Below are 70,444 nucleotides of genomic sequence, written 5' to 3'. Positions count from 1 at the left end.
ACTCTGATGTTCTTTCTTCTTCAGAACAGGTTTTGTTCTCATGATCTTGCTCTTTTTCACTGCAGCATTCTCCTCGTCACAGCCGTTCTTTACATCCTTGAGCTCTTCACGTTTAGATTTTTTCGATTTTTTAACCTCAACATGGTTTTGCACAACAGTAGTCTCCTCCCCAAGTTTCAGCAGTGAAGCTACAACATCGTCTTCCTGCAAATTACCATACAATTGAAAACGGACTCAAAAGCTAAGATACACACAACAAGAATCTCTCTTGAAACATAGCACGTACCGGTTTCACCTTCTTCTTGTAGAAGAATTTATCAGCACCTTCCTTTTTAAGAAGCTCCGAAACAGAAGAGAACCCAGTTGCTTTAGCTGTGTGTACCAATATCCCTGTAGGCCTCTGACCCCGTTTCTTCCTGGAGAAAAAAAAAGAAATCAGTTAGAAAAAATTTACAAAATCAGCTCTAAAAACAATAGTAATGGATGATTTTGACTTACATGCAGAGGCTACAATTGCAATTGCCTCTGCATTTGGGACAAACCCAATCATTCATCGACGCAACTTCTTCAGCGTTCTCTCCGTACCTATAATTCGATCCCAGAATCATAACACAATACGCATTTTTACATAACACACGGCATAAAAATCTCAAAAACATCAAAGCCAAACCTGTTCAATAGGCACTTGGGACAGAACTTCATCGGACATGTCTTGTCTCGCTTCTTTGTCACGCACGATCCAACCAAATCCATTCTCCTTTGACGACACTGCAAACACAAAAGACCATTTGATTCAACAATAAATATCATATATTTTTACTCCAATCCGTAAAATCAATCCAATACCATGAATACACCCAATCTGAATCAATACGTTTAAACAATTTTTTTCCATGAATTTGACGAGTGCCCACATTTTAATTTCATCGTAATTCCAAAACCCAAACGAGAAAAATCCCCAATTCGAAAACTCAAATTAAACTCCATGAAAGACCGTTGATTGAAGCAACAACTCATAAGTGTTAACTCGGATCCGTAAAAGCAGATTCAATACTATTTTATAGATCTCGATCGAATTAATTTCAAAACCCAATTCAAAAGAAAAATCGATAAAAATGAAATTGCCAAACCTGGTGACAAGTTTTTCCATTGATGGAACCTTCGATCCTTACTTCAGCAGCAGTATTAGGACGATTGGTTGTTTCTCTGGTCTGTTTCATGCTCTCCACCGCCATAGCCAGAAGCTCGACCAAAAAAGCACCCACAAGAAAAAATCGAAAAATCAGATTCACTTGTTTGCTTCAGAGTTTCTATGATCCTTTCTTAGAAAGAGTGATAGATTTTCAGGATAAAGGAAATCCAAATTTCAGATTTCTTTTCGTTTTCCCTCGCTTTTACTGAAAATTTTCGGAAGAGGAATAATGGCGGGCGAGGATTTCGATTTTTCGGGTTTTTTTTTTCAGGGGTGTCTCCGTACATTTCATCTTTACAGATCTAGAAGCTCATATCCAGTAACAGTAGTTTTTTTTTTTTGAACAACCATTCCATTTAATTAATACTAAAAATGCGATTACATCAGCTTAAGAGAAATAATAGAAAGTCATTAAGGATTTTCTTTGCTAGAGCGTCGGCTGAAACATTGCTCGATCGCAAAACGAAATTGAAAGAGATAGAAAGGAGCAGTGGCATCAGAGATCTGATGTCTGAGAGGATTCCATAAAGTGTCTTGTTCTGATCACCTGAGGCGATTACTCGGAGGAGTTCCTGAGCATCAGAATTGACGATTAAATTGGTGATTTGTCGGCTTATAGCTGAATGGAGAGCCGCTCGAATTGCCAAGGCTTAAGCTATGATGGGATCGTACCATGGTTTCGGTTGCGCTGCCTCGGAAGGTTTCTATGCTGGAGTTATCGGAGAAGATCCAACCTAACCCGGCCGCCTTTTCTTCACTTTTCTATGAAGCATCAGTGAAGCAATTAATTGTCGATGGATTTGAGCTCCGAATTTCCTATCGCAAGGTAAGAGATGGTTGGCGGGTTCTTTGTTCTATGCTTTCCAGTAATTAGGCTTCCTGCCATTCTCTAGCATTTTGAATTGATTTGATGATGGTTTCCTCCACAGTGAAGGATCAATTTTCGAAGAGCTTGAGATTGCGGGAAGACCATATAGCCCAGCATATCCACGGAAACAGGGGTCCATTACCAATCCCCGTCGGTGGTAGGGTAAGGAGGTGCCTTGACAGGTTCAAACCGTTTGAGAGGTTCATGATGTTTCGAGAGTCGACTGAGTTCAGGAAGGGAGCGGCTAACCAGACTTGTTAAGCAAATTCACAGTAAAATAGTAGGTGCTCTATATTCTCCAATTCGCCACAATGGGTGCAGCAAGAGTTTTCCATCAATCATCTAATCAGGAGATTTTCTCCAACAGGTAATGCTCGCTGTGCTGCTTTCCAGAGAAATAATTTGAGCTTTGGTGAGAACTTACCCTCCCATATGTCTGTTTTCCAATTAGGCAAGGTGTTCTCGGTTGGATTGTTCCCTGTGGTCTCGTCTTGCATAGAGATTGTTGAGTGATATCCAGTCTTTGCTGTGTAGAGTCCTGACTTGCTGGGAAGCCACATATATGTGTCCTTTGCGTCACTAGTACTGGGTCGAAGACACAGAATTATCTCTTTCCATTCAGGTATGATCGCATTTATTCTGTTTAAGCACCATGCTTTCCCATCAGGAATTAGAAGATCTGATACTTTTAAGTCTTTTGATGAAAGGGTTAGAGGGCCCATTGGTCGTAGAGGTTCGGTTAGGGATAGCCAAGGGTCGTACCATAAAGATGTTGCTTTCCCATTCCCTAAAGCTATGCCCAATTGTTTCTTTAAAAGGTCTCTACCAATCAGAATACTCCGCCAACCATGAGAGACCGATGCTGGGGTAGAAGCCTCGAGGAATGGTTTGTTGATGCAGTATTTCCCAAGTAGCACACGAGATAGCAAGCAGGTCGGGTTTTTCAGAATTCTCCAGCTCAATTTGGCCAAAAGAGCATCGTTGAATGTTGTATGTCCCTGAAATCCAGTCCACCTTCCTTCTTTGATCTTGCAAGTTTTGACCATGAGAAGTAACAAATTTTCTTCTTCCATGAAGATGAATCCCACCAGAATCTAATGATAGTTGATTGGATTCTTTTACAAATGCTGGTAGGTAATTTGAAGTACATCATTGAATATGTAAGTATTGCCACCAAAACAGATTTGATCAAGGTTAGTTTTCCAGCAGTTGAAAAGAATCTAGAAGACCAACTTACAGCCTTCTGCCTGATTCGGTCCACTATTTGCGCAAAGAGGTCTTTTTTCTTCCTTCCAAAGCTTTCAGGCAGGCCTAGGTACTTTCCTGTTCCGCCTTTTTGGTTTATGCCAAATGTTCTCTTCACTCTTTCCTTTATGTCTTGAGGGATTTTCCCAGAGAAAGTTATAGATGATTTATCAACATTAATGCATTGACCTGAAGCTTCCTCATATTGTCTGAGAATTGAGACTAAAGTTTCACAGCATTCTGGACTTGTTTTGCAGAAGATCATGGTATCATCTGCAAATAAGAGGTGATTCACCAAGGGGATTCCGCGGGCAACTCGAACACCAGGTAGATGGCCACTCGCTTGAGCCCTTCGACATAGACTAGAAAGCACTTCTCCGCATAAGATGAAGATGAAGGGTGAAAGGGGATCGCCTTGGCGAATCCCACGTTGAGGCAGGACGAAACCTTGGGCAGTTCCATTTATCAAGAAGGAATAAGAGATAGTATAAATGCATTGGAGAATCCAGCTGATCCACTTGGCATGAAAGCCCATTCTCTCCATGACTGAGGTAATGAAATCCCACTCTAGCCTGTCATATGCCTTACTCATATCAGTTTTAACTGCCATAAAACAGTGTTTGATTGCTTCTGATGCTTTTAGGCAGTGTAGGATTTCGTGTGTGATGAGTATGTTATCGGAGATAGCCCTCCTTGGCACGAAGGCTGATTGATTGTCCGAGATGATTGAGGAGAGCACTGGTTGAAGTCTTTTGGTAAGGATCTTAGATATTATATTGTAATAAACATTACATAATGCTATCGGTCTATAATCTGCCACTGACTTTGGGTTCAGGATCTTGGGTATGAGCCATACGTGTGTGTAGTTCAGGTTTCGAGGCAGGATTCCCGTGATGAAGATTTGTTGCACTTCCTCGGTGATTGAAGGGCCCACCACTAACCAGTTAGACTGGAAGAAGCTTGCAGAAAAGCCATCCGATCCTGGAGATTTATCCGGGTGGATGGAGAAGAAAGCAGCTCTGATTTCTTTCTTTGTTGGATCTGCCACAAGTAAGTTGTTTGCTTCTTCTGAAATACATGGTTGGATAGCTTTAGCAACCACCTCAGAGCATTGTTTGTTCCTAGTTATAAACAGGTTGTGGAAGTAGTTGTTTATCACATGGACTATATCAGGTTCTTCGTAAACCACCTTCCCATCTTTATCTTCTAATACAGAAAATTTGTTTTGAGCTCTTCGGGTTTTTGTAGTTGCGAGAAAGAACCCAGTGTTCTTGTCTCCTAGGGTTAGCCAAAGGATCCAACTACGCTGTTTCTAATATTCTTTTTCAATATGGTAAGTTGTTCTCAACTCATTGTTGGCTGCCATTATTGCTTCTTCATTCATAGAAGTAGATGCCATAGCAGTTTCCAGTTTTTCCTTTGCTGCTATAATGGCCTTTTGACTGTTTTGGTGATGCTCTTTATTCCATTTTGATATAGCTCTCCTGCAGTTGGAAATTTTCTGTTCCACAGTTGCATAAGGTCTTTGCCACCATGCATGCTTCTTTGATTAGTTGGCTGATCTTAGGGTTGATTCTCATACGGTGATCATATCAGGATAGGTTATCCTTCATTCTTGAGGGAGGATCAAAAAAGGTAACCAGGGATCTGTGGTCCGATCCCTCAAAATTTAGATAGCTACAGCGGCTTGAAGGGAAGATCTCAGCCCAGTTGCTATTTGCCATAGATCTGTGGAGACGACAATGGACCAAATGTGTGGTTTTCACTCCCCTGCAGGACAGAAGATTACCCGAGTGTTTTAGGTCGAAGAGGTCACATTGCGAGAGAAAGGCTCGAAAGTCTCCAAAAGATGCTTCAATTCTTATCGGTCCTCCAGACTTCTCTGTATTGTCGATTATCTCATTGAAGTCTCCGGTGACAAGCCAAGGCCCATCTCTTGCCATTGTTTTATTGGTAAGTTTCATCCAAAGATCTCTCCATTTTGACTGATCAGGTTCGCCATACAAGAATGTGGTAAAGAAGTTTTTCCCTTTGTAGGTAATGGAGGTATCTATGTAGTCTTTGCAAGAGGAGAGGACAGAGATGTCGATGTGATGGTTCCAGTATATCGTGGCTATGAGGGGAAACAAAGGTATATGTGTAGAGTTCAAGAAAATCCAGCTTTTTATTGATAAACTCATCACTATTCTTTGTTTCCATTAGGAAAATTACATCAGGAGAAAGAGTACGGTGGAGCTCCCTTAAACGTCGAACTGTTGCGGGATTTTTCAAACCGCAACAGTTCAAGCCACAATCTTTAAGGAAGAGGATTTAGCGGATTGTGAAAATCCGCATCCTCTTGTGGCTTTAAAGTCTCGAGTTGTGCTTGTGAAGAAAGGACGGTTCTCCAAGATCCATTTTGAGTTCCTTGGGTTGAGGTATGATCTCCCGAAATGCCATCTCTGTTAGCTCTTATAGCTTGGTTGGTAGTAGTAGAATTAACTGTTTGGCGGTGGGTGATCTGCCCTTGAGAGTTTCTGATTGTAGAAGAGATTCTGCTATGAGCAGGATTTCTTGGTTTTGGTGACTGTTGTATTTGATTTGCCTTTCGCATTTTTGAGCTTGCACCAATGGCTATTTGGGGGCTGATCATTGTTTTCTTTCTTAGTGGAGGCCTACCCCTTTTCTTCTTGATCAGTTCTTCTTTAGTGCTCATCAGGTTTGGTACATTAACGTTGGTTGGTTCATCTGGAGTGATACGAATTGTAGATGGTTCTCCAGGGTAGAATCCACTCAGAGTAGTAGGAAAGACCCTGTTTGCTGCAGCAGAGAAGATTTGGGCCGCTGTGGTGGCCATAAGTCCTTGTTCTTCGCCTTGGTGAACCCGTTGTTGACGTGCTGCACTTTCTCTAGGATCCGGACAATTTATGTATTGCAGGGTTACTTCTTGGAGATCCCCCAGAATTTCCTCCATAGATTGGATAGGTTGTGGAGCAGGGAAATCACTTATAGTCAGATTCCTTTCCAATGGAGGTCTTTCAGAGTTGTAGCTCCCCGAGTCTCCTTGTATGCTTCCATCGGTACGTCGTTCCTTCTCTCTCTATATTTGTTGTGTTTGGTGTTGGTGTGTGAACCGATGAGAGTTTGAAGTTTCAAGGTCTCGGAGATTACTTCTTTCCCCTGTAGGTAAAGGTCGACATTGTCTTTGGTGAGAATCGGCAGTGTTTTCATGATCCGGCGTGCGCAGCTGATCTAGACGGTCATGAGAAGATCGGTGTTCTGATTCGTAAGAGTTCCTTGGCCTTGACATAGTTTGCGAAGGCCTTGGTCCGAACGGTTTGCCATGTCTATCCAAAGGGTCCTGGTAAGTTCTCTCTCTGCTGAGATTTCCTCCGTTCTTTAGTGGCAGTGAGCGTTTTCTTTCTGAAAGTTCCTTTTTTCTCTTTGTTCGTTCATACCTCTAATGTTTGGACAAACATCCTTTTCGTGAGAGAGCAGATGACATATGCTGCAGTGCTTCTTGAGTTTTTCGTATTGTAGGGTGACAACGGCTTCCTTGTCTCCTGGGAGCTCGAGTATGGTAGCTTTTGTTAGCGGTTTTAGGCCGTCTATGGTGACTTTTATCTTAGCTGCAGATTTTATGATACTGATGTCTTCCAAAATGTCCAGCTCTCTTTCAAATTTACGCAGCAGGTCTTTTCTCCAAGAGTGCAAAGGTATGCCTTTTAACTTTATCCAGAAAGGAATTTGTGATGGGGAATCTGGTGAGATGATTGGTTCCCATCGTTGTAGGATTACCATCCATTCCGAGTAGTGGTAAGGGCAATTGTCTAAGACTTTTTGTAGGTCTTCTTCAAAGTCAAAGCAATATTGGAAGCATCCCTGGCCCAAATCAGAACTGCTGGCCTTGCCTCTGAGGTCCCAGCGTTTGGGGAGGAACGGAATCATACTCCAGAGTTGTTGTTTGTCGGGGTTCGTGAGACGGTCGATGAGAGTAAGCTTGTTTTCCTGTTCTTGCTCTGAGGTGTCGAGTTCTGGAGCTCTTATCCGTTTGAGAGGAGGGTAGTTTGTTGAGGAGATTGTTCGTTTGTCTTTCTCGGAGTAGGTAAGTCGACGAGCCATTAAGTGATGGAGAAGATGATTCAAGAGGAAAAGTTGGAAGTTGAGAATTTTCTTGATGTGCAGCAGGATGGATCCTCAGCAGGATTTTGAGAGCAGAGGGGATGCCAGTCAAGGAGAATCGAGTATAGGATATAGAGGGAAGAGAGCCATCTTACCGGTTGAAGAAAACGGACCCTCCGACGACGTCGAGGGCGGAACCGTGGTGTAGGTCCGGCCAAATATACGGCGGTTGAGAATGAAGGTTTCTATTTTGGGTTAAAAATAAGTGTTTTAGATTAAGGAAAGTAGATCTACAACAAAACGGGTAAATTTTGGTATTAGTGTCTGGGAGAGTTTTTAAACTATTACGAGAGAAACCCCCTGGATAGCTGTTTGTAGAAACTAGCAAGACACTAGAGACATTTTTTTTTTTTTTTGAAGAAGAGAGATTGCATACAGTAACAATAGTTAATCGGTCAATTACAATCTTTTAATCAAAATTTATGCCTATTAGTACGAATATTGAAATTCGGATGCAGTCATCTCTTAGCCATTTTTTATCCCAGAGACCGGGCCATCTTTTATCCATTGTTTTGTTTTTATCCATTGTTTTGGATTAAAAATATTGGATTGAAGTCCAAATGAGCTAGAGACGTTTCTTAATTTAGGATGGGTAGAAACGTCTCTTATGTCAGGTGTGAGTGTGTGATTGGTAGAGAATTATTGGAGAGAAATATCTTTTCTTTGGGTTAATTTTTTTTGGTCGAAACATTTCTTTCCCAAGTCTTCCTCGTTGTATACGTCGAAGGCGATTTTGACGGTCCTGTTTTTTCCGACGGCGTGTCACAGCGATTTGGGGTTCCTCCGTCGACATCTGGGTCCTCTAGCATCGGTAATCAATAATGGCGATGCAGGTACACTTTCCAAACCTTAATCGATTTAACTTCTGTCCCCAAATCGATTTTATGTATGTCCCCAAATCGATTTTCGTTTGTATAGGGTTTTATTAGTGATGATGATGGGCTCTTTGGTTAGTTTGATTTTGGTTGGTGTTTAATCGCATAAATCTTGTTGTATTTTGCAAACGACATAGATTGAAAAATTTGGAATGTGTGGGTTTGATCAAACTTTTGGGGTTTCTCATGGTTTGATCATTTCTCTGGGTTTATTTGGTGGGTTTGATCATTATTAGTTTGAGTTACTTTAGCCGCAACATGGTTTACGAATGAGCAAGGTTTTTGTGTTTGATCATAGTTATCTCTTTATTCGGTGCAAAGTAAAATGGCTTCTCAACTTGAATTATGATTGAGTAATGCTTTTGTCGTCTTTTTTGCAGTACGATGCTGATCAGCTACACTAACAGTTCTACCTTGGTAGCAAATTACGACAGCGGATGTGCTAAAGGCGATGGAAATTTTAAGATTCCTCAATGATGTTTCTAAACATAGTCTTTAAATCAAAAATAATAATAATAATGGCTTAAGAGATCCATATGGATCTCTAGGATGAGGATGCTCTTAAGATTTGGTAAAAACCACGTGAAAGTGATATATATTTAAGAAGCCAAGATTGTCTGATTCTCTTTTTAGGTGTTGAAGAAAATTAAAATAAGGTATGAATTCAAGAAAGCGAATCAAAGGCAAAGATTAAGGTTTTTACCCAAAAAAAAAAAAGCAAAGCAAAGATTAAGGTATGAGGTGGAGTCTGGAGAATTCTGATGGGAAGGAATATATCAGCCTATATAGAACCATAAGATACAAAGACTAAACCCACTAATTTTTTCCATTCATCATTATTTTTTATTCCTCCCACTCACCACCTTTCTTACGGGTTCGTTTTTTTTTAAACAACATTGTCTCTTTTTATTTTCCAAGTATAAAACAGTTATTTTTTTAATTATTTCTTTTCTTTTCAAATGCAACTATAATGTATTTTGTTGCCACTACTCTCTTATCTATAATATGCTACAATTTTAATCAAATTTATCAGGTATCTAAATACCTCTAATGAATTGGTAAAATATGAAAATCGACCATTTAATGGTGTAATTTAAGAAGAAGGACATTGATTATTTGCAAGGTCATTTCGTCTCTATAGAAACATTGTTGGGGTAGTTACTTCATTGGACAATTAACTCATTTAGATAGTTAATGTATTGCGTTAAAGTTATATCCCAATATAATTTATGGTTAATTTTTCCTTGCCTTATGTACGTATTTTATAGATAGCATATATTATATTAATAGGTTTGGATTCACTAATTCTTTACTTGGGTTTAGTGGTCTATAGTTTAGAATATTATCATCTCATTAGGTAGTTATGGTATCATGTTTGGGTTCCATTTATACTTTAGATTTCCAATTCAGGTTTAGTTTTTCCTTACTATATGTCTTTTATCAAATAATCTATTGAACATTAATTGGTATGAATTCACTAATCTTTTATTAGGGTTTAGTGCTCTAGCGTTTAAGATATTATCATCTCGTTAGGTAATTATGTTATTTTGTTTGTTTTTCATTATGGTACCTATAACTATATATTGTATAAATTCTTTTATTATTTATAAATTTAAATATCACATATCAAATCAAATATGTACACTAAAATTAAAATCAATTTTATTAATATCGAAGATATATTACATAACATAAAAAAAAAAATATTCAAACAACAACACTATTACACTGAGCAATAGTAAAAAAACAGAAGTAGGATTTACTATAAAAACAGAAAAGTTGCATGTAAAGCTTAAGTGGTTAGATTTAGAGTATCATTTGCACAAACTCTTTAAATATTGGAGAGCAGTTTTGGAAAGTCATGGGTAAAAGTGAAGGCGATGTGAAAATTACAGGTGCACAAGAAGCTATGTTGAATCCCTATGGTTCGATCCGAAGTAACGATGCCGTATATCAATGGCGGGTTGTGATCGGCTTCGTCACTACAACTCGAATAGAAACAAGTCTAATATATATATATATATATATATAACGAGGAATCAAGATATCTTCTGTCGCAACTATAACTCATTGGCCAGAGATTGTTTATCTTTTCTACTCTAACGATGAGACTAGTTTGAATAAAGATCCATCAGGTGTAAACTATCAGACAAAAGAAAAAGATATTTAGGAAGAAGAGAGCGTAAAGCCCAATATGTTCAAGAATAGAAAAAAATTAGAAAAAGATCGTCTTAAAAAGTATTTCATATTTTTTCTTGGCATCTAGTATTTTATATATTGTTTTGAGATGGTTAAATCGTTTTTATTGTATAATTTTATGGTGGAAAACAAAATAATGAGCGATACGTTTGCATGTTTTTCATCCTTTAGTAGGATGAGGAGCTTTCAAGACTGTATATGGTTTCTATACGCCCAAAAATAATTCTTCTGTCTCCATCTCTTTATATTCCTCTTTCTCTCACAGATATTGACAAAAAAAAAATAATGTGTCAAATAAGTCCTGTCAAAAACGAGTTAGAGGACCCTTATTTCAAAAAAATCTTTCATCACTTCAAACCACATTTACTTAAAAATTAACTTTTCTCCTCTATCTCTTCGCAAATTGAAGCAGGGAAAACTTTAAGTAAATGCAGTTTTTGGTGATAGAGAGATTTTTTTTAAGAGTAAGGGTTTGTATATTGTCTCTGAGAGGAGTTAATTGACACATTCTTAATTGTTTTGTCAATATCTATGTGAGAGAGGAACATAAAAAAATAGACCGAGAGTATTTTTGGGTGTGAAGAGAGTAAGTAAACATTGGCTTCAAATATAAAGCCAATGTTTACTATTCTCTTCACACCCAAAAATAATCTCTGTCTATAGAAATGTAATCTTCGAGCCTTCCAGCTCTCGATGGAGGCAGGGACTCTGCTCTATTCCTGCTTAATCAAGCTTGAACGCTTTCTCATGGATCATAACGATGATAAAAGTGTCTCCATTTGCTCCTCTTGGAAAAGCAACGAAGAATACCCATTGAACTTGAGAGAGGTTTTCAGAGAATAAAGATTTCAGGTTAAGAGGAGAGAGGCTACGAAATGTGTCATAGAGTTCAAGTTTAGGCTGCATCTCTAAGAGAGGTAAGCAAAGACAAGGACGTACGTTGTGGAAGAAGAGAAGATCGGTGAATTTCCCGGAGAACGTGTGGAATCTCTCACAGATCAGAGGCAGAGTGAGAGAGAGAGAGATAGAGAGAGAGAGAGAGAGAGAGAGAGAGAGAGAGAGAGAGAGAGAGAGAGAGAGAGAGAGAGAGAGAGAGAGAGAGAGAGAGAGAGAGAGAGAGAGAGAGAGAGAGAGATCCTACAAGACCTAGACTGCGTTTTATCTATAGATCTATAGTTCTAGTCGACACAAACTCGATCTGATCGATTATAAACACGATCAGATCGATTCAAAACAAAAATCAAAAAATCAAAAAATTTGGAACCTGGTTTCTCCTCCAATGGAACGTTGAATTGTTGCAGTAACACAAGTATTGGGTACTGTTTGTGTTTCTCCGGTCTGTTGTTGCATGTTTCTGCTTCATATAAACTCTGAAGAAAACAAAAGTAACAACAAACTCATTACATTCCATTCATCTCTAGCCCTAATTATCCCCTATGATATTGTCATTAATTATTGAACATACTTTTACATTATGATACAAATAAATACCAGAAACATACGATATCTAGTGTATTAATCTGTAGGAAACGCTAATGATTTACCTTTTTGGATGATCCACTGCTTCGGTGAAGGACTGTGGGAAATGGAAAAAGTGGACGCATGGCACTTGTTGCTGGTAACGATTTCACGGTGGGTGATTGATCCACATTGTTTTCTAGGGTCTGCTTTGTTATATAGGGTTAGGAAACAGATCTCCTTTGATTTGATGAGTTAAGTGTATACCATAATATATAAGAATGATAAATACTTTTGACTACATCTTTGTGAATTTGGTAATTCCTTAAAGAAAACTTGGTCAACTTTTTATAGGGTCTGCTTTGTTAGGGTTAGGAAACGGATCTCCTTTGATTTGATGAGTTAAAAGTGTACCATAATATAATAAGAAGAATGATAAATAGTTTTGACTACATCTTTGTGAATTTGGTTATTACTAAAAGAAAAGGGCAATTCTCCTTAATGGCCCAATAAAACTAAAGAATCTATGGAATAGCCTTCGATTTGGGCTTGGACCAAGATAGCCTTCATTAAACAGAAAAGACGCTTCGTTTTCTCTTCCACTAGAAAACATGAACCCTAAAAACTTCTCTGAAGAGATTTCCACCACCGTAATCATCATCGTCGTCCGACTTCCACCGCCGTATGCATCGATTCGTCGGGAGAGAAAAACACGACATTAACCAATCTGAGAGCGAAAGAGGAAGAAGAACCATTTCACAGTGTTTGGGTTTCGATTTGAAGATTTCGCTTCATCGGAGTCTTAAATCGCTTCATCAGTGGCGTTTCATCGGAGCGAAGAATATCAATCAATACACATCGATTTCGTGTAAGTCTTTTATCGATTTCACATTTCAAAAAACCCTAATTACTAATGAATTCCCGAATCATTTCCGAATTTGTGTTAGTTCCAAAATTATTTCCGAATCATTTTGTATGTGTTTGATTAGTTTCTTAACAAAGCGCTTCTATCTAGTTTGTTTTATTCATTTTGATTTGTGGGTTTTAGGAAATTTTTGGGTGATTTAGGAACGCTTTCTTAAAACAGTGACCACTAAGATTATGTCTTTGGTCATGTTATTGATAATGTTTGAGTTTAGATTAGGGTTGTATCTGTTTGTATGGAATGAATTAGTAATGTCTTCCTGAATTGTGTTTGTGTTTATGTTTACTGAATTTGGAATTAAGTTTGTGTAGAATTATACTTCCTATAACCGTGACTCTGATTTGTGTTTCATAAACAAGAAGGCACTGTGATTGTGTGGTATTATGTTTTCAGTGTTTGTTTCGTGTATTGTTTTCATTCATGTGTTTGTGTTTGTCTGAAATTTGAATATGTGTTTTTAGAATTTCAGGAAGGATTCCCAATGGATTATTTTTCACCTCTTTCAACAATTACCGTCCCTAAACTTCATTTCAAGATAGGGGAGGAGCCAAATCAAGAACCAGGGCCAGTTGTGAACCAATTTGCATCTTTCAAGACAATCGAAAAAGTCAAGAGCGAGCTTAGCGTCGAAGAGTTTCATAGAGTTAGGAACACCTTCCTAGGACCTATCTTGAAGCTGGCTTTAAGAGATGCTATGATGATGTCTGGTAAAATGGTCCATTTGTTGCTCACTCGATCTATCAAAATAGTCAAAGAGAATGAGCTCTGGTTCCACTTCGGAGCACAACCAATGAAGTTCTCTATTAGAGAATTTCATATGGTTACAGGACTGAAGTGCTCTGAATTAGAAGAGAACGAAGAAGAGGTCGAAGAAGAGAAGGAAGAAGAGGAACAAGACTTAGAATGGTCACACTCCTTCGGACCTCTTAAATGTGTTAAGCAATACTGACGAGACAGAGGAGAACAAGGATGAGAGGTTCTGTCTGGCTATGCTGATTCTCATAGAGTCCTTGGTAATTCCGAGGTATCATGGATATCGTTTTCCAAGGAAATTCCTCAAGATAGCACAAAATTTGGAGACACTGTTGAGTTATCCGTGGGGGAGGGACTCTTACATTATTCTGCTAAACTCGATTAAGAAGCTTGTTCCAACACGGCTAAGTAAATCAAAGTATGATATCCACGGTTTCCCCATAGCATTGGATCTGTGGATGTTGGAGTCAGTACCACAGCTTCAGCATGCGTTCAGCTCAATCAACAGTCTGGAGGCACCAACAGCTTTTCTTTGTGAGAAATACCTTCGTCTAACGAATCCTACAACTTCTCAAGTTGTGGCCATCGAAGGTTTTCGCGACGTTAGTTTTCAAACCCTTGGTTCTAATAATGTTGTGCTTTGTTTAGGATTATCTTCCTGAATTGATAATTTTTTTTGACTTATGCTGTGCAGCTTAGAGTAGTCTGTGTCTTACCTTCTATTCCCAGCGATCCTGAAGACAAAGTGTTTTTAAAAACAAACCTGGGGAAGACCTCGATAACCTTGCTGACATTATAAGCAAGGGTTACAAAATGAAGATTGAGGACTGGGAGACCGGAACCATTGACATCTTGGAAGCCATATATCAAATTGCACAACAATCCCACCGGTTTGGAGTGGTTGCAAGAGCCGGTCCCTCAAATGCTGGAGCTGGAGCTGGAGATGGATCAACTGATGAGTCGATGAAGACAAAGTTGGACCTCCTTTACAATATGGTTAAAGATGGACTAAGAGATATTAATATCTGCTTGTCCAATATAGAAGAAAAGATGGGGATCAAACAAGTAAGATAGTTTTTTTTGTCTTATTTTATTCTTGTTTTGAATTTGGATTGGATTTGTTCAAGTGATATTTGATATGTGTCGATTTGTTCTTGCAGTCTAAGACAGATGGTGAGCAACAGAACACTTTCAGAGAGGCTGCTCAAACAGACCGTTCCAATGAAGAGGTAATGCGTTCTTATAATTCAGGAAATTGTTCCTAAAAAAAATCTAGAGATTCCTTAAATTGTTTAAATGGTATTTGAAAATGTTTGCAGCTGCGTTGTGATGATGTTCCGCCCCCAATTCAAACCCCTCTAGAGCAACGTATCCCCATTCCAACTCCTGAAGATCCCGAAGAGGTAAGCTATATGCCTTCTCCCTAAATTAGGAAGGCATTACTATCCTTAAGTTATGAAGGTATACTTATAGTTTAGGAATACATTCCTAAAATATTTTAGGAGAGATTGATAGTGATATTTTAAGCATTTTGCACTTGCGTGATGATGAATTTTGCACTGAAGAGTTAATGCATTATTCTGATTCAGAAAATCTTTCTTAAAAACAGTCTATAGCTTTCCTAATAATGTTGAAATATTATTTGAAAATGTTTGCAGGTCCGCGGTGGTGATGTTCAGCTCCCAAGTCAAACCCCTCGAGAACAACTTATCCCCAGTCAAACCCCTCCAGAACAACGTTTTCCCAGTCAAACACCTCAAGATCCTGAAGAGGTAAGCTATATGCCTTCTCCCTAATTTAGACACAAATTTATGAATGCATTCTTATAATTTGGGAAACCATTCCTAAATTATATAATAATTCTAACAGGTACAGATGCGCGATGATAATGTACAACTCCCCAATCCGACCACTCAGAACGTGAAGAGGTAAGCTATATGCCTTTCCCCCCTAATTTAGGAAGTCATTATCACTAATATAGGAATGCATTCTTCTTATTTATGAAAATTTTCCTAAATTATTTCAAAATTTTTGCTGCAGAGCACACAAGTCATTGACAAATCCCAGACGCAGTCTGAAATCCAATGCTACGGTTCTGATGACGAGGTAAGATTTCTGACTTACACAATATGTATATGATGATGATGATGATGATAATGATGATGATGATGATGATGAAGATGATGATGATGATGATGATGATGATGATGATGATAATGATGATAATGATGATGTGATTTCTTTCTTCTACAAACAGTATGAAACGTTTCCTGAAAAATAGATTAGTATTTGCAGATGGAAAATGTCATGGAGACTCCAACACAAAAGCCCAGCGAGACTACAACACAAAATACCAGCAAGACTGCAACACAAAAAATCAGCAAAACTCAAACCCCATCTGTCGTCGAGACTCCAAACCCATCTACTATATGCACAGAACCACTTTTGGACAATGATCAAAACTCCGAGGTATTTAACATTTTTAACAAAAAATAATGCCAAAAAACATCTATCTATTAAAAATGATTCCCCACAAAAATATAAATGTTTTGTTTCTGCAGGAAAGTGTGGATCCTATGGCTCAAAACAAATCGTCTTTGGATTCAGTAACCGAGCCCGTCGTCGATGCTGGTATTGCTGTGGAACAAACAAAAAATGTTGGTGATGATGACATCTCTGCATCCGGAAAGAATGATGTGGTAATGTTTTGACCTCCTTGTCTCCCTTTAAACTCTTTGTAATTTTAGTAAAGCCATACAAAAATATAAATGTTTTGACCTCCTTGTCTCCCGAATTTATTATAAATCCATACTAAAAACTTTATCGCATATTCAGGTTGATGATATGGATATTGAAAAAGTCATCAACAGTCAGATTCAGTTTGCTTCTTCCACGTATCCAGTTCTGAACAAAGATCAAGATCCTCAGGTTTCAGATTTTGTTCTCCATTTCTGATTGATACTTTGTCTTTCATAAACTGTATAAAAAAAGTTCTTAAAACTCTTTATATTTGCAGATATTACAAGAAAAAGACATACAGATACCGTCCACTTCCTGCGTAGGTCCTAGTCCCAACAAAGACCAGGTATGAAAAACATTCTTGGAACGTCTTCTAATCATGAGTGAGGAATTTCGTAAAAAATGTAAGGGGATAGGGTTTAGGAGTTTAGTTTCTTTATTTTGCAGGCTAGTTCAGACTTTTTTAGCCAGATTCCATCTTCTTGGGAAACAGTTCAACTTACCCCAGAAAATGGTAGCCCAATGAATAGTGTATTGTGTTTGGAAGATTTAACTGAAAACCAAGAGGTAGATGTCTTTCTCAGAGGGAACACGAGAAGAGGCGTTGTGACTTTACTAAATTTTAGGGAAAAAAAGCCTCTGTCATCATACATAAACACACAAGAAATACACGAATTCAAAATTGAGGACATAAGGGTTCATAAGGAATGGGTAAAAATCACCTCTGATGGTTTTTTGTTTCGTTTTTTTTAATGATGAATATAGATATTTGTTTCTACATGTATGTTAATGGTTATTTTGATATCTGACTCTCCTTATGAACTATTGTTTTGGTAATTGCAGGATAGAACAGATGATGAGCTTCGTCCTATTCATATAGGCGCTAACGTGGAGATAAAATGTGGAGAGGGTGGATGGTTTGAAGGAACAGTGATCGAGATAAATGAAGATGTCTTAATAGTTGAATACTCCAAGATTTTCGTGGATAAAGAAAGAAAGATGAGGAAGAGTGTCAACAAACGGGCAGTACGTCCTAAACATCCGTCACCCAGTGATAGTCAAGATGGGATTAATCTGCTACGTGAAGTGGATGTGTATATCAAGGATCGATGGTGGGCAGCAAAAGTGGTTGTTGTCAAGCAAAACAACATGTACGGGGTCAAAATACCTGAGTTTGATGAAGCTCAATTGATTTCTGGTGAAAACATTCGACCTGGTCTGGAGTGGGCGAATGGCGAATGGATTTCGAGAGAAAAGGTAAAGCTTTCCAAAAAGCTTTAGCATGTAGATTCGTACAAGTTTAGATTTAGGAAGATTGTAACGAAATTCGGGAATTCATTCCTAAAATATTTGCAATCTAATAATGATTTTAATTGCAGATCAACAAGCTGCCTGGATCAAGCAAGACGGATTCTGCCATCGTTTCTCCTCGGAAAAGGAAAGTAGTTGATGAAGCTGTCGAAAAAGCTAACAAAAGATCTAAAAAAGACCAAACAAAAGCTGCTACTGTTCAAGAAGCTAAGCAAGGAAAGGTGTTCTTGAGAAGGACCAAACGCCAACCCAAAGAATCAACGTTAAATAAGACTTCTTTCCGGGGGCCAAAAAATCCAACCTTAACTGGAACGCTTGAGGTCAATGTGGTTATTGATCCATTCCTGACACCACATATTAGGAGACTAACAACCTTGGACGATTGGAAGAATACCACAGAAGGGTAAGTTCATTTTGTTTTATAATCTTTGTATCACGTATTGTTTGTTGGTAACTATTCGTATTGTTTGTTGCTAACTATTTTTGTATTTTGACTATGGCAGATTCCATATTAATGACATTCCTGTTAAGGCTGCCTGGTTCAATAAGTTAGAAGAACCGGAGAAGTGTCTGACTTATGAGGTATTTCTGCCTTTAAGAAAGCATTCTAACCACTTTAGGAACATGTTTTCTTTTGCAGCACATATCTGCCACGATCTTTATGTTAGCAAGGAGAAGGGACACCCATGCAGCATACTTCCACAACAATCATCTCCCGTTAGCTACATTCGTCAAACCTCAGTACTTTGGACAACTCTCCTCATGCTACTCCAGGTTTAAAAACCCTTGGAGAGGTCATCAATGGTTCTCGGATGATGTGTTGTTGGTTCCTACCGGGAAAATAGATCCAGGGAAGATATGGGGGACGGATGTGGATGTAGTTCATGACCTCACTTTCAAGAGTGCAAGCTGGATTGGGATGGTGATAGACTTCAGGAAGAAGCATATCACAGTTGTAAGGTCTGGAATGCCTTCTGACAAGGTCGACCTTATAATGAACCACGTGCATGAATTTGCAGGTATAAGACCTCCCTCTACTTTATATAAACATTTTTTTCCTTTGTTTCTTTTAGTTTTTATACAAAATGGTATATTTTTGGTGCAGAGAGGATTCTGGTTCTAATGTGTGCTGCTACAAATAGAACAATGAAGGATGAGGACAGTATTCCTTACATAGTTGAGGAATTGTCCGGTAAAAACATCCCAAATACCAACCTTCCAGCAAACTCAGCTCTATTTATCTTGAAGATTCTCAAATGCCATTCTATGGGCATTCGAGACGTGTCGAAGATTGAGGATGGCAATGCACATGACATCAGAACAAAGCTTGCATGCAAGCTATTTGAGGAGTTCCGTCCTACAGAGCTTTGAGGAAGCCTTTCAGGATGTGTTTGTTCAGATTTAGGAATATCTTCCGGAATTGTGTTAAGCTTTTCGATTTAGGATTCAGCCTTTTAGGATTTCTTATGGAACACCTTCGGGATTAGCCTTATTCCTCTGCAATTGTCTTGGATTTAGGATTGGCTAGAACTTAATCTTCTGCAACTGTCTTGTGTTTTTGGATCTGACTTATGTTTTAGGAGTGTTCAAACCTTGTTTAGGAAGGGCTTTCTAACATGAATTGTTTTTGCTTTTGTGTCTCTGGTTCGATTGTTTTGAGATATGGCTTACTCCAGGTTGCCGAAGGAGTGCAAAGCACATCATATAAGTATGACGTTGCTCAGGTATTCTTAGATCTATTATTGTCTATTTACTCAATAATCTTTAAAACCTAAAGTTTATAATTCATTTGCAAAATTTAGTAAAATCATTCCTAAAAATTTAGTAAATCATACACTTTATAAAAAGGGCTTAGTAAAGTTTTTTGGAAAACTTACTAATCCTTTATAATTGAACTAAAAACGTTAGTAGACCATTCCTAAAAATGAATTTATGCTTACCAAAATGATCAAGAAAACCGATCAAAAAATTTTCAAAAATTAGGAAAACCCTTCATAAAAATGAATAAAGACTTACTAAAATGTTCGAGAAACTAACCAAAACAATAAAAAATGATCATTTTTCTGGAACGACAAGACTAAGACACGGCTACACAGAGAAACGGTGCAGTCAAAAATGAATTAATTACCTTTTTGAAAAAAGGCATCTGTTGTAATTTCCGATTTACGAGACACCTTTTGACCTCCTCTCTGAAAACCGACTCCCTCTCCTCCTCTATAAAAGCACTCTTATCCTCAGTAAAAAAAAAAGCATCTTCCCATACAGAAAAAAGCTTTAATCTTTTACTTACTGAAAATGACTGCTTTGAGAGCCATCACAATGCAGAAGAAAGAAATTGAGAGGGTTAAGAGCCCGCTCTACAGTACAGGTATTTCGTTTATGTATTACGCTTAATTATGTTGTTTCCGAGTTTTGAATAAAGTACTAATTTTTTTGTTTTACACATTTGATTAGGCCCCGTTGATAGAAATATGTTTCATTGGGAGGCTGTGCTTTTCGGACCAGCAGGATCGCCTTACGAAAACGGAGTCTTCAAAATCGGCATGCACTTTCCTCCAGAATACCCATTCAAGCCACCCAAGGTATGACGCTTTAAACGGTTCTTATATTTTAGTAATCGGTTGGTAAATAATTATTTTCTCTTCCTAAAACTCGGAAAAGATTCATAACAACCCGAGTTCTGCAGGTCTTCTTTAGAACCAAAATCTTTCACCCCAACGTAGGAGATCGTGGACATATCTTCCTTAGGATGCTGACTAACGACTACTTCTCGCCCATTTACACCATCAATGGAGTAATAACTTAATCTATTCTAGTTATTGGTTTATGGGTATATGAATCGTTATTATCAGATGCTAATTTTTTAAAAAAAATTCTTCAAAATCAGATTCTCATTAAACTTCATGAGATGCTGACAAACCCAGAAATAGGTGAGGGGGACTACTATGATGAAGACAAAGCGAAGCTGTACAAGGAAGACAAGGCGGGGTTCGATGAAACTGCTCGGAAACGTACTTTGGAGCACGCTGGGGCTTGAAAACTAATTCCCTCTATCTTTATCTTATGTTCAGTTGTTATCCGAACTCTAATTAAGTTTTAATGTTTATGTAAAACTATTTATGTGCTATGTTGAACTCGTATGCTGTCTACTTTTATTATTATGTGAACAATGTTTGTCCTTGTTTTTATATATTTTATTAAGTTTATATTTTGGTTACTCTGGAATTTGTTTTGGTTGATCTGAAAATGGTTTTGGTAGTTGAATTAGTTTTGGTTGCTTTGCATTACTTTATGTTTGGTTATTTTTATCAATTGGCTTTTTGGAAATAACAGATTCAAAGTTCAGATCTGGTGCGTGGTGACAAGGAGTGGAACATGGAAGAGGCGAAGTAGATGAAGAGGAATTGAAGGGATTAATCAAAGGATCGAAGAAAAGAAGAGATTGGATCATTTGAAGTCGGCACCAAAGAAGATATCATGGAAAGAGATTTTAGTGTCTTGTTTTTCTTAAATAGTTTTCTCAAGTTAGTTACATAGATCTATTTTGTATAAAAACCAGTATTGAAAATGTTGTAATAAAACTTGTTCGTAAATGATATGAGTTTGTTTTGTTTGTATATGAATGTGTCCAACACTTAGGAAGCCTATCCTACAATCACTATTATCTTCTTGTAATAAAACTTGTTCGTCAATGAAAAAGATTGTCTTGTTTCTATATGAATTTGTCCATCACTTAGGGAACCCTCCCTAAAATCAGGATATTATTTCATTAATTGTTTGAAAAGCTTCGTAAAATAAGAAACGTCAGTATCTTTGCAAAATCTTAATTTTCTGATAAAGCTGACTACATCAATCAATCAGATAGAGAAAGGTCATTTTCCTTCATTTTTTGCCATTAAAATTTATCCAATCAAAAAGAAACATTTCGGAATGTATTCCTAAAACCTTATTGATTGATGTTTCTGTATGAAATAAGATACACTTCTAAAACCAAAAAGAAAAGGTTTCACAAAAAAAAGCTTCCACTACCAAAGAGACCCAAACGGAGACAAAAGAGATTTGGGTCCTCATTATCATATATATATATATATATGTTTAATGAATGTATATATTTAGGAAATTGTTCCCAAAATAAACTAAAGGCTCCAACTGGTGATCATAATTAAGGAATGGAATGATGAGGAATGTGCTATTCCTCTCCATTCCTAAAATTTTTTACCATTTAAAAGGAATAACTATTACATGTCATTCCTCTTCATTCCTCTTTTAAAATAGAATGATAAAACAAATATATTCCCTATGAAATTTATTAAGGAACGAGAGGAATGCAAAAAAAGGAAATTAATAAAAGTATATTATATATATTGTTCCATTCCTTCTCTACAATTTTATGAATACCATTTACTGTGACAATTTATTACATTTCTTCTCTACATTTATTCCTTCTAATTTGTTCCTATCATTCTTTTTTATTCCTTTTCCATATCATTCCTATTGTTCCTGAAATGGTCATCAGTTAGAGCCAAAGTCTTCCTAATAAATTACTTACCTTTCTGGTAAACAGAGAAGATATACTTTTGGCACCAAATAAAAGGTTTCGCAAAAAAAGCTTCCACTACGAAAGAGGCCCAAAAAGAGAAGAGATTTGGGCCCTAATTATGTATATGAATGTATATATCTAGGAAATTGTTCCCAAACTAAATTAAAGTCTTCCTAATTTATTAATTATCTTTTGACCAATCCGTCGAAAAAATGCAACTGTTCTAATCTTCTCTGACCAAACCATTCCTCTTCTCTGAAAACGGACTCCTCCTGCTCTATAAAAGGAGACCCATCCTCCTTCGTAAGAATCAACTTCCACACAGAAAAAAAAAAACACTTCCATCTTTGTATTCTTCGAAATCTCTAAACTTCCCTGAAAATGTCTACTTTGAACATAATCAAGAGGCAGATGAAGGAGCTCGAGATTGCTAACAGCGATCTTTTCAGTGCAGGTATTTTCTTTCTATAATTGTGTTTTTCGAAATTCTTAAAAAACAGTTTCTTTCTACTAACATGTTTTTTTGACGATTTTATTAGGACCGGTAGAAGAAAATTTGTTCCATTGGAAAGCGATGCTAATAGGGTCAAAGGATTCCCCTTACGAGAACGGCGTTTTCGAACTCACCATGCACATCCCTCCTGACTACCCCTTTAAGCCGCCGAAGGTATGATTAGGCTTTTGGATTGTAGAAATGGTTCTAAAAAAACTATAGTTTTATATTGTAAAACTCTGAAATGATTCCTAATAACACTGATGTTTTTGCAGGTCTCGTTCAACACCAAAATCTTCCACCCAAATGTGGGTGAACATGACAACGTATTTCTACAGATGTTGAAAAATGAGAACTTCTCGCCGATCTACACCATCAACCGAGTAATCGTTTTCAGCCACGTTTTCAAAATATTGGTTTATTAATCATTATGGTCTGTTACTAACTTCGGCTTTTTATAATTCTTTGAAATTAGATGCTCGCGGAAATTCACGCAAAGTTGACTGCACCAGAGATTGGCGATGATGACCACTATGAACAACAGATTGCCAAACTCTATTGGGAAGACAAAGCGGCGTTTGATTCGGTTGCTCGTTTATGGACGGTTGAGCACGCTAGGGGGGCCTGAAAAAATAACTGCTTTTGTTTATTTAAGTTAATTTAAAATCGTCTTTTATTGAACTCTGAACACTATGTTTTTTTTTATGAAACTCTATCTATGTGCTACTATGTGAACTATGTTTTTTTATAAGTTTATATGTGGTTGTATTAATGGTTTATATTTGGTTGCTGAATTAGTTAATATTTGTATGCTTTTATGAATTGGCTTATGTTGGAAAGAACAGATTTGCACAGGGAAGAGGCGAAGTAAATGAATAGGAAGTCTTGGGAAGGAATTCATCAAAGGATTCAAGGGTGAAGATATTGAAGCATTCAAGTCTGCAACGAAGAAAAAAGTAATCAAGTGAGAAGAAGAAGAGTAATCAAGGGATTCAATAGTCATTTGCTTGTGTTGTGTCGTTTTGTCAAGTTGGTTTAGAAAGTTGTATATAATCCAGTATTGTCTTGTCGTAATCAAACTCGATCATCAATGAAAATCATTACAGAAATTCAGAATTTACAAAGTGTTATCTAGTATTTTGGAAACATTTTAACCAATGAAACTTGTTCGTCAATGAAAAAGACTGTCTTGTTTCTATATGAATATGTCCATCACTTAGGAAACCCCCCCTAAAATCAGGATATTATTTCATTAATTGTTTGAAAAGCTTCGTAAACGTCAGTATCTTTGCAAAATCTTAATTTTCTGATAAAGCTGACTACATCAATCAATCAGATAGAGAAAGGCCATTTTCCTTCACTTTTTGCCATTTAAATTTATCCAATCAAAAAGAAACATTTCGGAATGTATTCCTAAAACCTTATCAAACAGATAAGATACATTTATGGAACCAAAAATAAAAGCTTTCACAAATAAGGCTTCCACTACCAAAGAGGCCCAAGCGATATTCCTAACATATTCGAAAAACTTCCTAAACCATACCAAAAATTTAGGAATCAGTAAGACCTCTTAAGCTTTGTTATTCAAGTCTCAAGCCTTATGTTTTGCAAAAACATTGTAAAAGTCTAATAAATCAGAAATAAAGTTTGAACCTTAAGCTTTGTTATTCAACTCTCAAGCCTTATGTTTTGCAAAACATTGTGAAAGTCTAATTTATCAGTAATAAAGTTTGAATCTGTAATTTCTCTCAGGTTCTTAATCTTTCTTGTTTAACTCTCAAACCTTAAGTTTTGTAAAACATTCTCAAATTTACTGAAATCAAATAATATAGTATAATCTTGTTATAAGAATCTCATCACAACTAGAAAGTTCAAACAAATCAGAACCAAACGGCCTAAACCCTTTACAAAGTGTTTGAAAATATATATTTAGGAACTCGTTCCTAAAAAGTATGGTATATTCCTAAACCAATAAAAAAAGCAATCGTCTTACTAAAAATGATGTAATACCTTCCTGTAAAATTAAAAACCTTCATAAAGGTGACCTGCATGTACTCCTGTTGTATCCTCCTACGTTGCAACGACTACATTTGTGTCATTGGGATTTTGAACCGGGTACACCAAACTCTCCCACTGATCTCTTTCTCTTTGTCGGAGGTCTCCCACTGGTTTGCTTACAAGTTGGTGGTGCGCATGAACTTACTACTACAGTATCTGGGAAATCACAATTTTTCAAATCTCCACATGGGTGTATGCTCTCAGCATATGCTTTAGCCCAGGTTTCCATCAAGTAAGCCTGATCCACATACTTGTTCTCGTCCTTGTTTGTACGTTTAGCTGCAGCAATAGCGTGGACACAGGGGATTCTGTCGATGTCAAAAACGAGACAAGTGCACTGTTTGTTTTGCAGATGAACAATGTACTTCTGAGTCTCGTCCTTTACTTCAAACTTATACCGATCTACTTGGAAAACATCAAGTTTCATTGCAGCATTGTATCTCTCTAACATGATCTTCGCTACGCGTGGTGTGACAAGCGTTTTGTGTTTAAGAGCTTTTTCCCGACGTTCATGAAACCATGTTGTGAGAGTTAACCTAATGGTCTCATCCAGAGACATTATTGGCATCTCACGAGCCAAGTTTAACATCGAATTCAGAGAATCCGCGATGTTGGTTGTCATGATATTGTACATGTTCGAAGGAGCATACAAGCAAGACCACAAGTTATAGAAAAAGACAGAGCAACAATTTAGGATAACATTCCTAAAATCAGTCATATCTGCTTAAAAACATTGTACTTACCTGTTCGAAGGTGCATAACAACGAGCCCACTTTGCAAAATCGGATTCTTCCAAATATGAAGCTAATTTAGGGCTTCTGCTTCTTATGTCAATGAAGATGCTAATGAACTCATGACGAGTGTAAGCGTCAGCTGCAGCTTCTACAAGAGGCAACAAACCAGTTCTCCCATACTTTGGTGTTATATCCCTCAAAAGATGAATTCTACAAATACCATGATGTGCAAGCGGATAAACCACTGAAAGTGCCTTTGCAATGGACTGAGCTCTATCTGAAACAAAGACCAAATCAGACGCATCAGGGATCATGGTCTTAAGTCCTCTGAAAAACCAGGTCCACGCATGTTCGTTTTCAGAGTCAACTATCCCAAACGCAAGCGGATACAAAGAATAATCTCCGTCCTGTGCACTAGCTCCAAGCAATGTTCCCTTAAATTTCCCCTTAAGAAAAGTACCATCCACAGCAATAACTCTTCTCATCAGCTCAAATCCTCTTATCGATTGACCAAAAGCAACAAAGCTGTATTTGAATTTATTTCCATTTGGATCCATCTCAAGATAAACCTTGGATCCAGGGTTTTTCTCATGAACCTTAAACATCCACTTCGAGAGGTTTTGATAGCTATCCTCGGGAGTCCCTCTGATCAAATCCTGAGCAAACTCTTTAACCCTACATGCTTGTTTGTATCCAATGTGTACACCATGATCGCGTCTGACTTGCTCCAAGATTTGTTTCGGGTTAAGACCACACTTCTTCTCTCCATAATTGCTACACATTAGAGTCCCAAGCACCTTGGCAGTTGCTTGCCTATGGTTGGCGTTCCTATGTGTTGTATCACAGTTGTGATCGCCTACATAAGTCCTCACCACAAAGAAATCAGAAGAAGGAAGCTTTGTTGCACGCATCCTCCATGTGCAATTGGGGTCAACGCATTTTAGAACCACCCTCGACTTGTTTGACCATGCTGATCTGAATTCAAACTTCCAATCCAATGCCCATTTCCTCATTTGCAGCATCATCTCATCTTTGTTCTTGATGTGTTTGTTGACATAAAGATCAACTGATGGCTGTGCCATGCCTATAGGAGAAAGGTCAGGAGCAGAACGCAGAGCATCGATTGTAGAACATGTTGAATTGTCGTCTCCATTTGCTCCATGAGTTAGCTACTCAAAAGAAAGCTTTTAAGAACTATTTAGGAATACGTATAACACATTTAGGAAACCATATCTAAATTAAACCAGGAATACTCCTGGACAGTGCAAACACTAACAAAGAGAAATTGATAGCATTACCTGTTGATTTCCTTGTTGAATGAAACAGTAGGTGTAGTTGCAGACATTTGTGTAAGTTGTGTTGAATTTGAAATGCCACTATGAGAAATGGGAAGATTTGGCACAAGCGGTAATGTATTAGCACCCGATAATCTCTTTGCCGCAGATGTTGAATTGTTGTCTCCATCTGCTCCATGAGTTAGCTACACAAAAGAAAGCTTTAAAGAACTATTTAGGAATACGAATAACATATTTCTGAATCCATTCAGATGATTTACCTGTTGAATTCCATGTGCATAAGAATCTTCAGTCACTGTTACATGTAATGGAATAACTTCAGATGATGTTTTGATTATATTGATGAAACTCCTCAGTTGGTGATCGTTTTTTAGAAAAACAGGTGACAATTCTAAACCACCAACTTCATCTTCATAGGAGCTTCATAGCTAAGTACAATAACAGTTCTTGAATCGACCCCTAAATCATCATGAACCATCTCAACTAAATCCTTGAATGAATGATGCTCATCAAACTCAAAAATTGTTGATCCTTCATTTGCATCCACTACAAAATCCCATTCATCCTTCTCATTTTTCTTCCACTCACCGCAAACACAGAAAACTTCAACCATCTTTGTTTCAAAATAGAGCCTATCAAAGAAAGAAAAAAAGCAGGATTCAGTTCATTTATCGAATTAGGAATGCCTTCCTACATATAAAAATGAGCTCTCTTCCGAACAATCATTCTAAGCATTTTCTCCCAACACAAATTCTCACCATTTTGCAACGCCTAAACTAAAAGATATCCTTTAATCCAAAACAACGGCAATTGTCGAACAGCTTTAATGACAAATGAATCGACGAAAGATGTGAGTCGCCACTGTAGATGTGAATGCTAGATGTGAATCTACGTACCTGATATACTCGCCGTTGAGCTTAATCGGATTTGATAATAGATGCGAATCAACGATGTGAATCGACGATGAAATGCGGATAAGAGATAACTCAATCGACGGTAAGCTGAAATTGATTCCTTCGCTGAAATCGATTCCTTCGCTTCTCACCAGAATCTGCGATTCTCTTCACCGGAATCTAGATTGGGTAAAATGAAAACTTTCTTTTCTGGGGCAATTCTCTTCACCGGAATTATCGCGAATCTAACTTGATAACTTTAATGAAGGCTATTTGGGTCCCCTTCCCAAATGGCGGCTATTCCAAAGAACCTTAAGTTTCTTAGGGCTCTTTCATTCAATTTCTCTAAAGAAAACTTGGTCAACTTTTTTAATTAATGTTTATTCAATTATACTAACTTTAAAATATGTTTATATGAAAAAAAAAACCAATTAAACAAGATTTACAGTAAAGCATAATAAGCTAAGAAAATAAGAAATTGTGGTTTGGATAGCTATGCTGTGATTAAGAGCCTGACTGGTTTAAACGCAGCCGTAAGTGCAGAAGTTTGTGGAAGCGGGTGATTGTGGTTTTGAGTGTTATTAAGCGGTTTGTATGACTGTTTAAAATTTTTAAGGCGGATCTATTTGCAGGACATTTTTGACTGCCGAACCAACAGATGTTTTAGCGGTTAAATATAATATTACTAAAATAAACATCAAAAAGAATTATAAAAAAACATAAAAACTATATTCTTATGCTTAATATCAAAATCACTAGTTCAAAATAATTAATAAAAATATAAAAATATATAATTATTTCAAAAACTAATAAATTTTATAATAACATATTCTATTTCAATTGTTGGTAACATCACCCAAAATTGTGTCTAATAATGTAAAAATGAGATTTTTATCCAACCGCTATCGCCCGCAACCGCAAACGCTGGCAGAAAGCAGCTTTTGGATTTCAGCGGTATAAAATGATATAGAGCGGTTTGCAGCAATTTGTATGATTGTTATAAAACGCCACTTCAAGCTACCGACCGTAAACGCAGTGCTTACGGTGATAGCGGATGAACCAATCAACACCTAAAAATACATCATGACCATCGTGACCTCATCTTTGTTATTTTTATCCAGCGTTTGCAACAAATCACGGTCAATTCTACCATTTTGTGTATGTAGCACAGGAATAAATCATTTATAGAACATGCACATAAAAGAAAACTCGAAGCCATATATTTAAAGCTTGGAGCTCAACCTTATCGTTGAATTATATATATGATATATTTTTTTATTAGGATATAGACATAAGACATTTGACCATTTGCGGATTCGTATACTCAAGAACATGCACACGTATAGAAACGTTCCCGTTGCATGGTTTTTTTTTTTTTTTAAGGATAAGCTTTTCAAAATTTTGGATTGATCAGGTAGGCGGTTGCCATGATTAATCAAGAAATTGGGATTCGAGGTCAAGGGCCCATCTGAGACTCTGAGGAAGGTAGAGATTGTTGATTGTGGTTCTCAACTATTTAGGGTCGGTTTGGTAATTCGAGTTCGGAAGATTGATTTTATTTAATTAAGTTTTAAGTTTACAGTTCGTTCAGTTCGGAGGTCCTTTCGACGAACTAGATACAATAACAATGAGGTCTCTATGTTTCCCGAGTCCGAAAAAAGATTCCTTCTACAGTAACAATCCCACTATTTATAGTACATAAACGAGGAGAAATTTTAGGGCTTCTTGGTCAGCTCTCACCGCCTCTTGTCGCTAGGTCTGTTTTCTTATGGGCCGTGCTGTCAGGCCAGGCCCATTTCGGCTAAAACTATCGTAAACTGGGATCAATTAGGCCGGTCTCGGTCTTTAACCGGTCCAAACCGGGTAGCGGAGCGTACCACCAACAGTATGTCCCCCCCAGTTCAGCAAATGGACCTGACTGACTTTTGCCGAATTGAAGCTGGAGTCGTTAATGACCGAGGTCGGCAAAACCGAATTCCTGACTTACTCCTGTATTCTTTCCTCAGATGTTTCGACGAGGGTATTAAGGTCTTTTCACTCGCGGGAAACTGAAGAGTCGTGTCGGTTTAGGCGGGAAATCGAGACATTACGAAGCGCGGAACTCGAGAAGTCGCAATGATTCACTCTTCTTCAATAAATAGAGCTCAGTTCTCCCCATTTCTTACTTTCGCTCCTACTGCCAAGGTATTTGCTCTCTCTTCTCTCAAAATTTTCTTCTTTCTCTCTCTAGGATTTCCGGTCGTCGTCCGCCGTGCTCTCTCGTTGACGGTTGTTTCTCGAGCTACTCCGGCAATGTCCTCCGAATCATCCTCCAACTCTGAGGCCGCCATTCTCCCCGAACACCGTATAGAATAAACTTCGACTGATGTTTCCAATTCGGGATCTACCGAGTACTCTTCGAACGCGTCGCTGGTTCGGAAGAACTCCCGAGTTGTTGAGGTCGGTTCTAGCAGTCGTGTTCCGATTCGGGCCCCAGAGCGAATGGATCGGGACCTCCGCGAGCCCGAAGGCCAGGTTCCCACTGACTTGGTCTCAGAACGGGAACCTGATGTAAAGACAGATGAGGACGCTCTACTGCGTGAGGTCGGGGATGGAGGAGCGCAGGATCCGAACGACGATGACATGATGCCGATCATAGATCGGCCATGCATTTGCGCTCCAGTGAAGTCCACCATATCATCCCAGAGACAGTTCGGGCTGCTATGTTGATCAGCGGGGCCCCTCTTGGGATCATAATCCAGGTTCCCGAACAGGAAGAACGCCCTTGGGATGCTCCTGAGGACTTCATTTGCGTCTACAAGGCGTATTTCTGTGAGGCCGGATTAACCTTTCCTCTACCGTGCTTGTTGTTCGCCTTCTGCAATCGCCGCGGCTGCGCGATATCACAGCTTCAGCCGGCATCGATAGTTAACTTTGTCGGGATTCTCCAGCTTGGGCAGGACATCCGTGCTCACATCAACGTTGCCCAGTTCGAGGAACTTTTCATTATGAAGGTTTCCCAGGTGAAAAGTTGGTTCTTATCGGTGAACTGCAACTCGAAGTTCGACCTGGTTACTGGGAACAAGGCTAGCAAGTTTCCGAACTGGGACCAGAGTTACTTCTTTGTTCGCGTCGATTTGCAATCTGCTGAGAATCCGGAGTGCACGTTCCGGACTGGCTGGAGTGTTGATTTTGGTACATATCTCACGGTTAACTCCCCTATTTCGTGGTCGGTACTAATAATTTTTTGCTTATGCAGACCGCCACGTTGAAGGATTTATTCAACGCTCCCTTACGTCCGACCTAGCGAAGCAGCTGAGTCTCGCCGGACAGCGTCGTTGGCCTCGAGCTTACCAAGAAAAGATTGACCGGCGGGTAAAGAGAGCTCAAGACAGAGGTATAAGTTCCTGATTCGATTCGCTCGAGACAGTTACTTAAATCGTGGCTAACTCATTTTATTCTACTTGTAGCTAAAACTAAAGCCGAGCCCAGTTCGTCGAGACCAGTACCAAAGAAAAGGAACTCGAAGAAAAGCAGCAAGAAGAGTCGGAGGAAGATGGCTTTTGACAAATCGGACATTCCGATGATGAACTTCGGGGCTGATGAGGAGGAGGACAATGCCCTGATCGACATCGTCGGCCTTGACGGGAACGAGGTCGGCGATGATAATGAAGCCGGTGACGGGAACGAGGTCGACAACGTCCCGGTCGGTCCAACTGACCCCTTGATTCCAGTTACGGATCCGGAGGTCGACGCGGTGGGGACTGGCGTTCCTGAGGCAACTCCTCAGCCTCAAGTGGAGGAAGGCGAGATTGGTGAGCAGGATGAGGACGAGCTCACCATTGCCGACCGCGCCCAGAGGAAGAAGGGCAAGTCCTTAAAGAAATCCTCTCGGAAGAGGGGCGGTGACCCCGAGACGGCCGTGAGCGAGGGGACGCTGGTCCTTCATGGAGGGGACATTGGTGGATCGCCCACCGCTTCTCAGGGTCCTCCTGTGGGTCCGGCAGCCGAGACTGGGAACCCGAGGTCGTCAAAGAGGTGTCGAGTTTCTGACGCGTCATCTTTCTCGGTCCGCCTCAACTATAACAAGGAGCGGTCCTTCTTTGACGACTCTTCTGCCTGCGCCGAACTCTTCAGGCAAATAGTTCCGGCTTCATCTCCGATGCCCGAGACTAAGGATCTCTTCCGTCCCAAGTCTTATGCCCGGGTCGCGAGATCCGCCTCCGCTGTAAGTTTCCTTTTTATTTAGATACTTAGGCATTTAAATTTCGATGCATTTCTGACCTTATCTTGATTTTCAGCTCGTCTGCGACACCAACGAGCTTGTCAGGGAGTACGATTCTGAGGTCGAGAGGCTGAGGAAGATCAACGCCGAGGTCGCTGCCGAGAGAGCGTCGTTGGAAGTGTCGTACCGAGATGAGAAGGAAAGGTACGAGGTTTCTGTGCTGGCCTTCACCGAGAAGGAGAAGGTCGGAGCTCTGGAGAAGCGGACTGCCGAGCTGGAGGGGGATATGGACGCTCTGTCCAAGTCGTTCAACACGAGCGAGCTCGAGAGGCGGAAGTACCGAGATGCCGAGTCAAAGGGCAGAAAGATGATGGTCGCGCTTAGGGGCAAGTGCGAGGGGAAGCTGGCAAAGATGAAGGACTTCATGGACAAGTATGAGCTCCGGAAGGCGCCGTTCCTCAAGCTTAATCAGGCGATTGCTCTGGTCAGCTTCTGCGACTTCCTCAGGCGAGAGCACAACATGATTGTTCTGCCTCACATCGTGGAGATGTATGGGCGCAGGATCAAGAACTGCACGAAGGAGGTCGATGATGTTCTTCTCCCGCGGCTCGAGAATGAAGACTTCATTCTCCCGAGTGACGACGACCTCATCCCAAGGATTGTGCTTCCGCCGGGAACGCAAGTTCCAGAGGGCTTGGACCAGTTTGGTTCGAATTCCAAGTCCATCTCGGCTGATCGGGCAGCGAGTCTGAAGAGTCCGGCGTCTGTAGCTCGCCAATGAATCCCTTAGTTTTTTTTTTGTTTTATATCATGTTATTCTAGGTTGTAAAGCTATCTCACCCGCACAGTTCGGGTCTTAATGAATGTTTTGGTCGCCAGTTTTTGGCGTTGTATTGTTGCCGTCTAGTTAGGCAATTTTTCGGATATTAATGAAATGAGCGCGGTTTTTCTTTGACGCGACTTTTTAGAATTTTCTTTCCTCGTATTTTATTTGCGAACTGTTGGGAGTTTGGCTTGTTTTCATTGAATTTGGAGAGTTCGTGATGTTATGATGACGATGCGGACGAACTCGGGAGCCTTTTCCGAACTTGAATCGTGGTTAACGGATTGCTATTCGGAAGAGCGAGTGCGGATTGGATTCCGGCTTTGAATGATGGGGCATCATGGGGATGCGTGCGAGACTGATCTCGGCTTTTGAAATTGTATTCGTGGGGAATACTTAGTTCGATCTCCTGGCCGGGGAGTCGATGTGTGGAGTTAGTGAAAAAGATGGATTTTGTTGGATTTGTGGCTGGACTCGAAATCGAGCTGCCTACGTACCCTTTTGCAAGGGATCAAGCCACTCGTAGTTCAGTTTACATGGGTGAGTTCGGCCGGGGCCGGACAGGTTTTTTTTTTTTTTTTTTTGACGCACTGGTGGCGGTAGAATGAGTAGTCCGAGCTCGCGGTGGCTGGGACTTAATAATAATATCGTTTGAGATTGGCTGAGTTCCATGATCGCGGGATCGGCGTTCCGTCGAGTTGCATGAGTTCGTATACCCCGCGCTTGACGATTCTCATTATCTGATATGGGCCTTCCTTGTTTGTTCCCAGCTTGCCCGCAATTAGCTCCTCGGTGTTGTGAAATACCTTGCGGAGAACGAGGTCGCCTTCGTCGAAGTGCCGACCTCGTACTTTCTTGTTGTAGTACCGAGCAGCGAGGTTTTGGTAGTTCTGGATTCGGAGGAGAGCTAAGCATCGCTGTTCTTCCAAGGTATCAAGGTTGTTGATCATCATCTGGTCATTGAGATCGGGGTTCTCGGGAAGCACGGAGTATCATAATGTTGGAATGCTTTCTTCTGCCTGATAGAGTGCTTCAAGTCTGTATGCCAAAGAGAAGGGAGATTGTCCGGTCGATCGTCGTGGAGTAGTTCGATGCGACCATAAGACTCCGTCGAGCTCGTCTGCCCAGGTGCCTTTCTTAGCTTCGAGACGCTTCTTTATACCGTCCAGGATGGTCTTGTTAGTCGCCTCGGCCTGACCGTTACCTTGCGGGTAGCGGGGAGTCGAGAAACTAAGACGGATTTTGAATTTAGCGCAGCAATCGTTGAACGTTCTAGCGATAAATTGTGGTCCGTTGTCCGTGACGATCTCATGCGGGACCCTGTGTCGGCAAATGATATACTTCCAAACAAATTTTTGCACGTCCAGTGCGGTGATCTCGGAGTACGCTTCGGCCTCAACCCATTTCGTGAAGTAATCTGTCATAACCAGGATGTACTGCTTTTGACTTGTTCATCGGCATAAAGGGCCTATGATGTCCATGGCCCACCGCATAAAGGGGTAAGGCGCCGTGCTGGTTTACAGCAGCTCGGTCGGCACGTTGATCATAGGGCCGTGCCGCTGGCACTTGTCGCGCTTTGTGACAAACTTCTCGCAGTCCGCGTTCATCGTCGGCCAGAAATATCTGGCTTTTTTGATTTTCAAGGCGAGAGACCGTCCTCCAGAATGATTACTGCCAGATCCTTCGTGGATTTCTCTCATGATTTCGACTGTATCATTTTTGGTGACGCAGGCCAAGAGCACTACGGAAGCGCTCCAACAGTATAACTTATCTTTATGCATTGTATAATGAGCGGCTCGGACTTTAAGACGGCGAGCAGCCCATTTATCTTCAGGGATTTTGCCGTTGAGAAGGTACTCTCGCAGTTTGGCTGTCCAATCTTTGGCGGGCTCGTTCCCTGGTTCTCACTGGTCGACGGGCTGTGGATTCCTTCGGTTATGTACTCGAAGTCGTGGTCGGCAACAGGATCTTCGAGAGCCTGCTCGGTAGTCTCGTTTGTTTGTGCTGGATTCTTACGTTGCGCGTTCGGCGAGATTGGGTTCGGATTTTCATCGTAATTTCGTCTCCGGGTGGCAACGTTGCATTTCTGTGTGGTTTTGATGCTTGGTTCTGAGATGCTTTCGACCGGGATTTTTCGCTTCATGTGCGGGTCGGAACTGGAGGCTAGGGCGGCTAACGCGTCCGCAGACGAGTTCTCGCTGCGAGGGATTTTTGTGAGTTCGAACGTCTCATACTTTGAGATGAGCGCTTTAGTTGCTTTCAGGTATGCATCCATTCGTTCGTTTTTGGTCGTGTACTCGCCACTTAGCTGGCTCGCTACGAGCTGCGAATCACAAAAGGCGTGAAGATGTCGTACGCCGAGCTCCAGGGCTAATCTTAGTCCGGCGAGTAAAGCTTCGTATTTGGACTCATTGCTGGATGCTGGAAACTCAAGGCGGAAAGATTGTTTGAGGATTTCGCCGTTTGGTGACTTTAGGCGAATTCCGACGCCTGATCGCCGGTGTGATGACGACCCATCGACATGCAATGTCCATAGCTCACGGAGCGGCTGTTCGACAACGAACTCTTTAGGTAGCTCGATCAGAAAATCGGCGAGTACTTGGGATTTTGCACTGGTTTGATTCTTGTATTCTATGTCGTACTCGCTTAGTTTGACGGCCCATTTCGCGAGGCGACCTGATTGGCTTGGACTGTGTAAAATGGTCCGGAGCGGCTGGTCGGTCAAAACTGTGATCGAATGAGATTGGAAGTACGGCCGACGTTTCCGGGCAGAGACCACTACTGCAAGCGCCAATTTTCTAAGGTCGGATATCTGACCTCGGCGTCACTTAGCGATTTGCTGACATAGAATATTGGACGCTGTTCTCCCCTCTCTTCCCGGACTAGAACGCTGCTAACCGCCGAGGTGGAAATTACGATATAAAGGAACAGCATTTCGCCATTCTCGGGCTTGGCTAGGATAGGGGGAGTTGATAGGTACGTTTTCAGCTGCTTGAAGGCGTCTTCGCACTCTGCGCTCCAAGTATGATATTTGTTACGTCGTAGTAACTGATAGAACGGCAAGCACTTATCGGTCGACCTGGAAATAAATCTGTTTAGAGCGGCGATCCGTCCTGTGAGTTTTTGCAGTTCCCTTTTTGAAGTCGGGGAAGGTAGGTCCAATACTGCAGATATCTGCTTTGGGTTAGCCTCGATGCCGCGCTCGGTGACGATATAGCCGAGGAACTCGCCTGCTGTTACACCGAAGGTGCACTTGGCGGGATTGAGCTTCATCCCGTACTCATTCAGAATGTCGAAACATGTCGACAGGTGCAATATATGGTCCTTGGCGTGTAGGGATTTAACTAGCATATCGTCGATGTATACTTCCATCATTTTTCCGAGCTGACTGGCGCACTTACAAGTCTTTGATACGTGGCCCCCGTGTTCTTGAGGCCGAAGGGTATGACCTTATAGCAGTAGATTCCTCGATCTGTGATGAACGAAGTCTTTTCCCGATCATCCGGATGCATTAGTATTTGGTTGTACCCTGAGAAAGCATCTATAAAAGATAACAGTTCGTTGCCGGCTGTCGCCTCTACCAGTCGATCAATGTGTGGTAGTGGAAAACTATCTTTGGGACAAGCTTTGTTCAGGTCGGTGAAGTCGACGCAAATCCTCCACTTTCCATTCTTTTTCTTCACGACTACCGGGTTTGCTAGCCAGTCCGGGTATCGAACCTCCGTGATCGAACCGGCTTCGAGCAACTTTTCGACCTCGTCGTTAACTGCCCGTGCTTTTTTGGGTCCGAGCTTGCGTCTGTTTTGTTTGATCGGTTTGTATGTTGCATCGATATTTAGCTCGTGGCAAGTGATATCTGGATTGATTCCGGGCATGTCGCTGATGGTCCATGTGAATGTGGAGACATTCTTCTGGAGGAAACTGATGAGTGCTTCCCGAATGTTGTTGTCGAGTTCGGCCCCAATGCCAACACATTTTTTTGGGTCTGTGGGGTCGATGCTGACTTGTTCAACTCGGCTCTGCTTAGGTGGACCGAACTGGCTTACTGCGGCCGCGCTGTCTTCCTGAAAGGGGCTGATGACGCATGTTCGTGCAAGACTGAGCTTGCACTCGGTTAGGTGACATAATCGAGACGCGGTCTGGCTTCCTTTGAGGGTGTAAATGCTTGACGGGGTCGGGAACTTGACGCACTGATGGAATGTTGAAGCGACGGCCTTCATGTCGAACAGCCAGGGCGTTCCCAAAATCGCATTGTATATTGCTGGCTTGTTGAGGACTAAGAACTTGATCATTCGGGCCGAGCCGCCTACGTAGATAGGTATCTTCACCGTTCCTACTGTTCTTGTTTTCTCTCCGGTGAACCCGGTTAATAATTCCATGTAGGGCTGAATTTCGAAATCCAGAAAATCCATATTCTTAAGTGTTTCTTTGAATATGACGTTTACCAAACTCCCTGTGTCGATTAATATCCTGCTTACTTCAACGTCTCCGAGCTGGAGCTCGACGACGAGACAATCATTATGAGGCATATGCACTCCTCGTAGATCGGCATTAGTGAATAATAGTGGTACAGTTGTCACTGTTGTCTGGGGTTGTGAACTCGATGTCTGCCGGCTGTACTATTTCAGGGCTCTGACGGAGTAGTTGCATGATTCGAGGGCTTCCATAATCATATTGACCTTCTTCCTGGTTTTGGGCACGTTCGTATCTCTGTTAGGTGCTTCGCGGTCTCGTTTAGGGGGAACGACTTGCTCTTCATCGGAATCGGCTGCCTTGGCAGCCTCTTGATTACCGGGTTTGTTTTGTCACAGGTTCGACCGGCGGGGTCCGGGTTTAGGCAAATCTGCAGTGTCGATCTCGCCCTTGCAGAACTGTTGAAGTAAGAAGTCCCTCTGATGTCGACACTCCTCCGTGCTGTGCCCATATCGTTCGTGATACTCGCAAAAACGTTCACTTAGCGGCGTGTCATCTTCTCTATTCCACGTGTTCCAAGATTTCGGTGGCCGCCCTGACTTATGGTTCGACGGTCCTGCTTGGTTCACCACTCCGCGTGGCTTGCCGGACTGAATTTTTGTTTCCGAGCTATCTTTGGCAGTCAAGGTCTGGTTGGGCTTTGACGTTGAATACTGCCGATCTTTGGCGGCTTCTTCTTCTTCTTCCGCGATGAAGATGTTTGATTTGTGAAGCGCGTCCTCAAGGGTGAGCGGTCTGTTCCTGCAAAGCTCTTTATGAAAGGGTGATTTGTACCATGTTTTCTGGTATAAAGCTTCGAGGGCGGCTTCGTCGTTGATATGTTCATAATTTGCATCATTTAGGTTGCATATTTCATTCCAAATCATGTTTTATTTCATGCATTTTAGGTCCTTAGGGTTTGTTTTAGAACTTAGGAGATGCATTAGGTCCCAATGAGTCTTCGCATGTTTTGAGTGTTTATCAGGTGTATTTGGAGCTATTTGGAGCTGAAAAGATGAATCCAGGAAGTGGAATGGTGATCAAGGCTTGAAAAATGGTGAAATTGGGTTTTTGGAGGTTCTCAGCCATTCTCGCGCACCAGGAAGGTTTTTCTCGGCCATTCTCACGTACCGCAGGTGGATTTTGTCGGCCAAAACGCGTACCGGCCAATGGATTTCTCGGCCAAAATCTCCGGGTGCAGACACCTTTCCGAAATCTCCTGTCCAGGGAACCTTTCGGTCCGATTCAGTTGTCGGGTGCTTCATTAAAGTTGGAGAGCATTGGATCACGGTTCCAGAGCAAGTGGAATTATGGAATTCGGACGCGTGATCAGAAAGTTAAGCTTGTTGGAAGAAACTCCTGTCTCGCTGCCGTTTTGGACGAACCCGATAAGCTCCGAAGAATGCGAAGGACGGTGCACTTCCAGGCGGATTCGGTTTCCTGGGCCTTCATGAGAATCAGAGATATTTGAGTCCTCTTTCCAGAACGTCCGAGATCATTCAATTCGGAGCTATGATCAGGAAGATACGATCTCCGGAATGGACACATGTGTAGACGCCTCTCTTTGATCGTGTAAATGCACTGCGAAGATGAGCCCTCCAGGAAGCCTTCCACTTCCCAAGCACCGAAGCTTCCTTCACCAAAGTTGAAGGTATATGAGTCCTCTGTCCTTTGAAACCGGAAGCACACAATTCGGACAAGTATCTTAGAAGTTACACTCTCCGGAATGCGAAGTTGTCCAAACAGCCCTGAATGATGCAAGCTAAGTGAAACATGCCGCGATGGAATACCACACTTGGCCGTGGCACTTATTTGCAATCCTTTGGCGTTTGACACGATCTGAATGCCACGGTCTACACTTGATCATGGCAAAGTAACATTTGGCCGGGAAGAACTTTACAAGCATTCGGCACTTGACACGATTTCAATGCCACGGTCTAGGACTTGACCGTGGCAACTTTTACACACCTTCGGCGTTTGACACGACCACTTGCCACGGGGCTTGACCAAGAGCTACTAGACCGTGGCAATCCAAGAAGTTCATCACCCAAACCCAGAAAAGAAGAGACACGGCCACTAGACATGGTGTAAATCAAGCCATGGCAACCTTGATCATGAAGAATCTGTCCAAGAACTTTGAAACTATCAGTTTGCCACGGTCAGTTTGCCACGGTCTGTCCAAGCATCATCTAACCGTGGCAAACCACACCACTATCCATCAAAGCCGGGTCAGAACCCAGTTTGTCCTGGGCTGACCTGGTCCGCAAGAGACTATATATGCTTTTTACGGTTTTTTCCAAGACTTAAGCTTTGTTTTCTCTTGTTTCTTTTTCCCTTTTAGTGTAAAAACGAGTTTGATTAAGAGATATCTAAGGGATTTGATCATTCCAAAGCTATATCTCATCATCTCATCATCTCATTTCTGCTTCTAATCATGATTAACATCATCTCTTGCAGAATATTAGATGTGTTCTTCATGATTAGTGAGTAGTCATCTTTTAAGCTTCTAGGTGTGTAGATTAGGGTGCTTAGATGTTTGATTTGTGATGTTTAGGGTCTAGATTCTCATTTCATTTCCTTAGTTAGCTGCTCTTAATGCTAGATCTCTCATTATAAGCTTGATCTAGAACTTAGGCATTTCTCCACCCACAAGGTGTCTGATGAAATGCCTGAATGAGCTAACTTAAGGGTTTATGCCTTTTTCATCATGGAAATGATTTGTTAAATGCATGAATGACATATTAGAACTGTTTCTTAATGCTCATTGATTCATATTTCATAAGTGATGATTTGGTTTGAAAGTGGATTAGTGTAGAGATTAATGCCTTCATGAGAGGATTAGTCTAGATTAGAGTTCTAAGTTGACATGTTTGAGATCATGTGATTGCTTGTTATGTCTTTCTGTATAAGATTCAGTTTTTCTTAGCTCTTATTTTGATGCACAAAGAGGCTGTCTGGTCATATTAGACTTGGAACCTTATGCTTGTTGATTGCTTACTCACTAATGGGAATTAGTCTTGATTAAGTAATTTGCAAAGGATTTCTTTCATGGGAATGAATTAATCTATGTTGGAAGTCTAGACTAAAGAATTGCAAGTGTTGCATTATGTTCTTAGCATCATGATTCAATATCTAAAGCACCCTAATCAATGATCACATCTAGAGGTTTAGCTTTTATCATTTGCTTAATCACCATCATCTTGTTTTGTTTGCTTGCTTAGTTCATTAATCATAGCTTGTTTGTTTCTTGTTTTATGCTTTCTTGTTACTTTGTTCACACCAAAACTCACCTTTGATCACTTGACTTAAGAACTTATCACATAAACTAGTGCCTAACTACCACACATATGGATTGACACCCCTTATACTACTTTGACAAGGGGATTGATAACCCATCTAAGACCTAAAAACCTTACTTATCAATTGGCGCTGTTGCCATATTGTGTGGGGATTGTTAGCATTAGTTTCTGATATAGTTTTTGAGATCAAGTTTCTTTTGTTTTACTGATCACCTTTCAAGTTCTGTCTTTGTTCTCAGGTTTGTGATCACAAGAAGCCAAGCCAGAAGACAAAGAGAAAGAGCTGTTCACTTGGAGAGGTTAGGAATGAATCAGCAAGTTGGGAATGAGCATCAGGCTCAAGAAGCTGATCAAGGTCAAAGAGCTGGTAATGGGATTGGAATTCAGGCTCAACAGGCTCAGGTCCATCAGGGACACGCTCAGGGTAACCAGAACCAAGACCAACCTCAGGTTAATCCACCACAGCCCCACCCAAACCCACCCATCCGTCATCAGCCCCAACCAGTCTTTGTTGGTGAGAATGACCGAGCTTATGCACACCAGTATGGAGCAGGAATCAGGCCACCTCCTGTCCAAAACAACAACTTTGAGGTGAAGGCCTCTTTGATCAATATGGTTCAGAATCAGAAGTTTCATGGCTTACCTATGGAGGATCCCTTGGAGCATCTGGATCAGTTTGACAGAGTTTGTGATCTCACTAAGATCAATGGGGTATCTGAAGACAGCTTCAAACTGAGATTGTTCCCATTCAGCCTTGGAGATAAGGCACATCATTGGGAAAAGAACCTCCCAAGAGGATCCATCCACACATGGGAGCAATGCAAAAGAGCATTTCTAACCAAGTTCTTCTCTTCATCAAGAACAGCAAGGTTAAGAAATGAAATCTCAAGTTTCATTCAGAAGAACCATGAATCATTTTGTGAGGCTTGGGAAAGATTTAGAGGGTATACCATGAAATGCCCTCACCATGGATTCTCAGATTGTCAGCTGCTAAGTACCTTCTACAGAGGTGCTTTACCAAAGGTCAGACTTCTCTTGGACACAGCTTCAAATGGTAATTTCATGACCAAGGAAGTCAATGATGCCATGACCCTAGTGGAGAATGTAGCTCAGAGTGATGAGCTTTATGGATCAGACTTTGAAAGGAATTCAAGAGGAGCTGTGAGTGCTGAAGAAGAAAGGACAAGGAAAGACATCAAGTCTCTCAATGAGAAGCTAGACACACTTCTCTTAGCTTCTCATCAGTCAGCCAACCTTGTTAGAGATGTGAATCATGTGTTTCAAGACACATTTCAAAGGGAAGACATCACAGCTGAGGAGAACTTTGTAGGTGGCCAACAAGGTTACCAAAAGGGCTTTACCTACTACAAGAATCCCCCAAACCAGAACTTATATCCTCAAAACACTAAACAACAAGGTTTTGTCTCTCCCCAACAAAAAAGTCTCCAACAGAACTCAGAGAATAAGGATCAAGAAGTGCAGAACCTGCTCCAGCAAATCCTCAAAGGTCAAGCAAGTGGTGCCATAGACTTCAACAAGAAAATGGCAGAGATTAACAACAAGGTGGATTGCACTTATTCTGATCTTCTAACTCAACTTTCAACCTTGGCTTCCAAAGTCAAGACTCTAGAGAACAACAAGGGCCACTGCAGTTCTCATGCTCAAAGATCTTTACCAGGGACATCAATTGCACATCAAACAGAATACTGCAATGCAATCCTCTCAAATGATGAGAATCATGCTGCTGTCCAAGAAATTGAGGACCTTCTCCATGGCAATGTCTCAAGTGAAAAATGCCTGACAAAAGATGATGAGGACGCCATCATAGATGAGTTTGAGTTCTTGTTCTGTGATCTCAATGAGGACATTGAGAAAGAAGGTGGGGAGGCAGCTTGTTTTGATATGAAAGAGAATGATTCTGAGATTGCTGAAGGAAAGGATCAGAGAATGGTTCAAGGAAGGACATCTGATGGAGTCTCTAGCACTGGCTCAACAAGGGTGAAACCCAAATCTATTCCCAAGCTAGGCAACCCAGGAAAGTTCTCCATCTCATGCTCTCTTGGAAATTTGAAAGTGGACAATGCTTTGTGTGATTCTGGATCAAGCATCAGTGTAATGTCTTCAGACATGGTGGAGAGACTAGGGATCAAGAGTCTTAAGCATCACCCCATGTCAATTACCTTTGGAGATTCATCCTCAAAGAAGCCATATGGAATCCTTGAAGACTACCCATTGAAAATTGGTGAATGCACAGTTCCAACAGATTTTGTAGTTATGAAGATGAAGAAGACAAAAGAGCTACCTCTTTTGCTTGGAAATCCATTTCTGAACACCACAGGAGCAAGGATGGACTTTGATACTCAAAGAGTGGTGCTTACTAAGGTAGATGATGAAATATCTTATCCTCTTAAGCCTCCTCTTGCTGGGTTTTTTGGAGTTATATCTGATGATTCTGATGAGTTGAAACACTATGGGATGATGTATGTGGGGAGTATTGGAACTATAGAAGAAGCTCAACCCCTTGCATCTGTTGAGAAGAAGAAAGAATCCTTAGTAAGACCTGATCTTGAGTTTGAAGGAAATTTCTTTAGTGATGATGAAGCTTGCTTGGAATCTCTATCTCCTACACCAAGTGAGAAGGAGATCAGCAACAACAAAGGCAATGGCTCAGGGTCTCAAGACAAGAACCCACCAAGAACCAGACCATTCACTCTTGAGTCATCTTCTCAAGTCTTAACTCTCACTCCTTGGAAGTTTGATGGTGGAGCTGTGGAATACAAGGTTAAAGGCATTGGAGGATCAAAACCTTTTGCAAAAGTCAGGGCAATCCTCACACAAGAGCTCATAGACAAAGGGTCATCTGGTGTTCAAGAGCTGATAAACAGGGACCTAATGCTTGCATTCATGGACAAGACAAGGAGCATCAAAGCTCCTCCTCTCACTCACTAAGAAAAGAGTATGAAAAGTCAAACTTAGTGACTTAAAACAAAGTGCTCTTGGGAGACACCCCAAGCTTATCCTTTGTAAATATTCTTTTTAATGCTTTCTCTTGGTGTTTTTAGGATGTTTTGATGTGTCTTGTGGAGTGTGTTCAGGTTACAGATGACCTGGTGTTCTTTAGCCTCCTGAGATTCACAATTCCACTACTCCTTTCCATCACAAACAAATCTGGTAACACTCCAAACTCCTTGTACATATGCATCTAGTTCTTTATTTCTCATTTTGCATCTTTCTTGCTTTTGCCTTTCACTCCTCTCTTATGCTTTTATAACACAAGGGACTGTGTTATTTAAGTGTGGGGGAGGGGTTTTGTGTTTACTAATCATGTTTTCTCTTGTTCTTATTTTGATTTGCATCTTGAGTCTGCATATAAAAACCAAAAAAAAAAAAATTTCACAAAAAATGATCATGTAGTTGCATTCACATTTTTTAGGATTGAGTCTAGTTTGCATCATATAGGTTGCATCTTGCTGGGAGTAATGATAGTTTTTCCTTGAGAGTACATGACTTTGAAAATTTGGACCAAATATGCTTGTGAAATGATTTCTATGCTTGCAAGGCTTGAAATGATTTGAATCTGAGAAGCAAGTTTGAATTGAACTCAACTCTAATAAGTGAAAACCTATTATTTGATGCATTGTTTGAATAAGCTTGTGGATACCAATATACATATTTGAGCTAGAATCCTGTTTTTATCATCCTCTTCCTTAGCTCAAATAGCTGAATCTGCATTATAGATCAGTTTTCCTCACCCTGAACCCATCCTTCTTTCAAGCCAATTGTTTGTGTGTGATTGAGAGGCCACCTTGGACCAAACTTAGCAGAAAGTGTTAGGTTTAGGGCGACAAGGGCAAGTCTCATTGAGTGCTAAGTTCCATCATCAAGAAGCTGAGAGATTTGGCAAGAACTAAGTGTGGGGGAATACTTGTTGGTGAGTGGAAAAAGGAGAGATGAGTGGAAATAAAAGGAGAATGGTGAGAACTAGGGGATAGAAAAAGAAAAGAAATCGTCTTGGAGTTTTGAGTCAAAGAAAGTGAGCTCTAGTGTTTTGAAAAGAAAGAGTCTAGCCTCTAAGTGAAAAAAAAAGAAGCCAAAGAGCTCAAATGTTTTAAAAAAAGAAAGAAAAAAAGAGGTTAGAGGTTACAAAAGAAAGTGAAAAAGAGCTATGCAAAGTTTGAACTCCAAGACTTGTGTATGAAAAGGAAAAGAGAATCCCCTAGTGAGAGAAGAATGAGTGTGAAAAGTAAGCAAGTGAGGAAACTTTGAGTAGAGTGTGAGGTGGGATGAGTCCTTGCCCTTGTATGCATAGGTTGCCTTTTACCTTTAGCATTCTGCCAAAGTTTGGTCATTCATAGAGAGATCTTTTTGCTGCATTGAACCCACTCAGGCATTGATGAGATCATTTTAGTCTCATAACCTCACCCTAGCCAAACTATGTTTGTTTAAACAATGCATCATTTGATCCACTTGGTAAAAAGCTTAATGAATGTGAAAGAGTTGAGAGAGAGAAGAACTTGTGGAGATTCCTTGTTGAGTTGATATATATCTGAGTATGGCTTTGCATTGCATAATTGAGCATGAACTTGAATTCTCATTGTGATCACTTCTCTCAAAAAGGAAATATGAACTCCCAATGCATTCAACCTCTCTCTCTCATTTGTTCTTTTTGCTTCAGGACAAGCAAAGGATAAGTATGGGGGAGTTGATATGTTCATAATTTGCATCATTTATGTTGCATATTTCATTCCAAATCATGTTTTATTTCATGCATTTTAGGTTCTTAGGGTTTGTTTTAGAACTTAGGAGATGCATTAGGTCTCAATGAGTCTTCGCATGTTTTGAGTGTTTATCAGGTGTATTTGGAGCTATTTGGAGCTGAAAAGATGAATCCAGGAAGTGGAATGGTGATCAAGGCTTGAAAAATGGTGAAATTGGGTTTTTGGAGGTTCTCAGCCATTCTCGCGCACCAGGAAGGTTTTTCTCGGCCATTCTCACGTACCGCGGGTGGATTTTGTCGGCCAAAACGCGTACCGGCCAATGGATTTCTCGGCCAAAATCTCTGGGTGCAGACACCTTTCCGAAATCTCCTGTCCGGGGAACCTTCCGGTGCGATTCAGCTGTCGGGTGCTTCATTAAAGTTGGAGAGGATTGGATCACGGTTCCATAGCAAGTGGAATTATGGAATTCGGACGCGTGAGCAGAAAGTTAAGCTCGTCGGAAGAAACTCCTGTCTCGCTGCCGTTTTGGACGAACCCGATAAGCTCCGAAGAATGCGAAGGACGGTGAACTTACAGGCGGATTCGGTTTCCGGGGCCTTCATGAGAATCATAGATATTTGAGTCCTCTTTCCAGAACGTCCAAGATCATTCAATTCGAAGCTATGATCAGGAAGATACGGTCTTCGGAATGGACACATGTCTAGACGCCTCTCTCTGATCGTGTAAATGCACTGCGAAGATGAGCCTTCCAGGAAGCCTTCCACTTCCCAAGCACCGAAGCTTCCTTCACCAAAGTTGAAGGTATCTGAGTCCTATGTCCTTTGAAACCGGAAGCACACAATTCGGACAAGTATCTTAGAAGTTACACTCTCCGGAATGCGAAGTGGTCCAACAGTCCTGAATGATGCGAGCTAAGTGAAACATGCCGCGATGGAATGCCACGGTCCACACTTGGCCGTGGCACTTATTTTCAATCCTTCGGCGTTTGACACGATCTGAATGCCACGGTCTACACTTGACCGTGGCAAAGTAACATTTGGCCGGGAAGAACTTTACAAGCATTCGGCACTTGACACGGTTTCAATGCCACGGTCTAGGACTTGACCGTGGCAACTTTTACACACCTTCGGCGTTTGACATGACCACTTGCCACGGGGCTTGACCAAGAGCTACTAGACCGTGGCAATCCAAAAAGTTCATCACCCAAACCTAGAAAAAAAGAGACACGGCCACTAGACATGGTGTAAATCAAGCCATGGCAACCTTGATCATGAAGAATCTGTCCAAGAACTTTGACACTATCAGTTTGCCACGGTCAGGTTGCCACGGTCTGTTCAAGCATCATCTGACCGTGGCAAACCACACCACTATCCATAAAAGCCGGGTCAGGACCTAGTTTGTCCTGGGCTGACCCGGTCCGCAAGAGACACTATATATGCTTTTTACGGTTTTTTCCAAGACTTAAGCTTTGTTTTCTCTTGTTTCTCTTTCTTTTTTAGTGTAAAAACGAGTTTGATTAAGAGATATCTAAGGGATTTGATCATTCCAAAGCTATTTCTCATCATCTCATCATCTCATTTCTGCTTCTAATCATGATTGACATCATCTCTTGCAAAATATTAGATGTGTTCTTCATGATTAGTGAGTAGTCATCTTTTAAGCTTCTAGGTGTGTAGATTAGGGTGCTTTGATGTTTGATTTGTGATGTTTAGGGTCTAGATTCTCATTTCATTTCCTTATTTAGCTGTTCTTAATGCTAGATCTCTCATTATAAGCTTGATCTAGAACTTAGGCATTTCTCCACCCACAAGGTGTTTGATGAAATGCCTGAATGAGCTAACTTAAGGGTTTATGCCTTTTTCATCATGGGAATAATTTGTTAAATGCATGAATTACATATTAGAACTGTTTCTTAATGCTCATTGATTCATATTTCACAAATGATGATTTGGTTTGAAAGTGGATTAGTGTAGAGATTAATGCCTTCATGAGAGGATTAGTCTAGATTAGAGTTCTAAGTTGAAATGTTTGAGATCATGTGATTGCTTGTTATGTCTTTCTGTATAAGATTCAGTCTTTCTTAGCTCTTATTTTGATGCACAAAGAGGCTGTCTGGTCATATTAGACTTGGAACCTTATGCTTGTTGATTGCTTATTCACTAATGGGAATTAGTCTTGATTAAGTAATTTGCAAAGGATTTCTTTCATGGGAATGAATTAATCTATGTTGGAAGTCTAGACTAAAGAATTGCAAGTGTTGCATTATGTTCTTAGCATCATGATTCAATATCTAAAGCACCCTAATCAATGATCACATCTAGAGGTTTAGCTTTTATCATTTGCTTAATCACCATCATCTTGTTTTGTTTGCTTGCTTAGTTCATTAATCATAGCTTGTTTGTTTCTTGTTTTATGCTTTCTTGTTACTTTGTTCACACCAAAACTCATCTTTGATCACTTGACTTAAGAACTTATCACGTAAACTAGTGCCTAACTACCACACATATGGATTGACACCCCATCTAAGACCTAAAAACCTTAGTTATCAGTCGTCCACCGTGCAGTGCGCCACGATCTGCTTGAAACGCGCCATGAAGTCTTGGAGTGATTCGTTTTCACCCTGTGATATCTCCCACAATTCGGAGTTACGGGTTTTCTGCCCGATGAACATCGAAAAATGCTTTGCGAACTTAGTCGAAAGTTCCTTGTAGTTATCAATGGAGTCGGCATCCAACCTTGAGAACCAATCTAATGCTATGCCTTCGAGGTGTTCAACGAACAATTGGCATTGGATCGCGTCCTTCTGCTCGGCCGAGTTGAACTTCAGTCGGTTGATCACGATGCCGAACGAGGTAAGGAAATGCCTCGGGTCCGAGTTCCCTTCGTACGAGCGTAGTTTGAACTTTTCTAGATTAGGGATGGGGATGTTGGTAATCCGGGAAGTGAACGGTGTTTTCTGTGCTTCCTGGATGACGCGGTCAATTTCGGGTGCCGAAGTGGTTGCTTGGTGGAATTTGGAACTGATCTCTCGCAGTTGGGCCTGCATCCGCTCGATTTCTAGGTCGCGCGCAGTCGGCTGAGCTCGCACATGCTGGGGTGGGCTTTCGGATTGTTGCTGTTGCTGTTGTTGTACGACCGACCGTGCCGCCGTGTATTGTGGGTCTCGCTCTCCCTGAAAGTCGCTGATGAGGTTTCGTCGTCTAAGCGGACTCTCTTGTTGCAGGCTAGAAATCTGCGCGGTGAGGGTTGCGAATTTGGCATCGTTGCTTCGGACCAGTTCCTGTATTTGGGCAGCGAAAGCGTTCATGAGTGCGGTTGGATCGAAAGCAGCTGTCGACGCCTGGCGAGCCTCGGTGCTTGAGCTCGGCTCTGCCCCAATCTGTTGCGTTCCAGGTTGAGGTCGCACAGGACTGTGTTCGTCTTCTCCTGTATGTCCTCCGACCTGGGTGGGATTGTCTGCACAGGTCATTTGACTCCCGACCTGGACCTAGGTCGGTTGTCTTTCGTCAGCTGTCATGTCTTCGAGGTCGATTACCGAATCGGCCCCACGGTGGGCGCTAATTGTTGATTGTGGTTCTCAACTATTTAGGGTCGGTTCGGTAATTCGAGTTCGGAAGATTGATTTTATTTAATTAAGTTTCAAGTTTACAGTTCGTTCAGTTCGGAGGTCCTCTCGACGAACTAGATACAATAACAATGAGGTCTCTACATTTCCCGAGTCCGAAGAAAGATCCCTTCTACAGTAACAATCCCACTATTTATAATACATAAACGAGGATAAATTTTAGGGTTTCTTGGTCAGCTCTCACCGCCTCTTGTCGCTGAGCCTGTTTTCTTATGGGTCGTGCTGTCAGGCCAGACCCATTTCGACTAAAACTATCGTAAACCAAGATCAATTGGACCAGTTTCGGTCTTTAACCGGTCCGAACCGGGTAGCGGAGCGTACCACCAACAGAGATCACTGTATGTCGTAACAAATAAGTATGAAAGTTTTGAGTGGTAGATTTGAAAATTATTCCGATGAGATGGAAAAAAGAATTGAAATTGCTGATCTCATGCTGACGCAGTAACTTGAAAAAGTTAATTAGTGACTTGATGATCTAAAAAATTTACAGCTTGTCTTAAGCATTGGATTCATGGAGAATAAAAAGAAAGAAAGAAAGAAACAAGCATCTCATATCTCATAATCTCTTGCGCAAATCAGTCCTATTCATTGCATTATCATTACTTTATCTTTTTTGGTATCGACACAAGAACTAACTATCTAAAAGTCGGAATTCGGGAATATATAATTATCTGATGTAGTTATATCTCACAACAGTACGCGCCAACTTAACGGGTTTTTTTTTTAATTCTCGTTAGCTTTATTTTTTTGTAAACATATATGTATGATTTTTATTATTAAGTATTTATTTTGATTATAGTGATAAGAAACAAAGATTTAACAGTCAGAATTTGGAAACTTGGAATTATATAATGCAATCGTATATCATAATCTAGTACGCGCTAACTTAAGGGCTCTGCAATCATTAAAATTTTGTTGGTTTTAGAGTTTAAAAAAAAATAAATGTAATTTTATTATTAAGTACTAAGAATCTAAGATACTGACCCACACATATGTACGGGCGTACCACACATATGTACGGGCGTACGGGCATGATTGATATTACGAAAATTTCAATTTACTTATATTTATATAGGTGGTTATTAATGCAAAATTTGTTTATGTAATTTCCATATTCATATATTAATAATTATAGGTGGTCCGCCAACATGTATGTGTGGATATGAAATTTTTATTAAAAAATAAGATAATTGTAATACTTAGATGTTGATTAGTTCGTCTACTAACTCCAGTTGCTGTTTTTGGCATTCAACAACAAATTACGTAAACCATTTTTTTTTTGTATTGCTTTTATCATTTTTCAGACTCATATTGTAACATCCTGATTTTTGGTTAACCAAAGATCCGATGTTACCAGTTTCCTAATTCTGGTTTTATTAAATTAAACCATTTCTATTTCATTTTCTTTTTATTTGGACATTTCCTAATTTCTTTTTAAAAGTCCATTAAACCCAACCCACCTATTAAATCTCCATATAAATACCTTATTAAATCCCTAAAATTCTCATTAAGCTCCTAAACAACTCTAGCCACATTTTTCTTCTCTCCTTCTCTCTTCTCTGCGCCGAGCTGCTCTCTTCCTCTCTCTCTCTCTGCGTTTTCTTCTTCTTCTTTCTCTCTCCTGGCCGTGTCTCTCTCTCTCCTTGCCGTGGCCACCACCATCCTCCAAGTCTCTCTCTCCGCCAAAGCTTCCTTGCCCAGCCGAGATGTCTGCGCCGCTTCCTCCTCCTTTGGTTGAGATGGGATCTGATTCTGATGGATATCCTCTTAGATCTCCTTCTCCTCTGCCTCCTCCTCCCGTTTCTCAGCCTTCTAAGCCAAGGTGAGGACTTTGTGGCTTCATCCTCTCTTACATATGCATGATTGTCTTTTAAGTGGTCTTTTCTTAGATCAGGCTTAGATCTGCTTGTTAAGGTTGTTAGAACTGTTTAGGACCTGGATCCATGTTGCCTGTTTGTTGATGATTGCTGGTTGCTGGTGGAATAAGATAATTAACCTGAACATGGATCTAAACTTATTTGGACCTTAAAATATTGATTGTGTGATGTTAACCTAATTAATGCTTCTTTTTGTTACAATTGGTATCACCGAAAGCGCATCTTAAGAATGGAAGGACCTTTAAGAAAACAATGGTTATTTGAAATGGATGATTTGTGCATAGTAGATCTCTGTTAGGACCCCTGGCTCCTGGAGGTGGGAGTCAGTGTTGTTTGTTGGCATGCGCTGTCGTGAACGCACGGCAAGGGCCACCGCTGGAGTGGATTGGCGATCCACTGGATATTGAACAGCCGTCCGAGGGACCGCTGGGTACAGCTTTCTGGGTGACCGCTATGAACAGTCGTCTGAGTGATGGTTAGTGTCATAGCCTGTCTTGGTGATTGCTGTGGATCAGTCTGTGTAACTGGCAGAGTAGACCTGACTAATGGGTATGGTAATAGGCCAGTCATTGGATGAGATTATTCTGGTTTGCCTTTCCGGGGAGGCATGGGGGGCCATGTGGCAGCCTACTGTTACTGGTGATGGCCAGGGACCCGCTGCTTGTGTAGTTGCTTGTAGGGCTATCCTTGAATGTTGTGTGAATGATTGCTAGGAATGAACTGTTTATAGATAAGTATATATGTATGTGTTGTGTGGGCTTGCTTTAGGATTAGATCTCTTAAAACCAATTTATGCTAGTTTGATGATGTTATGGGCCTCCTTAAGGCTCATTCTCACTGAGTAATCCCCATTACTCACCCCTCCTCTCCCCTTGTCTTTCAGGTTTAGTAGAGAGATCAGCCTAAGTCTATGTTGTTGATTGTTACCTAGGCGTTTTCCTGGCGATCCTGTGTGCTCACCAAATCGGACATCCTACCGGACCCGGTTCGATGGCCGATCTAACATTCCCGGTTCCCCACCTCTTAGGAGCCTGGGATAGGGATGTTACAATTGGTATCAGAGCCCAGGATTAGATCACTTTAGCTCCGTTCTAAAATGGTCGCGCCCGTTTTTGTTTTCAAAGAAAAAACTGTTTACGAAACATTTTTATTAAAAAACTTTTTAAAATATTTTCAAACCTAGAACAACCAATAACTTATAGAGGCCGATCTAATAGATTTTTTTCCTTTTTCCTTCTTCCTTCCTCTTCTAGATTTGGGTATGGGACCAAGGAGACAGCCAGGAAGAGGACAATTGCTGCTACTCGGGACCCTGCAGTACACTCCTTGGAGATGTAATGAGGTGCATGAAGCATCTACAAGTAGACCGAGCCAGGTTAGGAGAGCCCCTTCAGCTTCTCCTCTGCAGCAGCCTAGTTCTGTTCCTGCGCCTCCTTCTGAGAACAAGCCAGCTGCTCAGCAAATGGTGGAGCATGGGCGATGCTGGCAATGCCCGAAGACTTCAGCGGCACCAGGAGCTCTTCTGGTGAACCCTCTAGGTGGTTGGAGAGGGTTTGCCATTCAGGCAGACAGGACGCTTCGGGAATACCATCAAGATTTTGTTAATGCAATGGAGCATGCACCTGAGGCCTACACTACTCAGGAGTTTGCTAACTTCTTCTTCCAAGGTCTGCACTCCAACTTCAGGGCAAGGATCAGGGAGATGGGCAGAGGCATAGGAAGTCGTGTAAGGGAAGTCTACAAGAGAGCCTTGTGGGTAGAGAGATCCTTTCAGACTGGAGGCCCTGTCTACATCTCTTTAGACAGCAAAATGGATGAAGATGAATATCCTTCCGAAGAAGACCCCTCTGAAGATGATCTTCCTGAAGATGATCTTCCTGAAGATGATCTTCCTGAAGATGATCTTCCTGAAGATGCTGATAGTGAGTAGAAAAAATTGTTTTCAGGAGTAGAACTACTTATTCTTTATTCTATTCTATTTGATTGATTGGTTGCTTTAGGATCTAGTTATTAGGACTTAGCTAAAATTCTTTGTTGTTGTTCCTAGTATTTTATATTTTTAAAACAATATGTTCTACTCCTTATTTTAAATTAATAAGAAAAAGGGTTTTGATTTATTCCTAAAGTGTTTTAAATTGCATCATACCTTAAACTCTCCCTCCTACACGATTCTGTTGATCACTCTGCGTTCTAAACCCTTAACCTTCAATTCCTTTTTGGGGCCAAGTGTCCTATGGCTTCCTTTTTGCTCTCCCTTTTCTAGCCATTATCTTTTCTGGTGTCATGGTTCACTTCTAATTTCTTTTCTGATTTCATTCCTGAGCCCTTCTGATTTTATTTTTTCATTTCTTTCTGATTCCATTTCTAATTTCCTTCCTGCTTCATTTCTGAATCCTTCTTTTCATTTTCCTCTCAACCTCTATCTTTTCTGGAGCCGTAGTTCTTGTGGTTTCATTCCTAATCTCCTTCTGAATTTTTATTCCTGCTTTTCCTTTTGATTCCATTTCCGATTTTTCTTCTGATTCCATTTCTGACTGTCCTCCTGATTTTCTTTCCGGTTCCATTTCAATTCATGCTCCCTTTTCCTGAGTTCATTTCTGAATCCCTTCTCTTCTGCGACGAAGCTACTCTTCTCCCTTGTGCTTTTATTTCTCTTGGTCTTTAGCTTTCGAATTTCCTTTCAGGAACTTCTCTCTTAGGATTCGGGGACGAATCTTGTGTAAAGGGGGAAGATTGTAACATCCCGACTCTTGGTTAACCAAAGATCGGATGTTAGCAGTTTCCTAATTCTGGTTTTATTAAATTAAACCATCTCTATTTCCTTTTCTTTTTATTTGGACATTTTCTAATTTCTTTTTAAGATTCCATTAAACCCAGCCCACCTATTAAACCTCCATATAAATACCTAATTAAATCCTTAAAACCCTCATTAAGCTCCTAAACAACCCTAGCCACCTTTTTCTTCTCTCCTTCTCTTTTCTCTGCGCCGAGCTGCTCTCTTCCTCTCTCTCTCTCTGCATTTTCTTCTTCTTCTTTCTCTCTCCTGGGCCGTGTCTCTCTCTCTCCTTGCCGCGGCCACCACCATCCTCCAAGTCTCTCTCTCCGCCAAAGCTTCCTTGCCCAGCCGAGATGTCTGCGCCGCCTCCTCCTCCTTTGGTTGAGATGGATCTGATTCTGATGGATCTTGATGTGATCTTCCCAAGGAATCGGCACTCTAAGGTGGTTTAGTGGATAGTCCTTGTCTCCAAACACTTTCACGGAGAAGATGCTAAGGCGTGAGAAGTGATTCCCGAAAATCCTTAGGCTCAAACTCACGGTGAAAAAGAATGAAACAAGGGGGTGGAACAAAGAAAGAGAAAAACGCCGGTAAAAGGATGTTAAGGCGTGAGAAATGAATTCCCGAAAATCCCTAAGCCCCAATTACTACTAACGAAATTCTCAAACTCTGCAAACGAAGGCTGCATCAAGTTCTATGGATTGAACTTGATAAACCAGGCTGATCAATGGATAACCTCCATAAGATCGAAAAATGAGAATCACTCTCAAAGGTTCCAAAAATAATGAATCAAATCTTATTTCTCCAAAAAGAGATTACACTTATTTATAGAATAGAAAACTTGTAAAGAAAGCTAAATATTAAATGATCTTGAAAATATAAGAAGACTAAAAACTAAATGAAATGAAATAAATAGAGTTGAAAAACTCTTAGCCTTCTTGACTCCTCATTGGTGACTCTTCACTTCATTTTCGTCACTTCCTTTGACCAGAAAAATAAAGTGATGATTTTGGGCTCTTCTTGGGCTTCTATCACTCTTAAAATGGGCTGGACTCTATATATAACATCTTGGATGAATTTCTTCATGCTTCTCTTGTCCAGAACTTAATAAATTAGCCCATTAAGTGCCTCTTTGAACTTCTTAGCATCTAGCCATTTTCATGATCATATCATCTATGGACCATTATGTTTTATGGACCTTTCCTAATTTTTTTTTAAGAGCCCATTAAGCCCAACCCACCTATTAAACCTCCATATAAATACCTAATTAAATCCCTAAAACCCTCATTAAGCTCCTAAACAACCCTAGCCACCTTTTTCTGCTCTCCTTCTCTCTTCTCTGCGCCGAGCTGCTCTCTTCCTCTCTCTCTCTCTCTCTGCGTTTTCTTCTTCTTCTTTATCTCTCCTGGCTGTGTCTCTCTCTCTCCTTGCCGCGGCCACCACCATCCTCCAAGTCTCTCTCTCCGCCAAAGCTTCCTTGCCCAGCCGAGATGTCTGCGCCGCCTCCTCCTCCTTTGGTTGAGATGGGATCTGATTCTGATGGATCTCCTCTTAGATCTCCTTCTCCTCTGCCTCCTCCTCCCGTTTCTCAGCCTTCTAAGCCAAGGTGATGACTTTGTGGCTTCATCCTCTCTTACACATGCATGATTGTCTTTTAAGTGGTCTTTTCTTATATCAGGCTTAGATCTGCTTGTTAGGATTGTCTGAACTGTTTAGGACCTGGATCCATGTTGCCTGTTTGTTGATGATTACTGGTTGCTGGTGGAATAAAATAATTAACCTGAACATGGATCTAAACTTATTTGGACCTTAAAATATTGATTGTGTGATGTTAACCTAATTAATGCTCATTTTTGTTACAATTGGTATCACCGAAAGTGCATCTTAAGAATGGAAGGACCTTTAAGAAAAGAATGGTTGTTTGAAATGGATGATTTGTGCATAGTAGATCTATGTTAGGACCCCTGGCTCCTGGAGGTGGGAGTCAGTGTTGTTTGTTGGTATGCGCTGTCGTGAACGCATGGCAGGGGCCACCGCTGGAGTGGATTGGCGATCCACTGGATATTGAACAGCCGTCCGAGGGACCGCTGGGTACAACTTTCTGGGTGACCGCTATGAACAGCCGTCTGAGTGACCGTTAGTGTCATAGTCTGTCTTGGTGATTGCTGTGAATCAGTCTGTGTGACTGGCAGGGTAGACCTGGCTAATGGGTATGGTAATAGGCCAGCCATTGGATGGGATTATTCTGGTTTGCCTTTCCGGGGAGGCATGGGGACCCATGTGGCAGCCTAATGTTACTGGTGATGGCCAGGGACCCGCTGCTTGTGTAGTTGCTTGTAGGGCTACCCTTGAATGTTGTGTGAATGATTGCTAGGAAGTTTATATATAAGTATATATATATGTGTTGTGTGGGCTTGCTTTAGGATTAGATCTCTTAAAACCAATTTATGCTAGTTTGATGATGTTGTAGGTCTCCTTAAGGCTCATTCTCACTGAGTAATCCCCATTACTCACCCCTTTTCTCCCCTTGTCTTTCAGGTTTAGTAGAGAGATCAGCCTAAGTCTATGTTGTTGATTGTTACCTGGGCGTTTTCTTGGCGATCTTGTGTGCTCACCAAATCGAACATCCTACCGGACCCGGTTTGATGGTCGATCTAACATTTCCAGTTTCCCGCCTCTTAGGAGCCCGTTATAGGGATGTTACATATATATTTTTCAAGATTACAGTTTGATTATGAAATCTTTATGACTCTTTTTTTTGGCAAATTATTTTTTCGAATAAAATATTAAATTATATTCAAGAAATATTTTTTTTAACAACTTGATTAGATTGTTTCTCATTCCAATTTGGAAAATAAATAATTATTTTCAATTGTGCTGCAACTTGTGCCAAACCAAGTCTGTAAACCATCCTCAAATTTCTTTACGCCCTGCCATAATCTTTATTATAAAACTTGACCAACTCTCTCCAGCTAATCGCCACATCATCATTGGAGAGAGTGCCACGTGGCAACTTAAATTTTAATAAAAAAACGTTAATGTTTCGATTCGATTTCCCCCAATCGTCTTCTTCATCAAGCCAGAGGGAATGATTAAAAAGAAATCTCAGGAAATCTACGAACAGGCTCAAGAGCAGCAGCGGTGGCATCAATCTTCACCTTAGATCGCTTGGTGGGCCGTGGAGATGACGACGCTTCAGGAGAAGAAGAAGAACAGAAACACTTCGAAGCGGAAGAGCTACGTCTCGTCATATCTCACATGAATTAGTGGACGGAAAAAAAAAATTAAATACTTACCTCGATTTCTTTGTGTGTGACGGTCATCGTTTGGCAATCAATCAGGTTATGTAAATTCCTTCGACGGATCTACTTTTCATTTCATATAGATCGATGATTAAAGTTTTTTTGGTTTTTATATTACTTTTCTCTATTAGATTTCCGGTCAAGCTTGCGATCCTTCATTTCCAATTTCACCATGTAAGTTCGTTCTTCTTCGAGCACTTCTCTAGATTCTGCGTTATAAATTATAATCCTATCAAGCACGGAAATTGGTAATAAATTACTTCTTCTCCCTTCTAATTATAGTCTGTGCTTGACATATTTATATTTCTCCGTTCATTACATCACTTACAATTTACTTCTTCTCTCTTCTAATATGCTAGACTTGAGCTATCCCCTGTAATTATCTGATAAAATAATGAGCTGACGAAGAACTATCTGAATCCTTACTCATAGTAAACTGAATTTTTCTCTTGACTAAGATGTACGATGACTTATTGCACACATCATTTTGTAGTTTGTTGAGTAGCTCTCTCCATTTTTGAAGGGTATATCTGTGTATGTTCGTCAGAGTTGCAGAATAAAAATGAGAATTCGAGCTTCATCCCTTTAACAGCACTACTTTGAGAACAGTGCGGTCTTTCATTGTTATGAACATTTCATTGCTACTAGGCCATAATCTTAGGGTTTTTGTTTAAAAAATTGATGTTCCACCCTAATGGTTGCTGTAATTCCGATAATTACAAGGCAGATGCGGAAGTTGTTGATCCGAAAAAGTGCCTCGAGGAATCTTGCAAACCAAAATGTGTGAAGCCACTGCTTGAATATCAGGTGAATCCGTTTACATTCAACTTCAGCTGGCTTTTGGTTATAACCTTGTATTGCAAAATATGAGTATGCTGACATCAAGAGGAGCGGTTTCTGCCGGCGCTTACACCACATGGTGTGGAGTGTGGTTTCAGACGAATAACATTTTGTTGTTGTGATTCAGGTGTGCGTCAAGAGGATCCAAGATGATGAGTCTGGCCACAAACATTGCGCTGGCAGTATTTTGATTACTGGCATTGTGTTGAAAAATGTGTAAGTGTTTGACTGGTTTTTTTTTTTTCTGTACACACCTAAAAAATTGAACTCTAAGATGACAATCGTATTGTTGATCTGCAGGTCGGACCTAAGCTGTTTAAAAAACTAGGCGGCGGTGGAACCGGCGGGGTCTTCGTCAGCGAGCGAGGTTCCGAACGAAAATCAAGGACCGGCTTCGGTTAAAGAAAAAGGCTCTCGCCTCAACTTAGATAACATTATATACTACCATATGTGTAGGATGTGTAGTCATTTCAAAAAGGCTCGCTTAAAGAAAAATCATCCATGAAATTCTTTTGCTTAAGATCAAAGGAAACTGCTTATAGAAAAAGACGGCACTTACCTCGGTGTAGTTATCACGGGAAACAAAAGTAAGCAGATAAATTTTTGGTGTTCTGCATTTTCAGCCAGACCTTGATTGATGTTTGGATCTTTAATTGGGGGATCGATATATGTTGGAAGTACTTTAGTGGTTTAAGAATTTAGATAGTGTCCCACATTTCTAAATTATTTTTAAATAAAATAATACAAACTGTTACAGTATATGGGTATGAAGAACTCTGTTTCTTTGTGATATTGTTGGATTAATGTCTCAAGTTCATAAACTCTTGGCCAGTCTCTTAAAATGGTCGTGTTTGGTGTAAAAGAGGTTCACTCTTTTGATGTTGGACTCCTAAATGAATTTTACTGTCCATATTCTCGATTGGTTGGCTAGCTTTGAACGGGTAGATTAGGATGATGAACTAACTGACAGATGAAAAGATATATCTTGAGAAAGGATCTAACTAAAGACGCGTGATTTTCACTTGCGAAAAATCATTCAAAGGAGATGGAAGTAAATATTCTCTAGAGGAAATATAATATTTCTAGCAAAGAGATATTGAGACGATGAGTCATTTTGTCTTTTTCACGTTTACAAACTTTAACAAGTTTGATTTTCTACGATCGTTTTTCCCTACGTAAAAAATCATGTAAGAAGTTAATCCTTGCTTTTTACACATATTGGTGGTTGTAGTTGTCTATATTGGCCACTTTTTTTTCTAAACATCTTAGTTTAAAAGAAGAAAAAAAAAGGTATTAAGATTTTTAGGATTACTAAAAGCACAAAATGGCCATTAAAAATTCATTAAAATATTTTAATCTATAATGAAAACTATTAAAAAAATATGTAAAAAAAACATCCACGAGTAGCGTCGTAGCGTGGACCAACACCTAGTCTTATATATAAAAGTTGCTCAACTTTCTCCATATACTTGACACATCAACATTGGAGAAGTTGACACCTGTCATTTAAATTTTAATTAATAAAATTTAATATTAAATTTTAAAGCAGTTAAAAAATATGAAAAGTTTGTTTTAGTAATTAACTCTTAACTAATATTTATATTAATGTTAAACAAAAATTTATGTTATAACTAATTAAAAATATCGATAGATATGTATTTAATTTTTATATAACTGTAGATTACTTAATAATATTCAAGATATATTTTAAATTAGTTTTTTAAGATTATTTATAATAAAATATTAATAAGTAACAAATGAAATGATGATTATATTAATTTTAATTTTTTTATTAATTGACTATTAATTAATATTTGTGTAAATGTTAAACAAAAATTTATGTTATAACTAACTCAAAATATTGAATGATATTTATTAATTTTAATATAATTTTAAATTATTAAATAATATTCAATAAATATTTTAAATTAATATTTTTTAATTTTTTAAAATAAAATATTAATAAGTAAGTAAGTAACAAGTGATGATTATATTAATTTTTATAAAAATATAAATAAAAAATTTGGAAATTTAAAAAAAAAACTGTACGTAACGTGCGCGAGTATTCACTTAGTTCTTAAATAAAACTTTCTAATTAATTTTATTGCATTTAAAATTTTAATTCTAAATAAATACTTAGTTTTTTATCAAGTTATTTTTAAATATTAATATTTCAAACTTATCCGATTTTTTTTTAATTAATTATTCCTTAAGAAGTCAAGGACAAAATCTACTGTATACGATTCGCACCAATCAAAATATTTGTTACATCTCTCGACATAGAAATTAAATCTGTCTATATATGAAATCTAACCTCAAAGACAAAAACCCTACTCGTACCAAAATCTAGGGTTTACGCTTGACCGGATCTAGACACATAAGCTGTTCAGGTTCTCCTCACTCCCTCCTCTTATTCTCCCTCTCTCTCTCTTCGTCTCCTTACAAATTTCGTTAAAGTTTAAGACTTTTTCTGTCTTCTCATCTCTTACAGGAGTCCTTTTAGGTTCAATTTCGAGTAGATATGGAAGTGCTTCCCGTTAGGTTGATGGAGGCACAGAGACAACAGACATGGGCTTGTATGTATAATTTTAGTAAAATTCAAATTGATGAATTTTGGTCCAACTCGGTCCTATTAAATTAAAGTAAATTTTGTTTTTAACACATTTAACTTGTCTTAAGAGCTATTAGCCAATTAGAGTTCACTAATCCTTTATTAAGATTTAGTACTCTAGCGTTTAGAATATTGTCATCTTGTTATGTTATTATTGTAAGTTATTTTGTTTGTTTTTCATTCTAGTCTCTAAACCATATATCTTATAAATTCTATTATCATTAACTACCACATATTAAATCAATATGTACACTAAAATTAAAATCAATCTTATTAATATCAAAGAAATATTAGGTAACATAAAAAAAAATCAAACAACAACACTAATACATTGAGAAAAATCAAAAAACAACACTCATATATAAACTGAAAAGTGACAACCTGGTATTTCACTGTTGCAACCGGTTTAATGGTGGTTCAATTGAACCTACTTCGGTATAAAATCGTTAGACCAATGGCAAAAAAAAAAGGAAGATGAAGTAGGGTTTCTATAATTTCAACTGCGAGGTTTTCGATTCTAAATCATTCGCATGAAAGCGATTGAATGATTTGGAATTACCGCATGACAAGTTTCAAGGCAGATATTTCAACGTTACTGAATGAAATGGAAGAACCTTACGATGAACCGGTATAAGGTTCTTCCATTCGGTAACGTTGTAATACAATGTGCATTGGTTCTGTATGCGTACCGAAATTTAGTCTCTCTTTCCGGTTCCAGACGTTTTAGTAGGTGGTAAGTGTCTATCTTTGGTCATCTACAAAGGAAAGCTAGATGTGGTGAGTTCGAGAGAAGGAGAAAAGACATATAGAGTTTGTAAACGTTTTATTTACACAATTAATGAAAAGAAAACCGTAGAAAAAAATGTATATACGTCTAAGTCGCCTTTAATTAAATAATCTATTGAACATTAATCGATTTGAATTCATTAATCCTTTATTAGGGTTTAGTGCTCTAGCGTTTAAGATATTATCATCTCGTTAGGTACTATGTTATTTTGTTTGTTTTTTCATTATATATGGTACCTATAAGTCTATAACTATATATCTTATAAATTCTTTAACTATTTAGAAATTTAAATATCACATATCAAATCAAATATGTACACTAAAATTAAAATCAATATTATTAATATCAAAGAAATTTACATAACATAAAAAGAATAAATTCAAACAACAACATTACATTGAGCAATAGTAAAAAACGATAGTGGTTTACTATAAAAACTGAAAAGTTTCATTTAAAGCTTAAGTGGTTAGATTTTAGAATATCATTTGCACAAACTCTCTAAGTGATACTGGAGAGCTGTTTTGGAAAGTCATGAGTAAAAGTGAAGGCGATGTAAAAATTACAGGTGCACAAGAAGCCATGTTGAACCCCTATGGTTATCAAGTAACAATGTCGTATCAATGGCGAGTTGTGATCGGCTCAGTCTCTACAACACAAATAGAAACAAGTCTCGATATTTACATATCAAGATATCTTCCGTGGCTATTATGACTCGGCAAGAGATTGTTTTATCTTTTCTACTCTAACGATGACACTGGTTTGAATAAAGATTCATTAGTAAGTAAACTATCAAACAAAAGAAAAAGAAATATAGGAAGAAGAGAGTGTAAAGCCCAATCAATATATTCAAGAATATGAAGAAAATTAGAAAATGATTGTGTTACAAGTATTTTTCTATTTTTCCTTGACATCTAGTATTTTATATTGTTTTGAGATGATTAAATCGTTACTATTGTATAATTTGTTTGTTTTTCATCCTTTAGTAGGATGATGTTCCACGGAGAGGAGCTTTCAAGACTGTGTATGGTTTCTATATACCAATCTTCTTCACTCCCCAAAATAAACCCTCTCTCTATCCCTATCTCTTTATCTTCCTCTTTCTCTCACAGATATTGACCCAAAAAAATATTGTGTCAAATAAATCGTGTCGAAAAGAGTTGGAGGACCCTTATTACAAAAAATCTTTCATCTCTAGAAACTACATTTTAAAAATTAACTCTGCTCCTTTATCTCTTCACAAATGAAGCAGAGAAAAATTTAAGTAAATTCAGTTTATGGTGATAGAGAGATTTTTTTGGAGTAAGGGTTTGTATACTGTCTCTGAGACGATTTAATTGACACATTCTTAATTGTTTTGTCAATATCTATGTGAGAGAGGAACATAGAAAAATAGACAGAAAGTATTTTTGGATGTGAAGAAGAGTAGTAAACATTGGCTTTATATCTGAACTTTCAGATATAAAGCAAATGCTGAACCACTCTTCTGCACACCCAAAAATACTCCCTTGTCTAAAGAAATGTAATCTTCGAGCCTTCCAGCTCTCGATGGAGGCAGGGACTCTGAACTTTTCCTGCTTCATTAAGGTTCTTTACGAGGATAAAAGTATCTCCATCTGCTCCTCTTGGAAAAGCAACGAAGAATATATACCCATTGAACTTGAGAGAGGTTTTCAGTGAATAAAGATTTCAGGTTAAGAGGAGAGAGACTACGAATTGTGTCATAGAGTTCTCCGAGAAGAGAAGATCGGTGAATTTAGGATTTATTTATAGATCTCTATTTCTAATCGACACTGGTAACGATTTAACGGTGGGTGATTGATCCACATTGTTTTCTAGGGTCTGCTTTGTTATATAGGGTTAGGAAAGGGATCTCCTTTGATTTGACGAGTTAAGTGTATACCATAATATAATAAGAAGAATGATAAATACTTTTGACTAAAAAAAGATTAAAAAAAAAAACTTTTGACTACATCTTTGTGAATTTGGTCATTCCTTAAAACAAAACTTGGTCAACTTTTTCATTAATGTTTATTCAATTATACTAATTTTAAAATATGTTGATACGGAAATAAAAAAGACCAAACAAGATTTACAAGTAAAGCTCAATAAGCTAAGAAGTTGTGGTTTGGATAGCTGTGTTGTGATTAAAGATACATCATAACGGTCATGACCTCGTCTTTGTTTTTATTATCCAGCGTTTGCAACAAATCACGGTCACTTCTACCATTTTTTGCGTATGTAACACAGGAATAAATCATATAGAACATTCACATAAAAGAAAACTCGAAGCCATATATTTAAAGCTTGGAGCTCAACCTTTACGTTAAATTATATATATGATATTTTTTTGTTAGGATATAGACATAAGACATTAGACCATTTGCGTATTCGAACTCAAGAACATGCGCACGTATAAAAAGGTTCCTGTTGCATGGTATTTATTAATTATTTTAAGGATATAACCTTTTCAAAATTTTCGATGATCAAGTAGCCATGATTAATCAAGAAACTGGGATTCGAGGTCAAGGGTCGAACTGAGAGACTCTGAGGAAGGTAGAGATCATTGTCTGTCGTAACAAATAAGTATGAAAGTTTTGAGTGGTAGATTTGAAAATTATGCCGATGAGATGGGAAAAGCAATTGAAATTGCTGATCTCATGCTGACGCAGTAACTTGAAAATCACTTGATGATCTAAAAAATTTGCAGCTTGTCATAAGCATTGGGTTCATAGAGAATAAAAATAAAGAAATAAACAGATGAAGCAACTAACTATCTAAGAGTCGGAATTCAGGAATATATAATTACTAGACAACTGCCCGCGGGGCACGGGCATAATTACTATTATATCAAAAATTTTATTTGACATATTTTGTATTTTCTTATCAGATTTAGAGAGTTTTTTTCTAACATATACATGACATTCTCCATTCTCAATAGTTGAAACTAAAAGATTATATATCTATAAATCACAGAAATATATTAAATTATTTATTTTTTAAATTGATTCATATAGGTATAGCTAATGTATTTTAAGTTATTAAACAATCGTCTACACTTATAAATGGATGTATATAATGTAATATAAAAAATATTATCTTAAATGATAACCAAATGCAAAGAAAATAGAATAAAATCAATATCAAATAAAATAGAAAGATCAAACATAACATAATATAGAAAGTTTTAGCATGAGAAAAAAGAAATGTATCTATAAAACGATATTATGAGGACATAACTCCATTAAATCTTGTTGCATGCAATCTAAAAGGATTAAAACTAAAACTCCATCATAATCAAACGATCTGTTCAGGGGTCCCTTTTTGTGCTTATTCCAACTTGCGTATCCGTCATGTTAAACTTGTTTCGAATCCTGAAAGTTTAAGAACACATACATATTTAAAGGTTATTGTATATATAAAATATTCTCAAATATTCTCAATATCATTGTCGGATTACTTACTTTCTCTTGAAAATCAGGACATCATCAGTATCAGGAGCAAAGAAGAGACGGGAAAAACCAATCGCTTTGTGAGAATGGATAGTTATTTCATCTATACACATAAAACGATTAGTAAGAACTATACATGCAAAAAAACATTTATGAAATTAATGAAGATAATAATGGCATATGCTTGATAACCCATACCTTCCTTTTTCTTTACGCTCCAATCAGTTAAAACACAAACTGCAAGAGGACCAGTGAATCCTTTGCTTCTTTCTTTGATGTCAGCAGCAAATTCTCCGTGTGGGATACACTTCAGTTTCAAATCCATTCGATATAAATAATAAAAGTTACAAACTTTATTACCAATTCATATTGATCATGAAAGAAAATATTGCTTACTCGAGATCTCTAATGGTGAAAGTTATTTTCTAAACAGTATCTCCATCAGGATTGTCCTCCGTTACGATGTCGCTAACATCTTCCATCACACCAATTAAATCTAAAAATCAATCATGATAAATTTCTTAGTTATTATATGTATAGATAAATATCATAAATGAAGCTCACATAAATATTTTATATATATGTACAATTATAAAAACAAATACTTTAAAAGAAATATTAAAAGATAATCTTACAACAGAGTATAACTGAGCATAAGGAACTCTGTAGATCTCACTAAAAGGGATAAATTTCATGAAGGGATCCACTGTCAATGGTCGTAGAGATGATACTTTTGTCTCGGTAGTGAGAATGATCTGATAATAGTGTCTTGTGGTCCTTCCCTCATTCTTCCACTCTGATGGTATCAAGCCGAATCTAGACAATTCAAGCCACTGTCCTTCAGGCCCAACGCGACTAAAATATGGGAAGGATAGGTCACCACATGAAGCATTGATTCTGCAGCCCAATATACAGTAAAATTCGAAGAGAGATCAAGCAAAAAATAAATATAAGTAACAGATTTATACGTTTATATTTGATAATACTTACATTTTTCGTCGACTAAAATGAAGTTCATACCTGGTAAGCCTTGTCGATCAGGTTTGTTCCATCTTTTCAAAACTTTGACACGGATTTTCCAATCTTGTCTCCAACCATGCAACTCATGAACAAAGTGATATGCAGCCATTGAGAAAGTGTTTTTAAAAAGGAAAAGAAAGGGTTGCAGATAAAGATTGCTTTGTTGTTAGTTTTTATAGAGGAAGAATATTTGCATGCATATAAATGAGGATATATATACATCTAGTCGACAGTTATACGCTTGTAGATATTTAAGGGAGAGGGTTCGGTGAATCGATGCCTTTTACATCTTTTTATAATTTATAAATGTTCAATATTTGAAAAGTTGCAACTTATGATGAAGATTGTAGAGATTTTATTGGTTATTGCGGTTTATATGTTAGTAAATAAAGTGCCAAATGTTGTTTTAACATGAAAATATTGGGCCCATATGGTGTATATAATTTGGGTGCAACATAATTAACCGTTTATATCAAACCGATTCAGGTTTTCTATTATATTAACAGGTTAAAATTATTTTATTAAAATTTTAGACCCTTATCGTAATACTTGGAATTGAATTTAAAATTGTTAAAGAGTATACCCTTTACAAATTTCGCTATAAATTGCTAAAATAAATTATGTTTTTGAACGACACATCACATTTAAAATAACACAAAACATAAAATAAAAATAGGAAAAACAAACGATACTAAATCCTTAATGAAAGAAACTATAATAAGTTTCCATTTGGAAAGAAATTTATAATATAATTCGTACGACTTGACGGATACGCATCATCTATATTTGACTAATATAAATCAAATCTATTTATAAGCTTAGTGATATGTATCATTTTTTTTTAAAAAATTATTTGATAAGTGTTAATTAAATGAATCCGTATAAAGAACATTTAATTTTATATGGATGTTAAATAGTGAACCTAATTATTAATAGTCATCATACAACGATTGGTATTTTTGAAGGTGGAATTAACTGGTGCCTTAATGATACATTTGTTCGTTATCATGTATAAAATGACGAAACGATAAAACATTTTTAAACAGGGAAAATAATTTTTAAACTCAAAAACTTCACAATACAACCGTCTTCTCGTTTCTCATCAACTAAAAAAATGTCTCCATGCGAACGTATCTGTGAACTGGATTTAACTTTGAAGAGTTCTTGCATATGCATTTAGGTTATCAAAATTATCATCGAATACATTGATTTTAATGCATAAAAAATGCTTCTTTTGGCAGATGAACATGTAAGTACATAATTGCAATACCATATATTTTAACGAAACGGTTATCTAACTTTTTTTTATATATTTTGGTCAAAGGGTGATAGAATTGTAGCAACAATTCCGGGTAATTTAGTGGATCAGTACAATGACCGAATTTCTGAAAGAAATTGGTATTTTATTCGTAATTTTGATGTCCTACATGATCTACGTTCATCAGTTGTGGTCTTCAACAAATATCAATTGTGTTTCAACGAACATACTCGCATCCAAGAAACATCATCAGTTCTCAAAGATAATCTATATTCATCCATATTGTTCAGTGAAATATTCAACACTCCATCTACACGCTCAAGGATTGGTATGTTTCGTATACAATTCGATTGTGTTGTTTTAGACTTATTTAGTATTTAGATCTAACCATAGTGATAAATTTTAATTTTGTAGTTGACTTGATCAGAAGAATTATCAAAGTTTGTAAATTAAACGAGCATGCAGGGACGAAATATGGAAGATGCCATGTTGATTCACAGAAATGCATCAAGTTTATTCTTAGAAGTTTTGAGTAAGTAAACATTTCAGATTTTTATTTTTATTTTTTAAATACATAAACTTAATTTGTAGATAAGATTAGAGAATATGTCTTCAATTGTTGGTCACTTCTCTGCAACATCTCCACATACCTTAGACTTGAAATATTAGAAACAAATATTAGAATATGGGTAATACGTTGATACACAAGATAAATAATTAATGGGCTTAAAATAATAATAATAATAGAACTACATCATTAAATAATAAACCCAATTTATTGGAATCAATGAATACCAACAAAAATTGTTGATCAAAAACTTTTTTAAGAAAATCAAAATCAAGTAATAAAAGAATCATAGAAAAAATAACATGAAAATGCATACTATTGCCGGAAAGAAACTTATTCAGAATATGATATAGATCCGTTTATGTATAAATTTTGATCGTTAAACACACATAAGAATTTGATATATAGATATCTATATACATTTAATATTTTATGACCATTAAAAGCTAATCTAAATCTTAATAATTCTCATAGAACGATTGGTACTCTTAAAAGTAGAAATAATTGGAGTCTTAGTGATATATTTGTAAGTTATCATCTATAAAATCGTGAAATGATACAATTTTACACTAAATAGAGAAAATTTAGAACTCAGAATTTCACAATATACAATCGTCTTTTCGTATCTGATTAACAAAAAAATGTCGCCTGTGAACGAATTTTCGAACTGGATTTGACATTCAAAAGATCGTGCATATGCATTCAAATTATTAAAGATATCATTGAAGACATTGGTTCTAGTATCTCTCCAAGAAAGTTTCTTTTGGCTGATGAACATATAAGTATAAAAAAAGAAAACTTTATTACTTATTTTTAAATTCACTATCTAACTTGATCATATATTTTGGTTAAAGGGCGATATAATTGTTGCTACGATTCTTAGTAGTTTAGTGGATCAGTACGATAGCTAGTTTTCCGAGGGAAACTGATATTTAGTTCATAATTTTAGCATCATTCCTCAACTAAGATCATCAAATGCAGTCTTCAATAAATATCACGTATGTATAAATGAAGATACTCATATCCAAGTAATATCATCAAAGTCTGAAGACCGTGTCTATTCACTAATGTGAATTTATTAATAATTTTTGAAAAAATTATTAATGTGAATTTTTTTTATGTGAGAAATACGAAATTGTAATTATCTATTGAATTTTCAAATAATTATTTTGTACATAATCATCACAAAAGAAGTTAGAAAGGTAAACTTAAAATTTTATAAGATTATAAAAACTATTTTATTTATTTTACTGAATGTTTACATTGTCTTCTTACACTTCTTCCAACTTTCTCATATTCTTATCTTTATTTCTTTTTTTTTCTTCGTGATATCCTTATTTCGTTTTGTTTTCCTTTTGTTTATATTGTTTTCTTACACAAATACTATAATAAATTACAAAATGTTTTTAAACGCAGACGTTATTTCCATATTCACATACATATCAGCATCTCCTATAACATTTCACCTGATTCTTAGCTTATCTAGTATAGCCCTCCTATTTTCCTTCATCGTCCTCACTCGCCTTTGTTGTTTCCTGTTTTTTTTCTTTAACTTGAAAAAACGAAATTCAAACGTAAACAATGAATTTAAAAGCATGGATCCCCCCTGTCTATGAAAACAACAATGAAATTAGTATTAAAACCCCTAAAAACTGATATCTTACAGCATCTTCAATCTTCTTGTGTTGTATAAGCTATCTTAAGGGTCAGTACACAGACATTGTCCACAGGTTATGTTTAATCAGATCAACGAACTCAAAAAGACCAAACATTGAGTTCACTTCGAGTGTATCTTTTTGTCATTATCGGTAGTTCCTTGTAACCAAAGTTTTCTCTTTGTTCTCTTCAGCTAAGCAGTCTAACAATAACCTTATGAAAGAAATCCCAGTAAATTAAACCAAACCAAAGCGAGATAGTGTATGCATTAGTTGTGTTATTCCGACAAATAAAAAAAGATTACTGGATTAAAAACCGACTTGAATTTTATTAATGTTTGGAATTATGATTTTATTCATCTATATGTAAAACGCACACTATACGTCTCTTAAAATCATGAAAAAGCCAAAACCAATACTCAATAGAAAAACCTATATTTATGGCTGCTGTTTGTTTTGAAACTGGTATGACCTTTGATGATCTAATAAATCCAGTCTAAAGAATTTCCTGTTAGAACAAAAAGAAAAAAAAAAACTTAATAGATAAACAAAGAAAGAGAAAGAAATAAATCTTCTGGCCATACAAAGAAAGAGATCGAGATCATCTCCTTTAAAATTCTTATGATCTGTATTTGTCTCTCTTATAATTAAATTTGGTTAGTGAAATAGATGTCTCTATCTATATTGGTTTGTGTAACTGTAAAGTGTTTCTAAGGAACGTTATAGAAAATGGAGTCTAAGACGAATAGAGCAAGTCATAGATATGAACACAGAGGTTCAAAGAGTGAACTATCGATTAATCAAAAGAATTTCAAAACTCTTAAAAAGGACTCTCCTATTTAATCTAATTATTAGAATTTCTCAGAGCTCAAAAGATAACATAAAAACCTAAACCATATATAGATAACAAAATATAGCAAATCAAAGTGTGCGCAAATCAAGAACAAAGCAAATCTGGCACATAGATCATAACCTCTCTTTCATATATAATCATCAAGATCACAACAATACTCCTCCTTATCATCTTCTTGTTCTTATTCCCATTCTCATTCTTTGGTTGTGTAGTTTAGACCACAAAATTGGAAAGCTAAACAAAAAATCAGATAACAATGACGATTTATTTAAAACGAAATAACAAACAGGATAATAAACAAATTGAAAAAACATTTAGATGACTTAAGAATTACCTTCATCTTAATAGCTGTATCCTTCTCCTTTCTTGTCTTCTTTTTGCTATTCTTTGCCTTATACTTTAAAGATTTTTTAAATACGTAGACAACTACAATGAACCTAAAGATCTGACACGCTTTTACTACGTATTCTTCTTCTTCTTGAAATAAAAAGAGAAATAATTACATGATGCTTATGATTTATTTAGCTAAAGCTAGAATTGAATGTACAGATACTACATTGATGCCCTTCGTTGTGGAACTTCATCTCG

At 38.6% G+C, this 70,444-nt stretch overlaps 8 protein-coding genes, 1 non-coding gene and 1 pseudogene across 9 annotated transcripts in view; 4 read left to right on the top strand and 6 right to left on the bottom strand.

Moving 5' to 3' along the window:
- LOC18022731 overlaps positions 1-1,455 on the bottom strand; it is a 3,420-nt gene extending 1,965 nt beyond the window's left edge. The window contains exons 1-5 of the mRNA XM_006405665.2: positions 1,131-1,455; positions 671-768; positions 499-585; positions 287-416; positions 1-204 (exon numbers count right to left, since the gene is read on the bottom strand). The exon at positions 1-204 is cut by the window's left edge and continues 249 nt beyond it. Coding sequence (XP_006405728.2) covers positions 1-204; positions 287-416; positions 499-585; positions 671-768; positions 1,131-1,235 — 624 coding nt within the window. The 5' untranslated portion in view covers positions 1,236-1,455. The remainder of the gene's footprint in view (positions 205-286; positions 417-498; positions 586-670; positions 769-1,130) is intronic.
- An 18,549-nt stretch (positions 1,456-20,004) lies between these two features.
- On the top strand, positions 20,005-20,763 carry LOC112088405 (ubiquitin-conjugating enzyme E2 28-like). Its single transcript, XM_024158676.1, has 4 exons — positions 20,005-20,094; positions 20,181-20,308; positions 20,413-20,520; positions 20,614-20,763. The coding sequence occupies exons 1-4, from the start codon at positions 20,022-20,024 to the stop codon at positions 20,761-20,763; spliced, it is 459 nt and encodes a 152-aa protein (XP_024014444.1). The 5' UTR covers positions 20,005-20,021.
- A 1,884-nt stretch (positions 20,764-22,647) lies between these two features.
- On the top strand, positions 22,648-23,387 carry LOC112088404 (ubiquitin-conjugating enzyme E2 28-like). The gene is made up of 4 exons (XM_024158674.1): positions 22,648-22,720; positions 22,806-22,933; positions 23,035-23,142; positions 23,235-23,387. Exons 1-4 carry the CDS (start codon positions 22,648-22,650, stop codon positions 23,385-23,387), a joined length of 462 nt encoding a protein of 153 aa, XP_024014442.1.
- Positions 23,388-24,854: 1,467 nt separating this feature from the next.
- Positions 24,855-25,451, bottom strand: LOC112088403. The gene has a single exon (XM_024158673.1). The coding sequence runs from the start codon at positions 25,449-25,451 to the stop codon at positions 24,855-24,857; it is 597 nt and encodes a 198-aa protein (XP_024014441.1).
- A 105-nt stretch (positions 25,452-25,556) lies between these two features.
- On the bottom strand, positions 25,557-26,633 carry LOC112088402. Its single transcript, XM_024158672.1, has one exon. The coding sequence runs from the start codon at positions 26,631-26,633 to the stop codon at positions 25,557-25,559; it is 1,077 nt and encodes a 358-aa protein (XP_024014440.1).
- A 3,587-nt stretch (positions 26,634-30,220) lies between these two features.
- On the top strand, positions 30,221-32,724 carry LOC112088400 (meiosis-specific protein ASY2-like). The gene is made up of 5 exons (XM_024158671.1): positions 30,221-30,400; positions 30,481-30,913; positions 30,978-31,115; positions 31,189-31,946; positions 32,020-32,724. Exons 1-5 carry the CDS (start codon positions 30,221-30,223, stop codon positions 32,722-32,724), a joined length of 2,214 nt encoding a protein of 737 aa, XP_024014439.1.
- Positions 32,725-34,507: 1,783 nt separating this feature from the next.
- Positions 34,508-36,141, bottom strand: LOC112088399. Its single transcript, XM_024158670.1, has 2 exons — positions 35,584-36,141; positions 34,508-35,479 (listed from the first exon to the last, which is right to left on the bottom strand). The coding sequence occupies exons 1-2, from the start codon at positions 36,139-36,141 to the stop codon at positions 34,508-34,510; spliced, it is 1,530 nt and encodes a 509-aa protein (XP_024014438.1).
- On the bottom strand, positions 36,138-37,295 carry LOC112088398. The gene has a single exon (XM_024158669.1). The coding sequence runs from the start codon at positions 37,293-37,295 to the stop codon at positions 36,138-36,140; it is 1,158 nt and encodes a 385-aa protein (XP_024014437.1).
- Positions 37,296-41,384: 4,089 nt separating this feature from the next.
- On the bottom strand, positions 41,385-41,491 carry LOC112088630. The gene has a single exon (XR_002900576.1). It is a non-coding gene; the product is annotated as a small nucleolar RNA R71 (small nucleolar RNA).
- Positions 41,492-57,496: 16,005 nt separating this feature from the next.
- On the top strand, positions 57,497-57,883 carry LOC18022729 (annotated as a pseudogene).
- Positions 57,884-70,444: the final 12,561 nt, after the last annotated feature.

Source organism: Eutrema salsugineum, unplaced genomic scaffold, assembly GCF_000478725.1.
Source record: "Eutrema salsugineum unplaced genomic scaffold, Eutsalg1_0 scaffold_14, whole genome shotgun sequence".
Lineage (NCBI taxonomy): Eukaryota > Viridiplantae > Streptophyta > Magnoliopsida > Brassicales > Brassicaceae > Eutrema > Eutrema salsugineum.
The sequence above is the reverse complement of the archived record's forward strand: the minus strand, read 5'-3'. Positions and strand labels throughout refer to the sequence as shown.

Bases quoted from the DNA above. Each gene is read 5' to 3' on its own strand.
- LOC112088398 (XM_024158669.1), bottom strand. From the start codon at position 37,295: ATGCCTCATAATGATTGTCTCGTCGTCGAGCTCCAGCTCGGAGACGTT.
- LOC112088402 (XM_024158672.1), bottom strand. From the start codon at position 26,633: ATGGCACAGCCATCAGTTGATCTTTATGTCAACAAACACATCAAGAAC.
- LOC112088400 (XM_024158671.1), top strand. From the start codon at position 30,221: ATGGATCGGGACCTCCGCGAGCCCGAAGGCCAGGTTCCCACTGACTTG. The intron at 30,401-30,480 runs GTGAAGTCCACC...ATCATAATCCAG, and splicing joins GGCCATGCATTTGCGCTCCA to GTTCCCGAACAGGAAGAACG. The intron at 31,116-31,188 runs GTATAAGTTCCT...TTCTACTTGTAG, and splicing joins AAAGAGAGCTCAAGACAGAG to CTAAAACTAAAGCCGAGCCC.
- LOC112088403 (XM_024158673.1), bottom strand. From the start codon at position 25,451: ATGTACAATATCATGACAACCAACATCGCGGATTCTCTGAATTCGATG.
- LOC112088405 (XM_024158676.1), top strand. From the start codon at position 20,022: ATGACTGCTTTGAGAGCCATCACAATGCAGAAGAAAGAAATTGAGAGG. The intron at 20,095-20,180 runs GTATTTCGTTTA...ACATTTGATTAG, and splicing joins GAGCCCGCTCTACAGTACAG to GCCCCGTTGATAGAAATATG. The intron at 20,521-20,613 runs GTAATAACTTAA...CTTCAAAATCAG, and splicing joins CCATTTACACCATCAATGGA to ATTCTCATTAAACTTCATGA.
- LOC112088404 (XM_024158674.1), top strand. From the start codon at position 22,648: ATGTCTACTTTGAACATAATCAAGAGGCAGATGAAGGAGCTCGAGATT. The intron at 22,721-22,805 runs GTATTTTCTTTC...CGATTTTATTAG, and splicing joins CAGCGATCTTTTCAGTGCAG to GACCGGTAGAAGAAAATTTG. The intron at 23,143-23,234 runs GTAATCGTTTTC...CTTTGAAATTAG, and splicing joins CGATCTACACCATCAACCGA to ATGCTCGCGGAAATTCACGC.
- LOC112088399 (XM_024158670.1), bottom strand. From the start codon at position 36,141: ATGATGGAAGTATACATCGACGATATGCTAGTTAAATCCCTACACGCC. The intron at 35,480-35,583 runs GTCAGATATCCG...TTGACCGACCAG, and splicing joins AATCGCTAAGTGACGCCGAG to CCGCTCCGGACCATTTTACA.